Below are 72,089 nucleotides of genomic sequence, written 5' to 3'. Positions count from 1 at the left end.
ACTACTTACATTGTTTTACTTTATATGCTGATTGGCCTGAATTGCATGACAAAGAAATTAGCTAATAAAAGTGTACAAACCTAAGATTAGCATATAATCTGTCATCCAAACAGACATTTTTGAGAGTAAAAGTAGATACTGTTAATAATTATCCAAGAACACAGCTGTAGGTTTATCAAAATGGGTCATTGGGTCATATGAACATCTACACTTACCTGAAAGGAGAAGAAAGTATGTAGTATAAAAGCTTCCTCTAAAAATTGAATGAAAATACTAAAAAGAACCAACAGTATCATCTGGTTCAAATCTTTTTTCTTTCTCTTTTTGCCTTTGTCTCTATCTCTTCCTGGCTCACTATACCAGTAATTTTCAAAATTAGTTCCCAGGATGTTGAAATAAATTACTTGCTCAAAGTCATATAACTCACAGAGAATCCAGGATCATAATTTATAGATTCTGGTGACCATATATGTTCTTTCCATTTAGCAAATAACAACACTGAATTTGAAAATATCAAAATCTATTTATGAGTCCAGTTTTATAAGAGCAGTTATGTATTTGAGCTAAGTGAGGCTAGAAAGTGATGCCAGTTTTGTCTGCTGATAATTGAAACACATAAATTCTAACTACATAAAATATACTTTAACGTGTTATAATAAAAATTGTTAAAGGGATGGTATAGGAACATTAAAAAAGAAAAAAGCTAAACATCAGAAATTATTTCTGTGAGTGGACATGGCAGGGACATAGAAATATGCAAGAGAGAGTAGTTCTTTTTTATGTGAACTCATGGATGTTTAGTGTCCTTATTTCCTTTAATTTTATAATAAACTGCTTAAAACTTACCTAGTAGGTATTCTCTAATGTAACAAATGGGATTTTTTATAATTGTCAATTCAGTATGCTTAGCATTCTGCTAGCATTACTTCACGTATTTCTTAAGGAGACCTTTGTTTGGGGGATGGTTTCCATTTGATGAGGTTCTGAGAAATTGTCTTGACAAAACATTGGTGCACAGGCTGGATAAAACCCTTTTGCCTACAAAGGGACTTTGCCTGAAGGATTTCTTTTCTAAATCATCTGTGGTATCATCAATGGCACTGACAGACTTCTCCCTGTGACGCTGAAGGACGGGCAGCAGCTGCCATCTTCACTGCTAGAAATCAAGTGAATGGTACTGATCTAAGTAAGAGAGAAAAAGAGTTTCATCTAGAAAATCTGGTTCATTGTCACAATTTCAAGTTTTAGACTTGAATCTAAATTATATCTCCTATAAAAATACCACATTCTTTTAATATCTGACTTTAATACCTACCGTGCCTTGTGTCTGGCATCATGATAATAACTGAGGAACTTAATTATATAAGCACTACCTGGGAAATGGGTTAAACACACAACACACACACACACACACACACACACACACACACACTTACCCATGAGGAAGGTAATAATATTTTAACTTAGATGATTTGGCAGAGTAAAATTTTTCAAGAGCTGGTATATTGAGTATAATCAACTAAATTATATCTTGATGGCTAGATAGCATAAATACACTACTAAACAGTTCAAAAAGGTTGATCACCAAATCATAGCACCTATGATCTGTATAACCCTAACCCATTTTTTTAAATCACAAAAAATAATCAAATGACTGATTTTCCTGAAAAAAAATGTGACCTTTTAAATAGCTTTTACATGGTTTTTAAAAATGATAAATTCTATTTCACTCACTGGCAGGAAAGGTCTTCAATCTAGTAGTCTAGTGTTCCTCTAGAGGAACAGTAAGATGGAGAAAAATGTTGATCAAGAAGAGTATTGATGGCTTGTTTTTCCTACCAAACAACTAAATGACAACAAGCAAGAATTTCACAACTTAGCTAGGGAAGAGTTAATCTGTATTTTAATCATGTATTCATTTATTCTAAAACATTTCATAGGGGGTCTACTCTGTATCGAACACTCTGTAAGTTATGTCAGATACCATGTACCTAAAAAGGTCCGTGCATAGCCAGTCTAGAATCATCCTTGCTTCAACAAGGAAAAAACAACGACATAAAAAGCCCAGCTTCTCCAGCTTCTTCCGTTTTTCAGTCCCTGTTTATGAAAACATCACTTGCCTCCAGCATTTCCTTACTTTCTCTCCCATGCAGTGCAATTCTGGGGTCCTTTATGCCCATGTCATCTTCTTTCTTTAAACATGCTTGGTTTTCTTAGAGTCATGAGTCAATCTTTGAATCTTTGAATTCTTGAGTAGGTTTTCAGAATACAGCTGCTGTGGCATTTTTCTGATCACCAGCAAGGATATTGGAATTGAATGAGAGCCTCACTTCCTGAAGCTGAGTGGTCTCTGAATGAAAAATAAGATCTCATATTTTATACCTCTTTTCATTATATAGCACAGGACATTCATGGAGACAAGATCAAAATAACTAAAAGATATATGGTTAGTTCTTAAATCACTTATAATCTAAAGTTCAATTCAATCAGACTGATTTTTTTTTTAACTTTTAATGAGACTAAAATCCTGCCTGCTGGAAGAGATCTGTTTCTATTATTAATTAATGTTTCATAGTTACCAAGCTAAGGAGTTCAGGAATATGCAGAAGTAGCACATGATAAATTCAATGTATCTGCCTTTTAGGACTTCAACTAGCAAAACTGAAAGTAACAGAAACTAAAAGTAACTGCATGAACACTGAACACATTAAAACAATCCCCTCTCCCATTGCTCTGTGGATGGAACAATCAAATACGTTTCAACACAAGTTCCTAACAGTGGAAAATTAGGAAATACATTCTTCTGGTTATGTTTGAAGGTGCAGATGATATGCTGGTGTTCCTCATATTTCTTCTCAAAATATAACAGGGAATTTGGTTATTTAATTTTAAAAAAACAGTATAATTTAAGATTATATCATCTGAAAGCATATAAGGAATATAACTTAGCTCTGTACAAATATTTTTAGCCCTTTAGAATAGTTAGTGGGTTTAGAAGAAGTAGGTTGTGGTGATGAAACTACATAAAGAAAGCATGGTGGTGAAAAATAACAGCTATTTATTATATACCTATAAAGTGCCTGATCAGCATAAGAATGGGAAATTTTTCCAAGTACAGATATTCTATGGCAAGATATCCTTGCCATAGAATAATTGATCCAAAAATCTCTGTGGGTTGATTCTATATATAAGTATTTTAAAAGTCAGCAAAGTGATTCTGGAATCAGCCATCCACTATTCTTACATATTCCAGATTCATTTTCAATAGGAAATTAAATGATGAATTTAGTTTTTCCCAACATTATTACACATAAAGAATGGTAGCTAAATAGGGGACACAGAGGAAGTATGGTGTTTAATTCTATTTTGAGAAATAACTTTGTAATACAAAGAAAGCTACTAGCAGACAAGGGTAGTTGTACATTTTCCTATATTACTTAGCGAGGTTTATAAATCTTTGAAAAAATTTTGTCATTAATACATCCAAGTTCAGACATGCTCACACACTAAAATTGAGATCTGATTTATTGGGAAGATGAAGCTTAAGGAAAGGGGCTCTAAGTGAGATAATAATAATATGAAGAACCAGATCAATTGAATGCTTATTATCAGTTATACAATGTTCTAGGATAATTGAAACATACCAACTTAATTCACCCACAAAAGAAATGGTTAAAAATTACTATCCCCATTTACAGATGAGAAAACTGATGCAGAGTAAGGTTAAATAATAAACCCTATATCACTCTGGTAGTAAACGCCTGAGCTGGAATCTGATATATCAGTTTTTCTCAATTTATCAAGACATACCTCTACACTAATATTAGTGTATGCAGAAGTATCACATGATAAGTTCAATGTATCTCGTGCTCAATTTTTATTGTAGTGATTAATGTATAGATAGGCATATCCGATGGAAACCTTAGTATACAGATATGAATGTTTTGTAGGTACAAGCAAATGTAGTGCTATTGATGTGCAAATAACATCTTTCTTAAATAAATTTTAAGAAATTATTGCACTAACATGTTTCTTGAGTTTTTTAGACTTAACAAAAGACTTAAGTGGACTTAACAAAAGAACTCCTTGCCTATTAGTAATGCCGTGGGATGGTACGGAGAATAGAGTCTGTGAAATGGTTGTAGGTAAGGGACTGCTTCCTTGTGTTACAAGCCTTTCTTGTTAACACAATTTGACTTTGTCAATTATTTCCATGAAATACTGTAACTCAGGGAAGGGGAGAGTCCAGGGGGAAATATGTTCCCATCCTGGGGCAAATAACCTTTGAAGGCAAAATCAATCAAAAGAAGAAATAAAATGGGAGAGACCAATTTGTTGCCAACAAGCAGCCATCCACTTCTCCTCACCTGTGTCTCTCACAACCCGGCCACAAAAGGACCACAAAAGTAGATAAGTAATGTCCGGTCCAGGTGCGCACTGGCTCTCCACTCACTTTGTAATCACCTATTGATATGGAGATGGCTTACTTCTCTCTGCCCCTTGAAAATACCTATTGGTATGGAGATGCACTAAGGTCAAGTGAGAGATTCTGGAAATATGGCAATTTTACCCACAAATACTTCAACAAATTCTTTAAGTGAGGACTTTGTGAAATTATCTATCCTAAACATTTTGCAAAGCAAAGGATAGATCAGCGCATGATGCTGAGGAAGAAAACTCAATGAAAAGAAGCTGAACTATACCACAAGCTTAGCTAGAATTAAAATGGGGTCAGTAAGAGAAACAATAGGCTATTTTATTTAAGAAAGATGTTATTTGCACACCAATAGCACGACATTTGCTTATGCCTACAAAATTCATATCTGTATACTAAGGTTTCCATCGGATATGCCTATCTCTATACATTAATCACTAAATTAAAAATTGAATACCCAAAGGGTGGGTGGGAAAGAAGGTTCTTAAGTTGTTTTCCCAATATGCCAGTTAGAACAAAGGCAAGGTTAGGTTAGCACCTAAGGAGACTTCCCTGTAGTGCTCTTCCTTGCAGCCCACAGTGCTGATAATAACTCTTAGTATCTACTTACAGATGAAAGGGTGTGAGATGTGTTGAGGAAGGATGGAACCCCTTATTAACAGTCAAATAATCTAACAAGGAAGCATGCAAAACTTCTGCCTTTTTGGAAGTGTTTACATCATCAGAAAGGGAATGTGAATTTGTCCTGGAGAGTTGGGGCATTCATTTTCCATAGAAAGATGGATTTCTCCATGTATTCTCAGTGAAACCTTTGTGATTTATGATACTATGACATAGTAAATAATCCTTCTCAATGAGGAGATATGACAATACATTCCTATTAGAACATACTGGAGAACCTTTGTATGTATACCATTTTTCTGGCATTCTTTGCTGTAAAGACTAGAAATATTCCAAAGCATGAATTCTGGAAAGTCTACCACTTATGCAATATATTCAGCAAATACTGTGCCCCTTTTATATGCCAGAAAACAGGCACTGGGACCATAGCAGTGAACAACACAAACTAAGTTCTACCTTTGAGGAATGTACATTCTGTAGGAGAGAGAAAGATAACAAGATAATAAAGATAAACTCAAGTAGCCTTAAATACTAGGAAGAAAATAATACAAGGCAGAATATGTAGCAGAGAATGAGCAAGGGCTTCCTTTAAACTGAAGATCAGACATCTCTCTCTCCCTGTCAAGTTGATATTTGACCTGAAACTTGAATTAATAGAGATCTATGCAAAGATACAGAAAATAAGTATCCAAGTTAGAGGAAACAGCAGGTACAAATACTTTAACCAGGAAAATAAGCTCGGCATACTTGAGCAATAGAAAGCAGGGCAGTGAGACTGGAGCAGAGCTTCAAACTAGACTGAGTTACAACAGCATCATGCAAATGGCTTGCAGATATACAAAGATATCTGAATCCTTAGTCCTTCGCCCAGATAGCTGGGCATGGTGCATATGGCCTGAGCTCCTGGACCTAAATCCAATGGTCTTGAGCAGTCTCTTTAATTTACTTCAGTGTAATATCATGAAAATAGTATCTTTTTCTATGTGCCAAAATTGAAGGAAATTTAGAAAGCACAGAGTCCAGAGTAGAATGAATGTGAGGTATGAGATGAATGTAGAGAATAGGCAGAGGCCAGTTCATATAAAGCCTCATAGTTCATGGAGAAGAGTTTAGAATTTAGGTGGGAAGGGATTTACAAGGACTGACATGATTTAATTTATGTTTTGATAAGATTTCTCCCAGCTGCAGTATGGAAAGTATGCAAAGCAAAGTATGAGAATCAGAGAGCTTTCCACATGCTCATCATTAAGGTGACCTTGCGATTGTCACTTGCTATCTCAGTATCAAATCAGCAAAGGTAATAGCATTTGCCCTTGGTTTGCATCACATGTGTCTTGCGAAGGGATATTGTATGTTAGTGCTTGTCCTAAGAAAGATAGCACATAAAAGGAAGATTTGTTATTCCTGTTACTGACACCACACATTCCAACTTGCCAGTTATCTCTTGCAGCTCAGCTTGTGAACATGGGCTGATTAGTACATTAATTTCCCAGAAGTAGAGATAACAGGAGCAGTGAGTCACTGGGGACTGCTTTGAACTGATCAGTTCCCATTGGTCATGCTATTCAGAATGAAGATGAATAGCAATGGAGTTTCTTTTCTATCAATTAAGCCTCCAGAATCAACCACATAGGCATCTATCATCTCACTGCTATATTGCTATTTTTCTGGTTAAGTACTTTAGGAAAAAGACATAACTCAGAGTGTACAGTTAAAAGGCATGCTTGCAGGTGTTAAACAGAGCAAGCATCACAGCTCTATCCTATGTGACACAGAATAACCTGTAAGCCTTATACAGATCAGGTTTTCAAGATATCTAGATGTGAGCAACCAAAAGCACTAATTTCTGTTTTCTTTCATGGGTATGGTGGTTTCTTCCTGAATAAATTGTATTCTACTCACTCAAACTGGATTTAAAAATTAAAAATTATGAAATTACAGTGACATTGAGCTAAAAAGAGTTTCTGTTGTTTATATATTGATTCTTTTAAATGTGAATGAAAGCATGTTTCTTTCTTTCAAAATCCAAAATATTTTCAAAATCTAGGTGGTACCTGAAAGGCAGTTAAAGGGATTTTTAAAGTGATAAAACACTAGAGCAAGAGAATGCTGGTGAGAATACAATGGAAATATGAGAGAGAGAAGAGAGAAAGAGACGACATCCTTAATTATGTGGCTGAACACAGATCCAAAGAAACGAAAGCCGGATAGACTTTTGGTTGAAGCAAAGACACCACATTACTCTAAGAGAGAAGGCAGAATACAATTACAGGTTCCTTGGGTAGATCTATGGAGTATAGAGATGAAGAAGTTTCTGTAAATCTGCCTGCCTTTATTTCCTCCATGAATTTTGAAGCAAGGTCATCAGCAGTGAGTCAGTCAAAGAGCATAAGAGGAGGTTTGAAGAGGAAAAAAGAGAGGTTACGAGTAAGTTCAAATGCAGGGATGTAAGTAATCTCATTGGGTACTGCACTTCGAACTGTCCTCATTTTATGGGGCCATCACTACCGAGAACATTGTTCCTTGGTAGGAAACTTCTCTGACATTAGAGAGATGATGCTTTGGTCTCATGCGGATGTTCTGAGGAGAATTTGGTTATTCACTTGTGAGTTATGAAATAATGAAAATAACATTAGGTTAAAAATCAGAATATCATTCAAGATTTTACTCTATGTATAGGCTATGTTGATCTTGACTAAATACCTGAACTTCTTTTGAAATGAACCAGTAACTGAACTAGAATGCTAGAAAGCATATAAGCAGTTGCCTGAAGAGGAGGGAGGGATTCCAGAGGGCAGAGGGAAAAGTCTAGCTGTGAAAGATGTTCATTGTCATGACTGTGGAGACAGTTTCCTGGGTATATACGTAAGACAAAACATAAAATTGTAGGTTTTAAATGTGTGGTGTATTGTACTCAACTATATATTAATACAACTGCAAATGAAAGAAATAGAAAATTAGTTTGTAGGGTATGACCTACCTAATTCACATAATTTTTATAAATTTAAAATAATAGTACTATACACAAAAATTCAATTTCATTCTTTTTAAATTTTTTATTAGGCTATGATTGATATACACTCTTATGAAGGTTTCACATGTTAACAATGTGGTTATTACATTTACCTATATTATCAAGTCCCCACCCATACCCCAATGCAGTCACTGTCCATCAGTGCAGCAAGATGCCACAGATCCACAATGTCCCTTCTCTGCTGCACTGTTCCCCCGTGATACCCCACACCATGTGTACTAAACATAATAGCCCTCAATCTCCTTCTCCCTCCCTCCCCACCCACCCCCCACACCCCTCCCCTTTGGTAACCACTAGTTCATTTTCAGAGTCTCTGAGTCTCCTGCTATTTTGTTACTTCAGGTTTGCTTCATTGTCATACTCCACAAATAAGGGAAATAATTTCGCATTTTTCTTTTTCCACCTGGCTTATTTCACTGAGCATAATGTCCTCCAGTTATATCCATGTTGTTGCAAATGGTAAGATTTGTTTATTTCTTATGGCTAAATAGTATTCCATTGTGTATATGTACCACCTCGTCTTTATCTATTCATCTACTGATGGACACTTAGGTTGCTTCCATTTCTTGGCTATTGTAAAAAGTGCTGCGATAAACATAGGGGTGCATATGTCTTTTTGAATCTGAGAAGTTGTATTCTTTGGGTAAATTCCAAGGAGTGGGATTCCCGGGTCAAATGGTATTTCTATTTTTAGTTTTTTGAGGAACCTCCATATTGCTTTCCACAATGGTTGAACTAGCTTACATTCCCACCAGCAGTGTAGGAGGGTTCCCCTTTCTCTGCATCCTCACCAGCATTTGTTGTTCTTAGTCTTTTCGATGCTGACCATCCTTACTAGTGTGAGGTGATATCTCATTGTGGTTTTAATTTGCATTTCCCTGATGATTGGTGATGTGGAGCATCTTTTCATGTGCCTGTTGGCCATCTGAATTTCTTCTGTGGATAATTGTCTCTTCATATCTTCTGCCCATTTGTTAATTGGGATATTTGTTTTTTGGGTGTTGAGGCATGTAAGTTCTTTATATATTTTGGATGTTAACCTCTTGTCAGATATGTCATTAAAAAATATATTCTCCCATACTGTAGGATGCCTTTTTGTTCTGTTGATGGTGTCCTTTGCTGTACAGAAACTTTTAGTTTGATGAAGTCCCATGACTTCATTTTTGCTTTGTTTCCCTTGCTCGAGGAGTTGCGTTCAGGAAGAAGTTGCTCATGCTTATATTCAGGAGATGTTTGCCTATGTTATCTTCTAATAGTTTTATGGTTTCATGACTTGCATTCAAGTCTTTAATTCATTTCGAGTTTACTTCTGTGTATGGGGTTAAACAATAATCCAGTTTCATTCTCTTGCATGTAGCTGTCCAGTTCTGTCAACACCAGTTGTTGAAGAAGCTGTCATTTCTCCATTGTATGTCCATGCACCTTTATTATATATTAATTGACCATTAATGGTTGGGTTTATATCAGGGCTCTTTAGTCTGTTCCATTGGTCTATGGGTCTGTTCTTGTGCCAGTACCTAATTGTCTTGATTACTGTGGCTTTGTAGTAGAGCTTGAAATTGGGGAGTGTAATGCCCCCTGCTTTATTCTTCCTTCTCAAAATTTCTTTGGCTATCCAAGGTCTTTTGTGGTTCCATATGAATTTTAGAATGATTTTCTATAGTTCATTAAAGAATGCTGTTGATATTTTGATAGGAATTGCACTGCATCTATAGATTGCTTTAGGCAGGATGGCCATTTTGACAATATTAATTCTTCCTATCCATGAGCATGGGATGGGTTTCCATCTATTGGTATCTTCTTTAAATCTTCTCCTGAGTCTTGTAGTTTTCAGCATATAAGTCTTTCACTTCCTTGGTTAGATTTATTCCTAGGTATTTTACTCCTCTTGATGCAGCTGTGAATGGAATTGTTTTCCTGATTTCTCTCTCTGCTGGTTCATTGTTAGTGTATAGGAATGCCACAGATTCCTGTGTATTAATTTTGTATCCTGCAACTTTGTTGAATTCAGATATTAGATCTAGTAGCTTTGGAGTGGATTCTTTAGGGTTTTTTATGTACAATATCATGTCATCTGCAAACAAGGACAGTTTAACTTCTACCTTGCCAATCTGGATGCCTTTTGTTTCTTTGTTTTGTCTGATTGCCATGGCTAGGACCTCCAGTACTATGTTGAATAGAAGTAGGGAGAGTGGGCATCCTTGTCTTGTTCCCAATCTTAAAGGAAAATCTTTCAGCTTCTTGCTGTTAAGTATGATGATGGCTGTGGGTTTGCCATATATGGCCTTTATTATGTTGAGGTACTTGCCCTCTATACGCATTTTCTTGAGAGTTTTTATCATGAATGGATGTTGAATTTTGTCAAATGCTTTTTCAGCATCTATGGAAATGATCATGTGGTTTTTCTCCTTCTTTTCCTTGATGTGGGGGATGATGCTGATGGATTTTCGAATGTTGTACCATCCTTGCATCCCTTGAGTAAATCCTACTTGATCATGATGGATGATATTTTTGATGTATTTTTTAATATGGTTTGCTAATATTTTGTTGAGTATTTTTGCATCTATGTTCATCAGGGATATTGGTCTGTAATTTTCTTTTTTAGTAGGGTCTTTGCCTGGTTTGGGTATTAGGGTGATGCTGGCCTCATAGAATGAGTTTGGACATATTCCCTGTTCTTCTACTCTTTGGAAAACTTTAAGGGGATGGGTATTAGTTCTTCACTAAATGTTTGATGAAATTCAATGGTGAAGCCATCTAGTCCAGGTCTTTTGTTCTTACGTAGTTTTTTGATTACCAGTTCAATTTCGTTCCTCGTAGTTGGTCTGTTCAGATTTTCTGTTTCTTCCTTAGTCAGCCTTGGAAGGTCATATTTTTCTAGAAAGTTGCCCATTTCTTCTAGGTTATCCAGTTTTTTTGCATATAATTTTTCATAGTATTCTCTAATAATTCTTTGTATTTCTGTGGTGTCTGTAGTGATTTTTCCTTTCTCACTTCTGATTCTGTTTATGTTTGTAGACTCTCTTTTTTTCTTGCTAAGTCTGGCTAGGGGTTTTATTTTATTTTCTCAAAGAATCGGCTCTTGCTTTCATCGATCCTTTCTATTGTTTTATTCTTCTCGACTTTCTTTATTTCTGCTCTAATCTTTATTATGTCCCTCCTTCTACTGACTTTGGGCCTCATTTGTTCTTCTTTTTCTAGTTTAATTAATTGTGAGTTGAGACTGCTTATATCGGATTGTTCTTCTTTCCTGAGATTGGCCTGTATTACAATATACTTTCCTCTTAGCACGGCCCTGGCTGCATCCCACAGATTTTGTGGTGTTGAATTATTGTTGTCATTTGTCTCTATATATTGCTTGCTCTCTGTTTTTTATTTGGTCATTGATCCATTGATTATTTAGGAGCATGTTGTGAAACCTCCATGTGTTTGTGGGATTTTTAATTTTCTTTGCGTAATTTATTTCAATTTCATATCTTTGTGGTCTGAGAAACTGGTCAGTACAATTTCAATCTTTTTGAATTTACTGAGGCTCTTTTTGTGGCCTAGTATATGATATATTCTTAAAGATGTTCCATGTGCATTTGAGAAGAATGTGTATTCTGCTGCTTTGGGGTGTAGAGTTCTCCAGATGTCTGTTAGGTCCATCTGTAGTAATGTGTTGTTCAGTGCCTCTGTCTCCTTACTTATTTGCTGTCTGGTTGATCTGTTCTTCAGAGTGAGTGGAGTGTTGAAATCTCCTAGAATGAATGTATTGCATTCTATTTTCCCTTTTTAATTCAGTTAGTATTTGTTTCACATATGTAGGTGCTCCTGTGTTGGGAGCATAGATATTTATAGTGGTTATTTCTTCTTGTTGGATTGGCCCCTTTATCATTATGTAATGTCCTTTTTTGTCTCTTTTTACTTTCTTTGTTTTGAAGTCTATTTTGTCAGATACAAGTACTGTAACTCCTGCTTTTTTCTATTAGTTGTATGAAACATCATTTTCCATCCCTTCACTTTTAGTCTGTGTATGTTTGGGTTTAAAGTGAGTCTGTTGTAGGTAGAATACAGATGGGTCTTGTTTTTTAATCCATTCTGTGACTTTATGTCTTTTGATTGGTGCATTCAGTCCATTTACATTTAGGGCGATTATCGATAGGTATGTACTTATTGCCATTGCAGACTTTAGATTCATGGTTACCAAAGGTTCAAGTTTAACTTCCTTACTATCTAAGAGTCAACTTAACTCACTTAATATGCTATTTCAAATACAATCTAAAGGTTCTTTTCTTTTTCTCCTCCTTTTTCTTCCTCCTCCATTCTTTATATATTAGGTATCATATTCTGTATTCTTTGTCTATCCCTTGATTGACTTTGGGGATAGTTAATTTAATTTTGCATTTGCTTAGTAATCAGCTGTTCTACTTTCTTTACTGTGGTTTTATTACCTCTGGTGACAGCTATTAAACCTTAGGAACACTTGCATCTATAGCAGTCCCTCCAAAATACACTCTAGAGATGATTTGTGGCAGGTAAATTCTCTTAGCTTCTGCTTATCTGGAAATTGTTGAGTCCCTTCTTCAAATTTAAATGATAATCTTGCCAGATAAAGTAATCTTGGTTCCAGGCCCTTCTCCTTCATGTCATTAAATACATCATGCCACTCCCTTCTGCCCTGTAAGGTTTCTGCTGAGAAGTTTGATGTTAGCCTGATGGACTTTCCTTTGTATGTGATCTTATTTGTCTCTCTAGCTGCTTTTAGTAGTCTGTCCTTATCCTTGGTCTTTGCCATTTTAATTATTATGTCTTGGTGTTGTATTCCTTGGGTCCCTTGTGTTGGGAGATCTGCGGATCTCCATGGCCTGAGAGACAAGACTATCTCCTTCCCCAGATTGGGGAAGTTTTCAGCAATTACCTCCTCAAAGACACTTTCTATCCCTTTCTCTCTCTTCTTCTTCTTCTGGTGCCCCTATAATGCAAATATTATTCCGTTTGGACTGGTCACACAGCTTTCTCAATATTCTTCTATTCTTAGAGACCCTCTTTTCTCTCTGTGCCTGAGCTTCTTTGTATTCCTCTTCTCTGGCTTCTGTTTCATTTATCATCTCCTTCACTGTATCTAATCTGCTTTTAATACCCTCCATTGTGCTCTTTAGTGATTGGATCTCCAACCAGAATTCATTCCTGAGTTCTTGGATCTCTTTCCATGCCTCCATTAGCATGTTGATGATTTTCATTTTGAACTCCCTTTCAGGAAGAGTCATGAGGTCTATGTCATCTTTCTCAGGAGTTATATTAATTTTACTCTGAGCCAGGTTCCTTTGGCATTTCATAATTGTATATGGTGCCCTCTTGTGTCCAGAAGCTCTACTCTCTGGAGCTGCTCTGCCCCTGAAGCAATGTCGGGGATCGCGGAGGAGTGGTATTCATGGCTGGAGGAGGAAAGAGCTGTTTCCTGCTTCCAGGCCTCTTTGCCTGTCTACACTGCCTGAACCAGTCAGCTGAGCACGCTTGTATAAGCTTTTGTCCCAGAGCAGCTGGACATGGATCCCTGCTTTCCACAAGTGGCTGGAATCTTAGTTTCTCCAGGAATTCTGCATGTCTTAGCTTTCCAACCCCGTAATCATGAGAGTATCATGAAAGCACCATGAAATGTAGGTTTGTGCTCCCAGAGCAGACCCCTGGAGTTAGGTATCTAGCAGTCCCAGGCTTCCACTCCCTCCCTGCTCTGGTTCTCTTCCTCCCACCAATGAACTGGGGTGGGGGAAGGGCTTGGGTCCCACTGGGCCACAGCTTTAGTATGTTACCCTGTTCCATGAGGTCTATTCTTTTCTCCAGGTGTACGCAATCTGACGCAGTCCTTTTTTCTGTTGTTCTTTCAGGATTAGTTGTATTAGTTATGCTTTCTTATTATATGCGGTTTTAGGAGGAAGCCTCTGTCACACCTCTTAAGCCGCCATCTTTAATCTCAAATTATTAAGTGCTCCAAAATTTAAGATTTTTTATGGAAGTAAGGTTTTATAATAAGAAAAGTTCCTCAACCTTGAAAACCAATAAATATTTGTTGTATCTGAGATTAAAAAGTTGAAGATGTTTGAAGGAGGATTTTTCATCTGCACAAGGGAGAATTTAAAGTAATGACATGCTGGCTCACTGATGTCCTGGCCCATGAGGATGTTTGGCGTGGAGAGTGTCAATGGGTCCGGGTGCTACATGAGACAGTTCTCAGGGAAATTCATGAGATGTGTTCAGCGTCACACTTCTTTTGTTCTGTTTGGCTGCTCTGCTATGTAGGCATCAAATTCTCTCATGTTGCTAGAGCCTTCTCTGTCATGCTTCTAAAACCAGCTGTAGAGAAGCTAGTTGATTCAACCCCAATAATGTATTTAGGCAATATGTCATCCCTAAGTGGGATACCTATGTTTTAGAAGGAAGTCTATTAGAAGCTCATGTATTCATTCATTCAATTATTCCAGTTTATTGGCCCTCTTATAATAAGCCCTTTAACCATAAAAAATATGAGTAATATATGATAATTTACTGTTTCTGCTACAAAGAATGCTCCCTCTTTTGGCTTATTCACATTTAATCACGTATTCAAACGTCATCTCTAGTTTTACCTTCTGTGTGATTCCTTTATGCTCCCAAGTTATTTTGTACTTACAGTCAGGACATTTTCTGACAGCTAATTCACTTATGTTGTTCATTTTGCATAGACTAAAAGATATATCATGGGAGGAGCTCTCTTTTGTTAGTTTATAAATATCTAATACACAATAGAAAACAATAAAAACATTTTTACTGAAATTCAAATTATGTCTGTGGGTATATTTTTGATGAAAGAAAATCTGTTTTTCTGATTCGGCTTCCTTATACTGCCTCTGTGATATCCACCCTCCTCAGCCCCCATGGATGAATACTGCATATGGATAATAATTCGTTATTGCTTTTTATATTGCCAACAAGCCTGGTATGTGTATATAAATAAATAAATAATAAACAAACAAATAAATAAATAAATAAAAACACTTGGCACATATTATTACACTTACCAGTTTAGATTCCTTAAAGCCTTAATGCAGGATGTATGTTTATTCACTTTTGTATCCTGAGTACCAATAACAGTTCCTGGCACTTAATAAATGATAACATTTGAAGAGAAACAAGGAAAGAAAGTTGAGAGAGAGGGGCTCACTATGTTATGACTAGGGCAATAAAAATTTTTAAATTTATCTTTATGATGTCATAGAGTTTACCTTCTAACTGGTCTATTTTGCATCTACATTGTGTGTGTGTGTGTATTCACTAAAATATATATACAATTTAACCATATAAATTGCTCTTGACTGAACTACAAAGAAGACAGTCTTGATCTAAACATGTATTTGCAGTTCAAGTTTCCAATTACTCATTAAGGAATATGGTTCAACTGATAGACTTTAAAGACGTTTGTATGTTCCATGTACACATGGGCCTACTTCTAATTTATAGAAGGCCCAAATGTCATATTTGCAAGCTCAATAACACATAGGTGACTTAGTTTCTTTCCTCAAGAGATAGCCTTGATACATGATTACATGTACTATCTAATATAAACTTACCTTCCAAAACATCAGATGAGAGTTATGAAGAACTCTACTATTATAAAACTATTGTATAGTTAATTGAAAAGTTTGGCATTTAGTGTTAGAAATCATTTAGTCACTTACATGGCATGTACTTTATACTACAGTAATTTTTAAAGCATTTTAAGTGCATTATCAGTGAGTTTGCATGTTCTCAGCATGTGTTCTTATTTATTTTAGGGAAAAGGCATTTAAAATCAGATTGCATACTGATCTTCCATAAAAATATATTACTATATTTGCAAAGGAATTATATGGGTGAGAGCTAATAATCTTACTTTTGTTTCATATATGAATTTTGAATATGAATGAATATTTATAACATTTTTCACCTTGCAATTTTTCTTTACTGTTATTAATATGGAATGTTGTTTCTATTTAGTCTTTCAGGGAATACTAAATACTGAATGGGTTTATGTTAGTAAAAATCTACTTGTTAGTTGGACATTTTTGTAGCCCTTTGCATCTATGCTGAATAAAAATTGCATTTTTTATAGACAGTTAATAATACCCAACATCTTAACTTCAGAATTTTTAAGTAAAAATTTTACATATAGTAAGTTAGCACTGAAATTACTTTATCTTCCTTACTAATTTAATTAACAGTACACAGAAAAATCACTATGTATTTTTTAAAATTACAAAGTATGAGTAGCAAAATAGCCTAAAAATAACCATGTCTTTTTCATCATGTGTATTTCTTCATTTTTAAAAATTTCATCTCTTCTTTATAATCCTTGTGAACACAATCCATCTAAAGTGTTCTAAATGTTGTCTTGAGTGTGTTAACCTTAAAAATAAACTGTTATTTTATCAGCAAAAATGGGTTTATTAGGGAATAGCAGAGAATTGCAATTCAGGACAAGCAAGCTATGGCAAAACCGTAGGCAAGTCAGGGGAACAAAAGAGAGAAAAGCTCCTTTATAGAGAAAAGGAGGCAGTTTTGAGGGCTGTTATAAACAAAAAGTGCATTGGAATAAACGGGCAGTTAAAAGTATATTGACTTTTTACTGTCTGTATTGTGAAATCTTCTATATCCTTCTGATTTTCTGCCCAATTGTTGTATAAATGACTAAGAGTATTGAAATCTTAAAACTATTATTGTCAATTTTTTTATTTCTCCTTTGATTCTGTTACTTTTTTTTCATTTATTTTAGAGCTTTGTTGTGAGTGCATGCTCTCTCCATATGTGTGTATGTATGCACACACATATATATTTATATTTATTTAACTCCCTGGTGCAGTGATATTTTAATCATTATAAATTATCCTCTTTTCCTCTACTAATAATCCTAGTTGTGATGGCTTTCTCTGACAATACAGCCATTCTCTTTTATTGAAGAAAATTTACTTTGCACTTAATTCAGTATGGTATATCTTTTTACTGTCAAACTTTTTGAATCTGAAATGCTTCCTTTGTGAGTAGTATACAGTTGCATCTTGCTTTTTAATTCATTTTGAAATTCTGCATTTTGATTGAAATATTTAATTGATTAGTATTTAATATAGTTAATATTGTTGGATTTTATCTGCCATTTATCTATTTGTTCTCTAGACATATGTATTTATTCCTCTATTATTTTTCACTATTTTCTTTTCTTTTTTTTTTTAGATTGCAATTTTTACTTTAATGTGGAAAATCTATAACACAGAAGAAAGCTTTTTTTATTTATTTTTTGTAGATAATTATTTTCTTTGAAGGGTAGTTGACACACAGTACTACATTATATTAGTTTCAGGCGTACAACACAGTGATTCAACATTTATATACATGATAATTCTAGGTACCAGCTATCAATATACCAAGTGTTTCCAATATTTTGACTGTATTCCTTATGCTATACATTACATCCCAGTTAATTATTTATTTTACAATTGAAAGTGTGTACTTTTTTTTTTTTTGTGAGGGCATCTCTCATATTTATTGATCAAATGGTTGTTAACAAAAATAAAATTCTGTATAGGGGAGTCAATGCTCCATGCACAATCATTAATCCACACCAAGCCTAATTTTCATCAGTCTCCAATCTTCTGAAGCATAACGAACAAGTTCTTACATGGAGAACAAATTCTTACATAGTGAATAAGTTACATAGTGAACAGTACAAGGGCAGTCATCACAGAAACTTTCGGTTTTGCTCATGCATGATGAACTATAAACAGTCAGTTCAAATATGAATACTCATTTGATTTTTATACTTGATTTATATGTGGATACCACATTTCTCTCTTTATTATTATTATTTTTAATAAAATGCGGAAGTGGTAGGTAGATACAAGATAAAGGTAGAAAACATAGTTTAGTGTTGTAAGAGAGCAAATGTAGATAATCAGGTGTGTGCCTGTAGACTATGTGTTAATCCAAGCTAGACAAGGGCCATAAAACATCCACGTATGCAGAAGATTTCTCTCAGAACAGGGGGATGAGGTTCTAAGCCTCACCTCTGTTGATCCCCAATTTCTCACCTGATGGTCCCCCTGCGACTGTGCCTGTCTTAGGTTGTTCCTCCCTTGAGGAATCTTACCCGTCTCTGGCTAACCAGTCATCTTCCGGGGCCATACAGGGAAATGTAGAGTTGGTAAGTGAGAGAGAAGCCTTATTGTTTGAAAAGGTTAGCTTTTTACTTCTTTGTATATTTATACCCTGTGGCTTCTATGCCCAGCATTTGTCTTGAGGAATCTTTACCACTTGGGAGAATTATGATACTGGATAAATTCGATATGAGGCACGAATTCTATTTAAGGGTTGTAATTAGGAAGGAAGAAGAAAAGCTATAGAAGTAGCAGGCGGAAGAAAACATGGGAAGATTGATTATTTCTATGACATATCTTGTACAGTAACTTCAGCATGTATAGGTTTTAAACTACTAATTAAATTGTTCACACACATTAACATAATAGGAGTATAGTTACATAACCAAAGCATACCTATAATTACCAGCCATCTCCAGTGAAACCAAGAAAACCCATTAGGCAACTTAGGCATTTGTGAAAACTTATCTATGATATGATGGATATTGTCCAAATGAACTTGAACAGTCTGAGAGAAATCAGACAAATTAAAACAACCCATTCCTAGGGACTGTTCACATATCCCATATGTTCTTTTAACAGTAAATAGTCTGCAGTTGTAAGATTTTGGGGTGCTACAATTTGCAATTCTCCTAATTCTTGGCTGAGTTCCAACAGTACAGATCCAGTCAAATTTGTTGTTTTACTGTATTCACAGGCCAGCTTAGATATCTCCTTCTTCATTCCCATGGCAAGCCCAGGAACTAGTGGGATGAGTGCATCTACAGCTGTAGCAGTGCGTGGATCTTTGTTGGGGTTTTTTGATGATCATCTTCTGGCATGAGTCTTCCTGAGAGTGCTGATGTTGGAAGTTCTTTTTCATATCATATCTTAGCTGATTTTCGGGATAGTGCAATTAGGCTTTGATCCTTTGCATAAACACAAACAGACCCTTTGCCTACACTTTTATATGCCCTTTATACCCTTGTGTAGAACACATTGGAGGTCACCACACAGGAACTGCCTTTTTTTTTTTTTGGTATCATTAATCTACACTTACATGATGAATATTATGTTTACTAGGCTCTCCCATATAGCAGGTCCCCCCTATAAACCCCTTTACAGGCACACTCCATCAGCATAGCAAAATGTTGTAGAATCACTACTTGCCTTCTCTGTGTTGTACAGCCCTCACATTTCTCCCACACCCCCATGCATGCTAATCTTAATACCCCACTTTTTTCCCCCCCTTATCCCTCCCTACCCACCCATCCTCCCCAGTCCCTTTCCCTTTGGTACCTGTTAGGCCATTCTTGAGTTCTGTGATTCTGCTGCTGTTTTGTTCCTTCAGTTTTTCCTTTTTTCTTATACTCCACAGATGTGTGAGATCATTTGGTATTTCTCTTTCTCCACTTGGCTTGTTTCACTGAGCATAATACTCTCCAGCTCCACCCATGTTGCTGCAAATGGTATGATTTGCCCTTTTCCTATGGCTGAGTAGTATTCCATTGTGGATATGTACCACATTTCTTTATCGATTCATCAATCGATGGACATTTAGGCTGCTTCCAATTCTTGGCTATTGCAAATAGTGCTGCGATAAACATAGGGGTGCATTGGTCTTTCTCATACTTGATTGCTGCATTCTTAGGGTAAATTCCTAGGAGTGCAATTCCTGGGTCAAATGGTATTTCTATTTTGAGCTTTTTGAGGAACCTCCATACTGCTTTCCACAATGGTTGAACTAATTTACATTCACACCAGCAGTGTAGGAGGGTTTCCCTTTCTCCACAGCCTCGCCAACATTTGTTGTTGTTTGTCTTTTGGATGGCAGCCATCCGTACTGGTGTGAGGTGATACCTCATTGTAGTTTTAATTTGCATTTCTCTGATAATTAGTGATGTGTAGCATCTTTTCATGTGGCTGTTGGCCATCTATATTTCTTTTTTGGAGAACTCTCTGTTTACAGTTGCTCTGCCCACTCTTTAATAGGGTTATTTGTTTTTTCTTTGTTGAGGTGGGTGAGCTCTTTATATATTCTGAACGTAAAGCCTTTATCAGATCTGTCATTTTCAAATATATTCTCCCATACTGTAGGGTTCCTTTTTTTTTTCTACTGATGGTGTCTTTTGCTGTACAGAAGCTTTTCATCTTAATATAGTCCCACTTACTCATTTTTGCTGTTGTTTTCCTTGCCCGGGGAGATATGTTCAAGAAGAGGTCACTCATGTTTATGTCTAAGAGGTTTTTGCCTATGTTTTCTTCCAAGAGTTTAATGGTTTCATGACTTATATTCAAGTCTTTGATCCATTTTGAGTTTACTTTTGTATATGGGGTTAGACAATGGTCCAGTTTCATTCTCCTACATGTACCTGTCTAGTTTTGCCAGCACCACCTGTTGAAGAGACTGTCATTTCGCCATTGTATGTCCATGGCTCCTTTATCAAATATTAATTGACCATATATGTCTGGGTTAATGTCTGGATTCTCTAGTCTGTTCCTTTGGTCTGTGGCTCTGTTCTTGTGCCAAAACCAAATTGTCTTGATTATTATGGCTTTATAATAGAGCTTGAAGGTGGGGAGTGAGATCCCCCCTACTTTATTCTTCTTTCTCAGGATTGCTTTGGCTATTTGGGGTCTTTGGTGCTTCCATATGAATTTTTGAATTATTTGTTCCAGTTCATTGAAGAATGTTGCTAGTAGTTTCATAGGGATTGCATCAAATCTGTATATCTCTTTGGGCAGGATGGCCATTTTGACTATAATAATTCTTCCTAGCCACGAGCACGGGATGAGTTTACATTTATTAGTGTTCATTTAATTTCTCTTAAGAGTGACTTGTAGTTTTCAGAGTATAAGTCTTTCACTTCTTTGGTTAGGTTTATTCCTAGGTATTTTATTTTTTTTGATGCAATTGTGAATGGAGTTGTTTTCCTCATTTCTCTTTCTGTTGGTTCATTGCTAGTGTATAGGGAAGCAACAGATTTCTGTGTGTTGATTTTTTATCCTGCAACTTTGCTGTATTCCGATAACAGTTCTAGTAGTTTTGGGGTGGAGTCTTTAGGGTTTTTTATGTACAGTATCATGTCATCTGCAAGTAGTGACAGTTTAACTTCTTCTTTACCAATCTGGATTCCTTGTATTTCTTTATTTTGTCTGATTGCCGTGGCTAGGACCTCCAGTGCTATGTTAAATAACAGAGGGGAGAGTGGGCATCCCTGTCTAGTTCCCGATCTCAGAGGAAATGCTTTCAGCTTCTCGCTGTTCAATATAATGCTGACTGTGGGTTTTTCATACATGGACCTTATTATGTTGAGGTACTTGCCCTCTATTCAGATTTTGCTGAGAGTTTTTATCATGAATGGATGTTGAACTTTGTCAAATGCTTTTTCAGCATCCATGGAGATGATCATGTGGTTTTTGTCTTTCTTTTTGTTGATGTGGTGGATGATATTGATGAACTTTCGAATGTTGTGCCATCCTTGCATCCCTGGGATGAATCCCACTTGCTCATGGTGTACGATGGTTTTGATGTATTTTTGAATTCGGTTTGCTAATATTTTGTTGAGTATTTTTGCATCTATGTTCATCAGGGATATTTTTCTGTAATTTTCTTTTTTGGTGGGGTCTTTGCCTGGTTTTGGTATTAGGGTGATGTTAGCTTCTTAGAATGAGTTTGGGAGTATCCCCTCCTCCTCTATTTTTTGGAAAACTTTAAGGAGAATGGGTATTATGTCTTCCCTGTATGTCTGATAAAATTCTGAGGTAAATCCATCTGGCCCAGGGGTTTTGTTCTTTGCTGGTTTTTTGATTACCGCTTCATTTTTGTTGCTGGTAATTGATCTGTGTAGATTTTCTATTTCTTTCTGGGTCAGTCTTGGAAGGTTGTATTTTTCTAGGAAGTTGTCCATTTCTCCTAGGTTTCCCAGCTTGTTAGCATATAGGTTTTCATAGTACTCTCTAATAATTCTTTGTATTTCTTTGGGGTCCATCGTGATTTTTCCTTTCTCATTTCTGATACTGTTGATTTGTGTTGACTCTCTTTTCCTCTTAATAAGTCTGTCTAGAGGCTTATCTGTTTTGTTTATTTTCTCAAAGAACCAGCTCTTGGTTTCATTGATTTTTGCTGTTTTTTTCTTCTCAATTTTATTTATTTCTTCTCTGATCTTTATTATGTCCCTCCTTCTGCTGACCTTAGGCCTCATTTGTTCTTCTTTTTCCAATTTCGATAATTGTGACATTAGTCCGTTCATTTGGGATTGTTCTTCCTTTTTTAAATATGCTTGGATTGCTATATACTTTCCTCTTAAGACTGCTTTTGCTGTGTCCCACAGAAGTTGGGGCTTAGTGTTGTTGTTGTCATTTGTTTCCATATATTTCTGGATCTCCATTTTGATTTGGTCATTGATCCATTGATTATTTATGAGCATGTTGTTTAGCCTCCATGTGTTTGTGTGCCTTTTTGCTTTCTTTGTACAGTTTATTTCTAGTTTTATGCCTGTGTGTTCTGAAAAGTTGGTTGGTAGGATTTCAATCTTTTGGAATTTTCTGAGGCTCTTTTTGTGGCCTAGTATGTGGTCTATTCTGGAGAATGTTCCATGTGCACTTGAGAAGAGGTTATATCCTGTTCCTTTTGGATGTACAGTTCTATAGATGTCTATTAGTTCCATCTGCTCTACTGTGTTGTTCAGTGCTTCCGTGTCCTTACTTATTTTCTGCCCGGTGGATCTATCCTTTGGGGTGAGTGGTATGTTAAAGTCTCCCAGAATGAATGCATTGCAGTCTATTTCCCCCTTTAGTTCTGTTAGTATTTGTTTCACATATGCTGAGGCTCCTGTGTTGTGTGCATATATATTTAGAATGGTTATATCCTCTTGTTGGACTGAGCCCTTTATCATTATGTAGTGTCCTTCTTTATCTCTTGTTACTTTCTTTGTTTTGAAGTCTATTTTGTCTGATACTAGTACTGCAACCCCTGCTTTCTTCTTGCTGTTGTTTGCCTGAAATATGTTTTTCCATCCCTTGACTTTTAGTCTGTACATGTCTTTGGGTTTGAGGTGAGTTTCTTGTAAGCAGCATAAAGATGGGTCTTGCTTTTTTATCCATTCTATTACTCTGTGTCTTTTGATTGGTGCTTTCAGTCCATTAACATTTAGGGTAACTATTGAAAGATATGTACTTATTTCCATTTCAGGCTTTAAATTCGTGGTTACCAAAGGTTCAAATTTAGCCTCTTCCGTATCTTACTGCCTAACTTATCTCCCTTATTAAGCTGTTATATACTCTGTCTGGAGATTCTTTTCTTCTCCCCCTTCTTATTCCTCCTCCTCCATTCTTCATATGTTGGGTGTTTTGTTCTGTTCTCTTTCTAGGAGTGCTCTCATCTACAGCAGTCACTGTAGGATGCCCTGAGGAGGTGGTTTGTGGGAGGCAAATTCCCTCAACTTTTGCTTGTCTGGGAATCATTTAATCCCTCCCTCATATTTAAAGGATAATTGTGCTGGATACAGTATCCTTGGTTCAAGGCCCTTCTGTTTCATTGCATTAAATATATCATGCCATTCTCTTCTGGCCTGTAGGATTTATGTCGAGAAGTCTGATGTTAGTCTGATGGGTTTTCCTTTATAGGTGAACTTTTTCTCTCTAGCTGCCTTTAGAACTCTTTCCTTGTCGTTGATCTTTGCCATTTTAATTATTATGTGTCTTGGTGTTGTCCTTCTTGGATCCTTTCTGTTGTGGGTTCTGTGTATTTCCGTGGTCTGTTTGATTATTTCCTCCCCCAGTTTGGGGAAGTTTTCAGCAGTTATTTCTTCAAAGATACTTTCCATCCCTTTTCCTCTCTCTTCTTCTTCTGGTACCCCTATAATACGGATATTGTTCCATTTGGATTGGTCACACAGTTCTCTTAATATTGTTTCATTCCTGGAGATCCTTTTATCTCTCTCTGTGTTAGCTTCTATGCGTTCCTGTTCTCTGGTTTCAATTCCATCAATGGCCTCTTGCATCCTATCCATTCTGCTTATAAACCCTTCCAGAGTTTTTTTCATTTCTGTAATCTCCTTTCTGGCATCTGTGATCTCCCTCTGGACTTCATCCCATATCTCTTGCGTATTTCTCTGCATCTCTGTCAGCATGTGTATGATTCTTATTTTGAATTCTTTTTCAGGAAGACTGGTTAGGTCTGTCTCCTTCTCTGGTGTTGTCTCTGTGATCTTTGTCTGCCTGTAGTGTTGCCTTTTCATGGTGATAGGAATAGTCTGCAGAGCTGGCACGAGTGACGGCTGGAAGAACTTCCCTTCTTGTTGGTTTGTGGTCCTCCTCTCCTGGGAGAACAGCGACCTCTATTGGCTTGTGCTGGGCAGATGGGCGCAGACAGGGCTTCTGCTTCCTGCCTGGCTGCTATGGAGTTTATCTCCGCTGTTGCTATGGGCGTGGCCTGCCTCTGGCAGCTGCTCCAAATTGGTGGAGATGTGTTGGAGGGGGAGCGGCTGGGAGGCTGCTTATCTCCATAAGGGGCCTCCCTACTCCCTGCTGCCCAGGGGATTAAGGTGCCCAGAGATCCCTGGATTCCCTATCTCTTGATTAAGTGTCCCGCCCTGCCCCTTTAAGACTTCCAAAAAGCACCCACCAAAGCAAAACAACGACCACACACACAAAAAAAATTTTAAATCAAAAAAATAAATAAATAAAAAATGACCTCTCGTTTTTCTTTATTCTTTAGCGCCAGCCTCAGGCATCTGCTCACCAGTCTTGCTGCCCTGTTTCCCTAGTATTGAGTCCCTATCCCTTTAAAACTTCCAAAAAGCACTCGCCAAAACAAAACAGAAAAAAAAAAAAATGGCCACTCACTTTTCTTATGTCCTCCGGCACCCGGCCACCGGTACCCGCTCACTGTTCTTGCTGCCCTTTTTCCCTAGTATCCAGGGCCCCCCACGCACGCACTGTGTCTGTGCTCTGGCTCAGATGGCTGGGGCTGGGTTTTCAGCAGTCCTAGGCTCCTTCTCCCTACCGCTCTGCCTACTCTTCTCCCGCTGGGAGCTGGGGGGAGGGACGCTCCGGTCCCACGGGGCCGGAGCTTGTATCTTATCCCCTTTATGAGGCACTGGGTTCTCGCAGGTGTGGATGTGTTCTGGATGTTGTCCTGTGTCTTCTGGTCTTTATTCTAGGAAGAGTTGTCTTTGTTATATTTTCATAGATATATGTGGTTTTGGGAGGAGATTTCTGCTGCTCTACTCACGCCGCCATCTTGGATCCCTCCCTCACTATTTTCTTAAATTTTATTTTTTGCATACTATTAAGGTCCCTTTATTTTTTCCATATATTTTACATATTTTGGTAATTGATCTTATTATTACAATTGGCATCTTTAACCACCAAAACTATTTTAGATTAGTACTAAATTAATTCTAGTAACTATACTAATTTCAATTCAGTATAGTTCTAATACTTTTTATCACACCCTCCTTTGTACTGTTTTACACACATACAAACACACACAATGTTAGAATTAATTGCTTTAAATAAATTTATGATTTTAAATAAAGAAGAGAAATGACATTATATTTTCCCATATATTTATCATTTCTAATGATCTTTAGTCCTACCTGTGGGTTCAAGTTAGTGTCTGGTTTCATTTTCTTTTGGTTTCAGTACTTTGAAGATTTCATTTTTGTGCTAAGCTTTTATCACTTTGATCATGATGTGCCTAGATGTGGTTCCCTGTGTAACTAATCTACTAAGGATTGTTGAGCCTTGTGGATCTCTAGATTTTGTTTAGTGTTTGTGTGTGTGTGTGTGTAAATTGTGGATAGTTGTCAGTCTATTTAAATATTTCTTTAAATATTTTTCTGTTCCTTTATCTCCTCTCTTTTTGATATGCTTAATATGATCCCAGAGGACTCTGAGAACCCACTTAAAATTTTTCATTCTTTATTGATTCCTTATTGATCATTTCTGTTGATTGATCTTGGAGTTACTGATTCTATCTGATGTCATCTTAAAATTGCTATCAAGCTCATGTAGTGATTTTCTTTTTTTTTTTTTTTCCATTTGGTAATTATAGTTTTCAACTCTGGGATTTTCATTTGGTGTCCTTTGTAGTGTTTATTTGTCTGTAAGATACATTATTTGTTAAGTGATTATTATCATATTTTCCCTTCATTCTTTGAACCCAATCTTTTAAGAAAATATTTGATATTTGTAATAAGTGTTTTAAAGTCTTTTTCTATGAAGTCTAACATTTGGTCCCATCTAGTTTATATTGACTATATTTCCTAAGTGTGTCTCATTTTCCTGTTTTGATACATTTCATAAGTTTTGGTTAAAAAGTACAATTGTGTATTATTATAAATCTGGATTTTGTTTTATTCTGAAGTTCTTTTGTGTGTTTTTGTAACTAGTTTGCAGTTAAGCTTATCTGTGTTTCCCTTATGTGGCTATTGACATATATGATGGGTTTTTTAAAATTATTTTTATTTTTTAACTTAGCTTCTAGGGTTTCTTATGCATGTGGATAGTATATTGGTTAGTGAATGATTTGTGAAGAGGTTATGCCAAAACACTGTAGGCCCATATGGCCCCCACCCTCTTCTAATTAACATCCCTGTGGATTGGAAAATGCATTCTGAGTTGTAACAAGTTCTCAAATATCCCTTGGTTTCTGCTTTTCACTGGGCTTTCTAAGCTCTCTCTTGCCATGATGTAAGCAAGTTTTTGTCCAAGACTGAAATAAAATCCATCACGTCTTCCAGAAAAACTGCAAGTTTTCACCTCTGGCCTGCCTCAGACTGGTAAAGATACTGACTAATTAACTTAGTTGGAGCAAGAAGATGATAGACTTCCACTGTAATCACCCAAAACTATCATTTTTAAAACTTTTTTCAGTATGTTATTTGCTATTGATCAGTTTCCAATGATATGAAGTGATTTTAATTTTGTAATTTATCATTTTATATTTATAATTTATCACTTTTGTAATTATTTACACTTATTTTGGCACAGAGGGATTGCCAATGCCATTAAACAACCATGATCAGAAATCTTCTCCCAGTTATCTTTAGAAACTGTTTTTAAAATGAGAAACAATTTTTATATTTACCTGCACATTTTTCTTTCATGTCAGTCTTCACGTTTTCATGTAGATCCAATTTCCCATCTGATTTTGTCTTCCTTCTACCAAAGAATTTCCTTAAGCATTTGTTATCATGGAAGTCTTTTAGCAATAAATTATTTCAGATTGTATCTGTCTGAAAACGTCTTTATTTTGCTTTCAATTTTAAATGATATTTTCATGGGGCAAGCATTCCAAGTCATTTCATTTTTTTCTTTCAGTTTTTTAAATATAGAGCTCCATTTAAATTTTGCTTATTTAGTTTCTGAAAATCTCCTATCATCTGTGTATTTCTCTGTACTTAACCTGTCTTTATTTTCATCTCTTTATGCTTTGATATTGTTTTATCTATGGTTTTCTGGAAGTTCTCTCATATCTGTAATTTCTAGACCTGTTTCAGTTGACAGATATGTCTTGGGTCATATTTTTGTGACTCTGTTTTCTTCAGAATTCTTTTTGGATGACAGGTGTTGCAAATTTTTCATTATTGATTTCTGCCTTCCCTTGAATCACTTTAATTGTGTTAAATTTTGTTCAGGCACAGAAGTAAGTTACTTGAAATCAACAAAATACTTTTTCAAAGTTTCCTTTTCGAATTTGTTAAGGTAGTTCCAGAGCAGTTGATAGTCTAGAGCTAATTTAGCTCCATTACTAAAATAAATGTCTTAAGAATCTACGTGATACTCTGTGTATTATGAATTCTTTCCACTCTGGTGTGAATTCTAGTAGTTCTGAGCCCTGTGTGAGCTCTGATTATTATTTGATCTATTGCTTTTCAATTGTTCCTTCTCTAGTTTGGGATATTTTCCTTGCATACATGTGCAGTCATTCCCAGGTAAATGCCTGAGGGAAACATCTACTGATTTACAAAAATACCTGTATGTGTGTGTGTGTCCATACTTATACATGTGTGTGTGAGCATAGCTCTCTCCTTTCTGCTAAACTATCCTGCAGTTTCTAGGTGACTTCAGCTGGAAATCCAACCTGTTTTCCTTAACTAAATGAGAGTGCTGGGCTCACTTTAGGTCCATCTTCATGCTGTAGGGAAAGGGGTGTTACATAAATTATAGGACCCATTTGTTTGTTTCCCTCATATTAGAGATCATATTCCTGTTGTTTATCTGAAAATCATTGTTTCATATATTTTCTTTGGTTTTATATATTATTGGAAAATAAGTGAGCATAAATTCTGTCCCTCTAAAATATCTTGGCCAGACTTCCTATTTTGATTTTTATAGAGGTTGCAATAAAACTACAGGTCATCTAGAGGAGAATTAGCACTTTGGTAATATTGAGACCTTTAATCAAATAATATTAATTTCTCTATGTTTATTTTATTTTTCTTTAAAATAATTTATGATCATCTTTGTGGAAGTCTGACATATTAACTTTTATGTTTATTCAGTATAATAGTTGCACAGAAACATTTCATCTTAAAGTCTCGTAAAACTCAGCAGAGTATACTCACATAAGACTACAGCAGGAGAAAGAAAGTATTGGTAATTACTCAGGAGTCCAGACTTCCAGCCATAACACCCTAGGTCCTCTCTCAATATAGAATGTACTTTATCTTTGGATTATGAACCACTAAGTTATATGTTTGCTATTTTTGTTCTAGGCAGGCAAGGCACAACTCCACTGAGGGATCTTTTGTGCCCTGCTACTTGCTTAACAAATAGGCTGTGTAACTGAGTAAACCAACTGAAAACCATCAATCCATATATCCCTGAATAATTTAGATAAACTAGAACAAGGTACCTTCAGAGAGGAGGCTTGCATAGCACATTATAAATCACTATCTAGACAATAATCCTTACCTTGGCTAAGGATCACATTCAACCTTCAGGCTCACTGAAGACAACCATATCCACTGCAACATAATCCTACTTTTATGCACTAATATTTGGATATTATTTTAAATGATGTATTTTACATTTCATTTTCTCTATTTTTGAAGTATAGAAATGCAACTGTTTTTTTTTTTTTGGACTCCTTGTCTTGTTCCCAATCTTAAAGGAAAAGCTTTCAGCTTCTTGATGTTAAGTATGATGTTGGCTGTGGGTTTGTCATATATGGCCTTTATTATGTTGAGGTACTTGCTCTCTATACCCATTTTATTTAGATTTTTTATGATAAATGGATGTTGAATTTTGTCGAATACTTTTTCAGCATTTATAGAGATGATCATGTGGTTTTTGTCCTTTTTGGTGATGTGGTGGATGATGTTGATGGATTTTCAAATTTTGTACAATCCTTACGTCCCTGGAATAAAACCTACTTGATGATGATGGATGATATTTTTTATGTATTTTTGAATTTGGTTTGCTAATATTTTGTTGAGTATTTTTGCACCTATGTTCATCAGGGATATTAGTCTGTATTTTTTTTGTGGAGTCTTTGCCTGGTTTTGGTATTAGAGTGATACTGGCCTCATAGAATGGATTTTGGAGTATTCCTCCTCTTCTACTTTTCGGAAAACTTTAAGGAGAATGGGTATTAGGTCTTCACCAAATGTTTAATAAAATTCAGCAGTGAAATCCCCTTGTCCAGGTGTTTTGTTCTTAGGTAGTTCTTTGATTGCCAATTCAATTTCCTTGCTGGTAATTGGTCTGTTTCTTCATGAGTCAGCCTTGGAAGGTTGTATTTTTCCAGAAAGTTGTCCATTTCTTTTAGGTTATCCAGTTTGTTAGCATATAATTTTTCATACTATTCTCTCATAACTCTTTGTATTACTGTGGTGTCCATAGCGATTTTTCCTTTCTCATTTCTGATTCTGTTTATGTGTGTAGACTCTCTTTTTCTCTTGGTAAGTCTGGCTAGGGGTTCATCTATTTTGTTTATTTTCTCAAAGAACCAACTCTTGCCTGCATTGATTCTTTCTTTTGTTTTATTCTTCTTGATTTTGTTTATTTATGCTCTAATCTTTATTATGTCCCACCTACTGACTTTGGGTCTCTTTTGTTCTTCTTTTTCTAGTTTCGCTAATTGTGAGTTTGGACTGTTCATTTGAGATGGTTCTTTTCTGAGGTAGGCCTGTATTGCAATATACTTCCCTCTTAGCACTGCCTTTGCTGCATCCCACAGATTTTGCAGTGTTGAATCATTATTGTCATTCATCTCCATATATTGCTTGCTCACTTTTTTTATTTGGTCATGGGTCCATTGATTATTTAGGAGCATGTTATTAAGCCTCTATTTGTATGTGGGCTTTTTTGTTTTCTTTGTGTAATTTATTTCTAGTTTCATACCTTTGTGATCTGAGAAGCTGGTTGGTACAATTTCAATTTTTTTGAATTTACTGAGGCTCTTTTTGTGGCCATGTGCACTTGAGAAAAATGTGTCCTGTTGCTTTTAAATGGAGTGTTCTGGAGATGTCCATTAGGTCCATCTGTTCTAATGTGTTGTTCAGTGCCTCTGTCTCCTTACTTATTTTCTGACTGGTTGATCTGTCCTTTGAAGTGAGTGGTGTGCTGAAGTCTCCTAAAATGAATGCATTGCATTCTATTTGCCCCTTTAATTCTGTTAGCATTTGTTCCACATATGTAGGTGATCCTTTGTTGGGTGCATAGATATTTGTAGTAGTTATATCTTCTTGTTGGACTGACCCCTTTATCATTATGTAATTTCCTTCTTTATCTCTTGTTACTTTCTTTGTTTTGAAGTTTATTTTGTCTGATACAAGTACTGCAACTCATGCTTTTTTTCACCTTATTAGTTGCATGAAATATCTTTTTCAATCCCTTCACTTTTAGACTTTGTCTTAGGGTTTAAAGTGAGTCTCTTGTAGGCAGCTTATAGATGGGTCTTGTTTTTTTTATCCATTCAGTGACTCTATGTCTTTTGATTGGTGTATTCAGACCATTTACATTTAGGGTGATTATTGACAGGTATGTACTTATTGCCATTGCAGGCTTTAGATTCCTAGTTACCAAACGTTCAAGGGTAATTCCCTTACTATCTAACTGTCTAATTTAACTCAGTATGCTATTACAAACACAACCTAAAGGTTCGTCTTTTTTTCTCTCCTTTTTCTTCCTCCTCCATTCTTTATATATTAGGCATCATATTCTGTACTCTTTGTCTATCCCTTGATTGACTTTGGGGGTAGTTTATTTAATTTTGCAGCCACTTAGTAATTAGTTATTCTACTTTGCTGTGGTTTTATTTCTGCTATTGACAGCTATTTAGCCTTAGGAACACTTCCATCTATAACAGTCACTCCAAAATGCACTGTAGAGGTGGTTCGTGGGAGGTAAATTCTTTCAGCTTCTGCTCATGTGAAAATTGTTTAATCCCTCTTTCAAATTTAAATGATAATCTTGCCCAGTAGAGTATTCTTGGTTTGAGGCCCTTCCATTTCATTGCATTAAATATATCATGCCACTTCTGTCTGGCCTGTAAGGTTTCTGTTGGGAAATCTGATGATAGCCTGATGAGTGTTCCTTTGTATGTGATCTTTTTTCTCTCTCTAGATGCTATTAAAAGTCTGTCCTTATCCTTGATCTTTGCCATTTTAATTATTATATGTCTTGGTGTTGTCTTCCTTGGGTCCCTTGTTTTGGGAGATCTGTACACCTCCATAGCCTGAGAGACTATCTCCTTCTCCAGATTGGGGAAGTTTTCAGCAATTACCTCCTCAGTGACACTTTTTATCCCTTTTTCTCTCTCTTCTTCTTCTGGTACCCCTATAATGTGAATATTCTTCCATTTGAATTGGTCACACAGTTCTCTCAATGTTCTTTCATTCTTAGAGATCCTTTTTTCTCTCTGTGCCTGAGTTTCTTTGTATTCCTCTTCTCTAATTTCTATTCCATTTACCATCTCTTCTGCTACATCTAATCTGCTTTTAAATACCTTCATTGTATGTTTCATTTCAGATAAGGAATTTCTTAATGATTGAATCTCCATCCTAAATTCTACCGAGTTCTTGAATATTTTTCTGTACCAACATGACCATGTTTATGATTTTTATTTTGAACTCTCTTTCAGGAAGATTGGTGAGTTCAGTTTCATTTGGCCCTTTTTCTGGGGTTTGTGAGATATCGGTCTGAGCCATGTTCCTTTGATGTTTCATATTTATATGTGGCGCCCTCTAGTGCCCAGAAGTTCTAGTCTTTGGAGCTGCTCAGTCCCTGGAGTTAGGTCAGGGTTTGCAGGGGAGTGGTGTGGGGGGCCTGGGGATAGGAAAGAGCTGTTTCCTGCGTCACAGCTGCAGTACCTGTCTCCACTGTCCAGTGGGTGGAGCACACAGGTGTAAGCCTCTGTGCTTTGATTCTGTAGCTGTCATAGGTGGGGCCTCCCTCTGCCTGTCCTGACACCAGGGCAGTGACTGTGATCTGGTGCTGGCAGGCCAGGAGTAAGGCGCTGCAGGCTGCATATCACTGTGGGGTGCTCAGAGCTGAGTAGCCAGCCAGGGGGATGGACCACCTGAAGCTCCTGAAAGTTCCCAACCTGCTGGACAGTGAATGCCCAGACAACCTAGTCCACCTATCCCTTCTCTCACACAGCAAGCTCCGTGCAAACCCCGCCCCTTCAGCATCCCTCTCGCTGCTAGGAAGCCTCTCAGACCGCCTGCCTTTCCTTTGTCCCAGAAAAGCTGGATGTGGATCCCCACCTTCCACAAATGGCTGGAATCTCAGTCTCTCAAGTCTTAGCTTTCCAACCCTACTAATCTCCAGATCAGTGTGCAGTGTAGGTTTGTGCTCCCAAAGCAGATCTCCAGGGCTGGGTGTTCAGCAGTCCTAGGCTTCCACTCCCTCCCTGCTCTGTTTCTCTTCCTCCCTCCAGTGAGCTGGGGTGGGGGAAGGGCTTGGGTCCTGCAAGATCAAGGCTTTAGTACATTATCCTGTTTCATGTGGTCTACTCTTTTCTCCAGGTATATGCAGTCTGATGCAGCCTTCTTTCCTGTTGCTCTTTTAGGATTAGTTGCATTAACTATATTTTCATATTATATGTGGTTTTGGGAGGAGTTCTCTGTCTCACCTCTCACGCCAACATCTTGAATCGATCTCAACTTCAGTTGTATTTTGAGACAGTGTTTTTCATTTCAGCTTCTATCAATCTCAGAAATATTTCTCAACTTCTAGTCATCTTCCCACTCTGCTTCTCCAGAAATGCAATTTTTAACCAAAAAAACTGCATATATTTAATGTGTACAGTTTGATGAGTTGGGACATACAGTTTGATAAGTTGGGACATACACATGTATCAGTGATCTCATTATTGCATTCCTGATTTGTTCTTAATCTCAAAAAGAAAGCTTTGATAATTTTACATCAGCTTTAATATTAACTGTTGATACTGTGTAGATGTTTCCTTCTATTTCTAGTTTGATACAAATTATTTGATTATGGGATATGGATTAAATTTTAAATTCATCAAGCAAAGTTATTTATGGGCATCTTGCTTGCTTGGATTGTGAGATAACATATTACTTAAGTCTTTTGAGATTTGTTGACATTTAAATGGATTGAAATGAATGTGTATTCTCACTTGTTGGGTGACTTTTCTCTGTCCATCCAGTAGCTCAAATTTATTAATCATTCTGTGCAGATAATCTGCATTGTTCCTGATAGTGGATTTTCTTATAGTGTAAATTAGTGGGAGACGTGTTTGATATCTTCCACTATAATTGTGATTTTGATCTATTTCTCCATGTATTTTGATAAATTTTTATTTACAAATATTGGGGCAAAGTTATTAGAAATGTTTAACAAAATTCTAATTTTTAATCATTCCATTTTTATACAATAAACCAATTCATTTCTGTTAATACTTTTGGCCTTAGAATAATTTTTGTTGGCTATTAATATAGGTAATTAACTTTCTTTGTCTTAGTATTTGCATAATGATTTTCTATTTTTTTCTGATACTCTTTTTCTTATTTCATTCTGATTTATCTTTTAAGATATTTTTGTAACTCATAAATTATATTATTACTGGTAACCCTAGAGATTTTAATAATTAACTTGAATCATCTAAATTTAATACAAGATGACACTTTCACCCTACTCCTTGACAATTCAATGATTAGAACAGTCATTACATTCACCGCTTTTTTTGTTTCTTTCTTGTCTTTGCCATGTATTTTAATTCTAAATGTTGTAAAACTCATAAGATGTAGAATTTGTCTACAGTCATTTTAACACTTTTTTTCACTACTCCTTATTCCTTCCTACATCATGAATCTTTACTTAGAATTCTTACCTTTCAACCTGGAATATATATATATATATATATATATATATATATATATATATATATATATATATATATATATATGTGCCTGTTTATTAAGAATTCTTTCACCTTCATTTATTTTACTTTCATTTTTTATTTCAGTGATTTCTTTTTCAACTCATTCACTATATCACCTCACTATCTTCACTTAGAGTTACAAAGCCACTTATCGATCAGGTCTTAGGAAATGATGTGTCATCTCATTTTCTTTACTATTTGGCTATTTTTTTTTCCAACATGAATATATATGTATTAATCTCCATGGCAGCTGTAGCAAATATCCACAAGCTGGTAGCTTAAACCCACAGAAATTAAATCTCTCATAGTTCTGATATCTCAAAGTCAAGATATCAGCCAACTGTGCCCCCTCCAGGAGCCCAAGCAGAGATTACATTCCTTGCTGCTTCTAGTTTCTACTGTAAGACCCAGCATTTCTGAGCTTCCTTGGGTTTGTAGCTGTATCATTCTGATCTCTTCCATCTTCACATCACCTTCTTTTCTGTATATCTGTGTTCTCTTCTGCTTGTCTCAAATCTCCCTCTGACTTACTCTTATAATGACTCTTCATTGACTTTATGGCCCACCCAGATATCCAAGAGTATCTCAAGATCCTTATCTCAAGCACATTTACAAAGACTCATTTCCAAATAAAGCAACATTTAGCCTCTCTGAATATGAAATAAATATCTTTTAGGGGGGAGATTTTTCAGCTTACCACAGATGTAGTTTTTTTATTGCTCATGTTTATTATGCTCTTAAATCTGTTGATTAATTACTGTCATTAGTTTTCAGAAATTCTGTCATCTCTTCAACTATTTTTCTGCCACATTTCACCTCTCATTCAGGCAAGATAAATATATTTCTGTCATTTTCTTATATTGCCTTTGTCTTTTATTGATATTTTTGCTTTCCTTCAATTTCTTTTTACTTTGTCTTGGATACTTTCTACTGACCCAATTCCATATTCTATTTTGTTAATTCTCTCTTCAGCTTTATTTATTTTGGTAGTAACCCTAGTTTTTCATTTCAATTATTGTATTTTACAGTTCAAGATGCTGACATTGTACCACTTTAAATATTTTATGTCATTTATCATTTTTGCAATTTGTAATACTTGCTAAAATTCTAAATACAAATTTTATATTTTGAATTATATCCATACTTATTCTATAGACTGTTTAATAATTTTGCTTTCTGTTACCCAAATGGGTCTTTTTATATCATCTGTTATTTGTGGTAGGTTTCATTTTTGAAGTGATGTCTCTTCATGAATGTGATCAACTTTGATTGTGTGAAAGATGTGTTTGTTTTCTCCTCAGTAATATCTTCTTACCATAATATATGATAATCATAACCATAATTCCATTTCAGTCAACATCCATTAAGGTCCTGCTTTTGTGCAATAATAGCGTCATGTGGTTCTTAACCATCCCCTAGGAGTCCCCATCATGATTGGATGTTGTAAGGAGTCATCCCTCTGTGTCAATAGAGAATAGAAGCAATGTAATATAATGTGGATTGCACTGTATTAAAAGTTCTGACACTGACTATTTACATAAATGGAAAAAATCATTTACTTTTAACAAACATTTGTTTCCTCATCTATAAAATTGACTTTTCACACTGATTCACTTTTACATTGACTTCTAACACCAGAGACTATAATTTCTAAGCCACACATGAAGTCCAATGTGAACATAATCCTTTTTTCTTAGCCACCAGTCTAATTCATTCATACATATATTTCTTTAAGTTTTCTAATACACTTTTCCTCCACAGTAGCCATCTTAATTTTTCTCCTACACAAAAGCAACATCTTCATTGTTTATGTGAGGTAATCCATATCACAGAAACTCTACCAGAATTTTAGAAACTCCAGGAAAATCTTGTTACAGTTGTCTAGTTTCTATTTTAGTTAGTTTGGTTTGAAAAGAAGATATAAATCAGGGAATGACAAAAGGAGATTGATAAAATGTGGCTTGACTACTTACATTGACAAAGAGCTACTTCGGTTTAAAGTCCATTAGAAAGCTTGAATTTTAGTGAGTTTCCTCCATATACTGAACTAAAATCTTACTTAAATGGTGCCTGTGGAACCAATCCTAACAACAGAATTTGTAGTATCAGGTACCTCACCAAGGTTCAGGAGCTGAAGTTGTCTCTGCACAGAAGGATTTTTACAGAGCTAGTAATAGTAGTCCTCATCTACTAGAGTATCTATTCTCTTCGTGCAGTAGGCAAATGGGGGTAAGAAGTAAATTTATGAATATTTTTTATCTTGCCACATTAAATATATCTTATTTCATGCACGATATTATGTGTATATACTAGAATAATACCAATCTTCTCAACAATTCAAAAGATTTTTCTGGATTAAATTTTGTGAGCTCAGGATGAACCCCGGTTTGTACTACTGTCTGATTTTAAATATTATAAATCATTCTTTCAAAAACTCATGCTAGAATATTACTCATTTACAGCTTTTTTATTTTATGTGCTCACTTTAAAAAATATTCTCAGTAGTACATTTATTCACCTCGTCTTACATGAATTTTTATCACAATTCATCAACATTTTTAAATTTATTCTCCATTAAATTTTTTAATTTCAGGGAAACAAATATCATGTAGTCTGGTCAGGAGAATATATACAACAAGTTATTAACACATCTTCTAATTCTGAAATATTTTTCAAATCTCTCATGTAACTATAAAAATTGAACAATGTAGGATACCTTGTAAATTCCATTTATTATGGCTTTAAATCTTTTTGTTCAATCTATTCAAAAAAAACCTGAGCTCCCTTTATAGTTGTCTTCAGTGTTTTTCTGACACCACGGGTCACTTTTTCAGTGGCTTTTCATCTGGCTTATCTGCTGACTCTCAGTGCATATGACAATCCCTTCACTGCTAATTTCTCCACATATATCTTACTATCATCAGTGGCAAGATATTCCTTTTCTAAGTTAAACTACTTTCTGTGACACTAATATTTTAGACCTTCTCTTCTCACTAGAACTTTGTACTACTATTTTTTATTGCATCTATCTCTTTATTGGTTGACTGCTTATCTATCTTTTGTTTAAAACTATCTTTATGATTCAACTTAAATGTCGCAGTTTCCAGGAAACCTTTCCTGATTGTTAGTACTGAGTTCCCTTTCTGTTTTTTTCAGTGTCCTGTATGTACTTCATTATATTTGCCTCTTGTCCGATACCTCCTTTATATGTAAAAATCAATTCAACAGAAATATATATCTAACAAAATAATTGAATCTTGAAGATAGATGCTAAATATATAAATATGTATATGTGATTATTATATATGCATTGTATATAATTTTATTAAAATAAATTTTAATTATATGTAATTTTATAAAATAAAATTGCATGAATCATATACTCATGTGACCATTAATATAATGAATTTTGGCATTTATATTTCAGCACATTTTCTTAATTGTACTACTGTTAGTAACCAATACTTTTGTGACTTTCTTTCCCTCTTTTCAACATGGATCCAGGTAATTTTTTAGATGAGTTCTATGTATGACAACATAATAGTTTCTCCCATTACTTACACATTTATTCTTCATTGTATTCTTACCTCCTTGTTCAAGTAATTTACTGTGTTCCTTGTTAATACCCTCCAACTTCCAACCAAATTCTATTCACTTGAGCCTTTGCTCTACTTTTCTGTATCTGAGGGTCTGACATATACCTCTCAATGAATCCTATATCATTAATGCTGGTTTTGTGTTTCCTTAACTTCAGCCAATTCTATTGCCCAAACCCCCGATTATGTGTCCTTCAGTATTCCAAGACTTCTCTACAACTGCTGTACTTTCCTGATGTCACATTGTAAATGTCTAGACTTCATTATACTACCTGCTGCTTAGATCTTCTCAGATTGTTTATAAACGTCTCCAGCAATGAGTTCTCATTATTCTAGTGAGGCATCCCATAGCTTAATTGCAACACTAATATAACTGAAAAAAAAATGTAGGAACAGTTTCTGAGTTTTATTCCCAGACACTAATGTGGTATTTCCTATGCTCAAAATTCTAAACTCCCAACTAAAACCAGAGTAGTTCTCAATATCTAGCAAGGGAGAAAAATCTGTTACATTAGAAAAGCCAAAGACAAGCAAGACAGGGCAATAAATGCATGTAAGTGGAGCCATGTGGGGCCAGTGAAAGAGAATATATATAAACAAGAAATAAATGGATCTAAAGTAGTCAACAGAAATGGACATACACAACATACAAACAAACCGATTGCTGCCACTTACATATTTATTATCTCTGGCTTATTTATTCATTTATTTACTAACCAGTTACTAAAGATTTATTACATGCTAGGTACAATCATTGTCAGTGAAAATACAGCAATGAATAGGATAGAGTCACAATCCTTCTAATAAAGAAGACATTAAACAAATGATATAAGTAAATATAAGCTGACATGTGATGTAGAGAGAACTACAGAATTAATTTATACAACAAAGAACTGATCTTGCTGGCAATGTGAAATAAGTGTCAAGGTAAAACCTGAAAGATGAATAAGAGTTAATACCACAAATGCTGACTGGTTCAGATAGAAGGAATAATAGCACTTGCCTCGAAGAACTGAAAGAAGTTCAGCAAAACAAATCATGTGAAAATGAGAAGTCAGATGGGAAATTATTTGGGCCGATCCTTTTTCCCCTATCAACAAAAAAGCTGTTCTTCATTTCTCAGTGGCTACATTCAGCATATATTTGCATTACATCTCTTAGGAAATGTCTTTTAGTCTTCAAGTTACTCATGCAGGTTCTTTTTCTCCTTGAAATTTATTTGTTGAAGAACCCACATTGCCTTTCCTGCATAGTTTCATATTCTGCATTTGCTCCTTTTATCCTCATGATGTCATCCATCACGTTTCCCTGTTTTCCTGTAAATTAATAATTAGATTAGCTTTGATCACTTGCAGGCCTTATATATTAATAAAGTATTTCATATGTGATACATTGTACTTCCAATAGGAGGTACTGATGTTCAGTTGTTTCATTTTTGTGATATTAATGGCTAGATGATGAGTATTATTTAGATTTTTTTTGTTTCAAAGTTCTGTATTATATTTTTATCACTCTTTCTTCAATACTTCCATGGAGAGAACCTTCTTCTCTTCTCTTTGGTTACCCAATGGTACACTATATATAAGAAACACAAAATCAGGGCTTGATTATTTCACTTTCTTTAACAGATTTCAAAAGAAAACTGAGTTAGCTCCCTAGAATCCTCCTAACATGGTCATTAAAAAATATCAAGTATAATAAATAAATGGTAAAAGTACATCTTAGGTATATGATGTAATATGGGTGTCAAATGTATATACCCATATCCTCCACACCTCAGACAAGATGTGTAACATCCCCTTCACTTTGGAAAGCATCCTTATCCCCTTTGCAGTCAGTTCACCCCTCAGCCACACTACTAGGCCAGTACCATTTGGATTTCTATCACATACTAGTTAACAGTTTTTAAACTTCGTATAACTGGAATTTTACAGTATGTTAATTTGTTCTGGTTTCTTTCACTCAGTATGAGTGAAATTCATTCATGTTGATTCATCCATGTTATTACATGGAGCACTGTATGTGCCTTTCTGTTGTTGAGTAGTATTTATATGAATATAACATTGTTTATCGATTCTTCTGTTGATGATTATTTAGGTTTCTAGATTGGGGCTATTACAAATAAAACTGCCACATTCTTGTCTTTTTGTGAACATAATGCATTTCTTTCCCTTGAGTATGGGATCATAAGATCAGCATATATTTAACTTCAATAAAAATTAATAAAACCACTTTCCAAATACCTGTACCATTTTAACTTAATGGTATTTCTTTCCTCTTGCTCATATTTACCTGAAAGAGGTTTTTTAGATTCAGTGAATGGATGAGTGGATCAGGATAATTTTTCTCCCTCCATAGTTCTAGAGTTCATTATTCTTTCGTTATTGTGAATTTTTTTTAATGACCTTTCATTCTTGGAGATCTGAAAATTCAGTTCCTCTACCTTAGTTTTGTGTGGAACATTTTTTTCTTTCATTCAGTTTTAGTGTCTTTCCCAGTCTGTACTCTACTCCAAAAGCATATGTTCTGTGTGAGGTTTTGTCAGAGTAGTATGATTTTAATTTTTTTTTTAGTTTTGAGAGTTACTAAGAACTAAACTGTACCTGTACCACTTCACATTATCACAGGTCCTTTGCACTCACTTGCAAATTCTTTCCCCACTTTTATCTGCTGTTCTCAGATTGGCCACTGAATTGTCTAGTGATTTATGGCTTCTATCCTCAGGGCTCCCAGATTTCATTTTGCCTCATTTATGTCCTCTCACAGCTTGATGATACCAAAGCAGCTTGTTATTCTCAGTACTTTGCTACCTTTATATTTGGGATATTATTGTAAGAGCTTATCACCTAGTATGTGAAAACACAAATGTTTTTTTTAATTTTTCCATGCTGTTTTCTCTTTTAGCAAAACCATAAGCTATTGATTAATTAGTAAATTCAAATAATTCATTTTACTAGTCATCTAAGTAAACTGCTCTATAATACCTGAATTTGTTACACACTATTCATTCACTCATTAAATTTGTTAAATGTCTCCAATGAGTCAGGCATTGCTTTAGGCACTGCGATAATAATAGTGCAGAAAAACCAAACATGATACCTTAAATATTATTGGCTCTTTAAATCTACTAAGGCAGACAAGCTATAATCAGACAATCATACTATCTTAGTCTGTGTATCTACAACAGTGCTTTTCTCTTTTTATTATCTTTTCAATCTTCTCCTTTTACTATACTTCCTATGTTGATGTTCTGCAAACATAACTTGATGCCCCTGCCTTTATTTACAAGAATTTTCATAGCAGCCTTAATGACAATAGCCAGAAACTAGAAACAACCCAAATATCAATCAACAGCTAAAAAAAGAAATGTGTAATAGTTACATTAGGGAATATTACCTAGCAATGTATAAAGGATAAAACTCAACACACACAGCATGGGAAAATCTGATAGAATTAACCCTGAGTTAAAAAAGTTATATACAGAGGAGCAAACACTGTATAATCCTATCTACATAGAGTGCAGAGCCCACAAAATCAGTATGTGATGCAAGAAAAGATAATTACCTCTGTGTGGAGATAAGGAAAACCATGAGTGGCCATGAAAGAGTCCTTTGGGGTACTAGGAATTTTCCATTTATGGGTGGGGGAGAGGTTTCCACACATATGCACAGGTATATGTTCATATAGATGTTCACTTGAAATATGTATAGTCCACTGTATGTGGACTTAAAGAAACAGTAAAAATAAAACATAGTTACCCTAGGAGATAGACTTGGGGACATGGGAACATTCAGATTCTGAAAATACACTCTACAGTTATGAGTGGCTTAAAAATGAATCTATATTTATACATAGGGACAGTATATTTCATTGTGTACTGTACCACAATAAGAATTTTTTTAAAAAGATGCCTATTCTACATTAATTTTGATAGATTTAAAGACTCAAAAGTGGGCTTATTACACTTTAGTAATAATAAAATAAGAAACTCAAGAGACATAAGAATTCAATGTAGTGTATCATTATTGATTGAATCCTATGTCAAAAATAAAGCTATGAAATATATATTTGAGAAAATATGGGAATTTGAATTTAAACTGAATATTAAATGACACTAGAATTTTACATTTTTAAAGTGTGAAAATGGTATAAGATAATGGAAGAGAATGTATTTTTAGTGATGTATGCTAAAGTGTCATGATATCTATAATTTGAAATGTTTTGGAAAAAAAGCAAGTTAATGAGAGAGAATGACAAAAATATATTGTAAAATATTAAAAATCATTGACACTGAATAGTGAATATATGGGTGCTCATTGGTTCTCTCTAGATTTTCTTGTATTTAAATAATTAATTTTTTTTTTTTAAGAAGGGAGAAGGGAAGAAGGAAAGAGAAGTGGGAACTGAACACACGGGGCATTCCCATTCTTTATTGTATTGATCCTTCCTCACACTGGTTCCGTTTGTATTCTGCCTTGTGTGCCAGATAGGGGTTGGTCCCAGATGGAATGCTGGGGCATTTGAGGACTTTAGAGCCAACCAATGGAGCTGTCAGTTTCTGGAATGAGTTCTTCTGTGGGCAGAGACACCACGGAAGGGCTGCACACTGTTGGACTTCGACTTCAGGCGTGACCATGGGAAACTGCACAAGGAGATAAATGACCTGAAGGTCATAAAGAAAATGATCCGTGGGGACCTGTGGTTGTCAGCGGCACGGGATCCTGTCTTCAGCTTTTTTTTTATGGGTTTATTTTTGTTTGGGTTTATTTCCCTTTTATATAAAAAGGGAAAAAAGAAACTTGCCCAACCTCCAACAAAATTGATTTAGGAAAAATATTCTTGTCAAGCTTAGCTCTGTTCAAAAGTAATAGGCAGAACTGGGATTATATTCAGAAAATATCTATCTGGAGAAAAAAGTATAAGAAAAAGGAGTTTGGAGGAAAAATGTAAAAAGCTGAAGAGTACTAGCTCAATTTTCAAAGAGGCAATAATACCTTTCCAAAAAAAAAAACAACTGAATGAAGAGAGGCACAAATGCACAGAACAGGCGGGAGCTGATGGCTGTGATGATAAGAATGATTCAGTCACCAGATAATGACTAGAGAGTCACCCTAATACAAGCCGTTTTTCTAAACAGTGCATCTGACCAAGAATGATGCCTTTTATTACCCTTTATCCAAAGTGAGGGGAAAACATTCCTCAGAAACCAGGGATTTTCTCTCCTCTACACACCATGCTACCATCTCTGTTGACATAACACCTTCGCTCTGAGGTTCCCTGTTGCTAGTGGATATAAGGAAACAGGAGATCTCATTTCTTTCTCACCCTTTCAGGAGGGATATATAGAACTCCATGGGATATATTTTCTATCACTGCATCCTGTAAATAAGATGTCCTTCTCAGTTAATTCACCTTTTAAATCAAGAAACTTGATTTTCTGTGGGCTTTCTTCAGTAGGAATCATATCTCTCTATTGTTACTTTAAGGAGCTGAATATACTTGAGATAATATATTAGCTTAAATCAAGGTGGGATAAAATCATAACTCTTAGAAGAGTGTTTTCTAATTATTATTTTTATATGAACCTTATAAATGAATTATTTATAGGTTATTATACTCTATATATTATAAATATTTCATTTTCATTTTCATTAGTAATACATTATACCATCAACAAATAATTGTACCATTTTATATGTAATTTAGCAATAAGGGATATAAAACTACAAAGGCAATTTTGGTGTGCCTAAAACTGTTCTTACTATAGTAGTATAAAAAATGTAAATGTAATGTGATTTTACTTTAATAATAATAATTGCTTATAAAATACAAAAATGGAAATACTATATATTAAAACTGTGGGATACTGCTGTATTGGTATACTTAAAGAGAAATTAATAACATTAAGTGTTTATGTTAAAAAATAAAGTCTAAAAATTAATGAAAGAAATGTCCTATTTAAGAAGTTATACTTTTAAAAATAAGCCCAAAATAAATTAGAAGAAATAAAGATAAAAAACATTAATCAAATACAAAATAAAATATATAAATATAAAATTAAAAAAATTAACTTCAAATATAAAATAATGAAATTAAAACTTCATTCTTAGGAAAAATTAATAAACCGTATAAAACTCTAATAAGAGTTTTAATAAGTGGAAAATGCAAAAAAAATTAGGAAAGATAGGTATGCATAAAGCAAATTTTAAATATATAATATAAATACTATGAACAAATGTATACCAATAAAAACAGTTATGCAAAACCCTTGTAAACATTCTTTCGAATAAAAAAAATAATAGAGTGGATTTTTGTGGACAGACTTTAGGCCTTAAAGTTCCAAAGCAGTAATGGCCAGATGTATTATTCTTTGTTCATATAATTTGCTTTTATTCAACCACAAGCTGTATAACAATGTCTCCTAAATTATCTGTCCATCCATCCTTCCACCTATTGATAGACAATCTTACATTAAGGATTCATCCAGAGGCCCCAGGCCAATTTTTATTTCCAGCCAGAAGTACTACCACAAACATAAAGCAGTACTTACTAAGCTAAAAATGTAATATGGTCAAAATATTAAGCAATATGATTAACAGTGTGACTATAGTGAAATATGAGAATAAAATCTGAGCAATCAAAACAGAAAAAACAAATTGCATGGCATTTTTCAGAAAGTAGAAAACATATGACTTTCTCAGTGGAAACAAAGTGAAGTCATACTTTCTAACACATTTTTCACATGGGACCAATATAGAATATTTGACTGCAAAGTAGATAATGGCTTTTATCACCTTTATAGAGCAAATGTGGAATAAATTTTCATATAGCTATTTTTGTTAATGATTCTCAATAAAAGCCATGCTTATGATAAAAGGCAGCTTAGTGAAGGATAATTTTTAAAGTGATGAGCTAATATAACATTGCCCTTCTTCTGATACAGAAAAATGACAGGATTCCAACCACTTATCTTGTGTTTGAGAACCCTTATGAACTACAATACATCTTATCTAATTAATGTATTGAAATATTGCTAAGAGTTTTAGAAAAATGTGTAAAAGTTGTCATAGATGAGTTAGTTAACTCTAAAGGGAGTCTAAAGGGAAAGACGACAGAGACAGAGAATAAAACAACAGAGGAATTATGCATGAAAGTTCAAGCAACAAATATGATGACAGGCTCAAGGCTCATCAGAGGAGAAATTACCCTTAAAAATGCTATTTTTTTCTCACAGAATAAAAGGAAAAGTGTATAGCAATTTCTAGAACAATTTGTAATAACAGAGTTGTATTATAAAGCCACATTTGCTGTGTAACCTTAGCACTAATCTTTGGAAGAAAAAATTGGTGAAATTAAGACTAGAAAGCAATAGAAAACATGTAGAGTCTCTTACTTTGGTTGGTGTGTTTTCTCTTAATCTCAGGTTCAGGAAACGTAAGTTCTAGTTTTATCTGTCCCTTTCAGAGACTCCATTTTATTTTGTTCATGTATATAATGCCATGGTTGAATTAGATGATGGAGTTCTAAGGTATTGGACAACTTAAAACAATTCTGTGCATTGTGATGATGTTGTTATTTACATTTTAACTTTATTTTCACTAAAATATGTATTTCATAAAATCAGTAACTCTTTGTGCATGTGTGTGTGTGTGTGAACAGCTGTCATCCCAGGGTCTAGATATTTTCTGACATGTGTGTAGGCACTCTGAAAATTTGCTGACAGGATGAATGCATAAATACTCTTATCCTCCCAAACTATTTAAACCTAATAATCAGTTTCACACCTACATCTCTGTTATATACACAGAACTCATTCTTCTGTTCCCACCTTTCTTCTTATGTTTATGAATGTTTCAGTTTTTTTCATCAGAGGATTACACTAAAACCAGGGGTCTTGATTTAACATAAAATCCATTAAAATCATCATTTAAAAGGATCTAATTACTTCACATAAGCAAATTATCACTGAGATCACATTTACAATATCAATATTCTTTCTCTAGTGTTGTCTTGTTCATATATTGTCATTGTGCTTAGAGATAATCTTCAAAAAGTTTCTGTCAAATTACTAAATTATGATTTCTGAAATTGTTACCATTTAATTCTCCAATGTTTTCCTTCTAAGCTGAAGGAGTCATTCAACTAGAGTTCTTCAATAAAATAAAATAAAATAAAATAAACATATATAGTGTGTATATCAAACAGGTTCTATGTAGAAAAATAAAGGTACACTTGAGTTAGGATAACTACTGTATATACAAAGGTATGGACAGGGTGTAGTGAATACAAAAAAGATAGAGCAATATAATAACAAAGGGATGTTACCACCTTGTGGCAGTCATGGAAATGCCCTCTTTAGATTTCTTTCATGAGAAAATTCTGTAGAAAGCATAAGCAAATGACAACCTCAGCTTCCATACTACTAGACTCAGCACCACATTATTTTGCATTAAGGTCACCCTTTATTTTAACCACCCCAGTTCTGAGCATGTGGGCATACTAAAACTGGCCCATTATTAGGAGATGTGGGACTCTCCTAACAGGCAACATTGGCCAAGAGATTCTCCGTCAGTATGGCTGTACTTTTCTTAGTATTGTGCTCCAATCTGAGAACCCACCTACCCTTCCTCCTTTCTTCACTTTCTCTATGCACAGTATCAGATTTGCAGTATATCCTGAGCTTTTCTATCTACTGTACTTTTTCTCCATGGGTATTTTCCCTGGTAAATCTCTTAGACCTCTCATTTCATCTTGGCATCTGCTTCTTGAAAGACTGATGTGACACACACATCCTTTAGGTTCTAATGATGAGGGGAATGAGAAATTACTGGAAACAGAAGGAAAGACAACCTTATTTTATGAAGAGCTGGGATATTCACCACCCAAAGCAACTCCTTAGGGAGAGAATTAGGGACATAACTTTTCAGACTTTGATTTCTTCCTTACTTACAATGGCTTTCTGGGTGTCTCTAATGGCAGAAGTCAACTGAAACTGGAGGGTGGGGTAGCCCATTGATGCTGTACACAAAGGCCTTTTGGGGTGGGAAGATTTATAGAGAAGGGTAGAGTTGATCTGTTTCGTATATTTCTAATCTGATCTTTGTTATTTCCTTCCTTCTACTAAATTTTTTGCTCTTCTTTGTCTAATTCCTTGAGATGTGAAGTTAGATTGTTTGAGATATTTCTTTTTTCTTGAGGTAAGCTTTTATTATTATGAAATTTTCTTTTAGAGCTGCTTTTGCTACATCCTATAAGTTTTGGCAGGTTCCATTTCCATTTTCATTTGCCTCAAGGCATTTTTTAAAATTTTCTCTTTTGATCTCTTCTTTGGTCCATTGGTTATTCAGTAGCATGTTGTGTAATCTCCACCTATTTGTGTATTTTCCAGTTTTCTTCTTATAATTTATTTCTAGTTTCAGACCATTGTGGTTGGAAAAGATGTTTGATGTGATTTCAATATTCTTAGAATTTTTAAGACTAGTTTTATGGTCTAACACATTATCCTGAAGAATGCTCTATGTGCACTGAAAAGAATATGTAATCTATTGCTTTTGAATGGAATGTTCTGTGTATATTCATTAAGTCCACCTTGTCTAATGTGTTATTTAAGGCCAATGTTTCCTTATTGATTTTCTTTCTGGATAATCTATCCTTTGAAATAAGTGGTGTTTAAAAGTCTCCAAATATTATTGCATTGCTGTGTATTTCTTCCTTTAGGTCTGCTAATACCTGCTTTATATATCTGGTTGCTCCTGTGTTGGGTGCATAAATTTTTATACATGTTGTATACTCTTGCTGGATTGATCCCTTTATCATTCTGTAATACCCTATTTGTCTTTGTTACAATCTTTATTTTAAGGTCTACTTTGTCTGATATAAGTACAACTACACCAATTTCTTTAAGTTTCCATTTGCATGGAATATCTTGATCTATTCCTTCCTTTCAGTCTGTCTGTGCCTCTACATCTGAAGTAGATCTCTTCTGGGCAACATATAGATGGGTCTTATTTTTATCCATTCAGCTACTTTCTGTCTTTTGATTGGAGAATTTAGTTCATTTACATTTAAAATGAAGAGTAATAGGTATGTACTTATTGCCAACTTGTTCATTGTTTCCTGACTGTTTTATAATTCCTCAATGCTTCTTTCTTCTTCTCTTTCTCTCTTCTTTGTGGTTTGATGACTTTCCTTGATGGTATGCTTAGATTCCTTTCTATTGATTGATTGATTGATTGATTGATTGATTGATTGTATCTAATATAGGTTTTTGTTTTGTGGTTACCATGAGGCCTACGTGTAACAATTTATTTATAACAGTCTACTTTAAATTGATAAGTTTGAATACATTCTAAACTATACATTTTTACTCAATGCCTAACATTATGTTTCTGATGTCCATTATACATCTTTTTATCTTGTGTATCCCTTAACTAATTGCTGTAGTTATAGTTTTTAGTGCTTTTGGTTTTAATCTTCATAACAGCTTTTTTTTTTAAATTTTATTTATTTATTTATTTATTTTTCTTACATGGAGTACAAATTCTTACATAGTGAATAAGTTACATGGTGAACATTACAAGGGCAGTCATCACAGAAGCTCTCGGTTTTGCTCATGCATTATGAACTATAAACAGTCAGTTCAAATATGAATATTCATTTGATTTTTATACTTGATTTATATGTGGATACCACATTTCTCTCTTTATTATTATTATTTTTAATAAAATGCTGAAGTGGTAGGTAGATTCAAGATAAAGGTAGAAAACATAGTTTAGTGTTGTAAGAGAGCAAATGTAGTTGATCAGGTGTGTGCCTGTAGACTATGTGTTAATCCAAGCTAGACAAGGGCAATAAAACATCCACGTATGAAGAAGATTTCTCTCAGAACAGGGGGGGTGAGGTTCTAAGCCTCACCTCTGCTGATCCCCCTTTTTCTCACCTGATGGCCCCCCTGCAACTGTGCCTGTCTTAGGTTGTTCCTCCCTTGAGGAATCTTACCTCTCTCTGGCTAACCAGTCATCTTCCGGGGCCATACAGGGAAATGTTAAGTTCATAAGTGAGAGAGAAGCCTTATTGTTTGAAAAGGTTAGCTTTTTACTTCTTTGCATATTTATGTCCTGTGGCTTCTATGCCCAGCATTTGTCTTGAGGTGTCTTTACCACTTGGAAGAATTATGATACTGGGTAAATTCAATATGTGGCAAGAATTCTATTTAAGGGTTGTAATTAGGTAGGAAGAAGAAAAGCTATAGATGTAGCAGGCAGAAGAAAACCTGGGAAGATTGATTATTTCTTTGACATATCTTCTTGTAGAGTACCTTCAACATGTATAGGTTTTAAACTACTAATTAAATTGTGCACACCCATTAACATAATAGGAGTACAGTTATGTAACCAAAGCATACCTGTACTTACCAGCCATCTCCAGTGAAACCAAGAAAACCAGTAAGGCACCTTAGGCATTTGTGAAAAATTATCTATGATATGGTGGATATTGTCTAACTGAACTTGAACAGTCTGAGAGAATTCAGATAAATTAAAGCAACCCATTCCTGGGGACTGTTCACATCCCATATGTTCTTTTAACAGTAAATAGTCTGTAGTTGTAAGATTTTGGAGTGCTACAATTTGCACTTCTCCTAATTCTTGGTTGAGTTCTAACAGTATAGATCCAGTCAAATTTGTTGTTTTATTGTATGCACAGGCCAGCTTAGATATCTCCTTCTTCATTCCCATGGCAAGTCCAGGAATTGGTGGGATGAGTGCATCTACACCTGTAGCAGTGCATGGATCTTTGTTGGGGTTTTTTGGTGATCATCTTCTGGCATGAGTCCTCCCGAAAGTGCTGATGTTGGAAGTTCTTTTTCATATCGTATCTTAGTTCATTTTCGGGGTAGCCCAATTAGACTTTGATCCTATGTATAAACACAAACAAACCCTTTGCCTACACTTTTATATGCCCTTTATACCATTGTGTGGAGCTCACTGGAGGTCACCACACAGGAACTGCTTTTTTCTTTTTTAATCATTAATCTACACTTACATGATGAATACTTTGTTTACTAGGCTCACCCCTATACCAGGTCCCCCCTATATACCCCTTTACAGTCACTGTCCGTCAGCGTAGCAAAATGTTGTAGATTCACTACTTGTCTTCTCTGTGTTGTACAGCCCTCCCCTTTCTCCCACACCCCCATGCATGCTAATCTTAGTACACCCCCTTTCTTCCCCCCCTTATCCCTCCCTACCCACCCATTCTCCCCAGTCCCTTTCCCTTTGGTACCTGTTAGTCCATTCTTGAGTTCTGTGATTCTGCTGCTGTTTTGTTCCTTCAATTTTTCCTTTTTTCTTATATTCCACAGATGAGTGAAATCATTTGGTATTTCTCTTTCTACACTTGGCTTGTTTCACTGAGCATAATACCCTCCAGCTCCATCCATGTTGCTGCAAATGGTAGGATTTTCCCTTTCTTATGGCTGAGTAGTATTCCATTGTGTATATGTACCACATCTTCTTTATCCATTCATCTATGGATGGACATTTGGGTTGCTTCCAATTTTTCGCAATTGTAAATAGTGCTGCGATAAACATAGGGGTGCATTGGTCTTTCTCATACTTGATTGCAGCATTCTTAGGGTAAATTCCTAGGAGTGCAATTCCTGGGTCAAATGGTAAGTCTGTTTTGAGCATTTTGATGTACCTCCATACAGCTTTCCACAATGGTTGAACTAACTTACATTCCCAGCAGCAGTGTAGGAGGGTCCCCCTTTCTCCACAGCCTCGCCAACATTTGTTGTTGTTTGTCTTTTGGATGGCAGCCATCCTTACTGGTGTGAGGTGATACTTCATTGTAGTTTTAATTTGCATTTCTCTGATAATTAGCGATGTGGAGCATCTTTTCATGTGTCTGTTGGCCATCTGTATTTCTTTTTTGGAGAACCGTCTGTTCAGTTCCTCTGCCCATTTTTTAATTGGGTTATTTTTTTTGTGTTTATTGAGACGTGTGAGCTCTTTATATATTCTGGACGTCAAGCCTTTATCGGATGTGTCATTTTCAAATATATTCTCCCATACTGTAGGGTTCCTTTTTGTTCTATTGATGGTGTCTTTTGCTGTACAGAAGCTTTTCAGCTTAATGTAGTCCCACTTGTTCATTTTTGCCGTTGTTTTCCTTGCCTGTGGAGATATGCTCAAGAAGAGGTCACTCATGTTTATGTCTAAGAGATTCTTGCCTATGTTTTTTTCCAAGAGTTTAATGGTTTCATGACTTACATTCAGGTCTTTGATCCATTTTGTGTTTACTTTTGTATATGGGGTTAGACAGTGGTCCAGTTTCATTCTCCTACATGTAGCTGTCCAGTTTTGCCAGCACCATCTGTTGAAGAGACTGTCCTTTCACCATTGTATGTCCATGGCTCCTTTATCAAATATTAATTGACCATATATGTCTGGGTTAATGTCCGGATTGTCTAGTCTGTTCCATTGGTCTGTGGCTCTGTTCTTGTGCCAGTACCAAATTGTTTTGATTACTATGGCTTTATAATAGAGCTTGAAGTTGGGGAGTGAGATCCCCCCTACTTTATTCTTCTTTCTCAGGATTGCTTTGGCTATTTGGGGTCTTTGGTGCTTCCATATGAATTTTTGAATTATTTGTTCCAGTTCATTGAAGAATGTTGTTGGTAGTTTCATAGGGATTGCATCAAATCTGTATATTGCTTTGGGCAGGATGGCCATTTTGACGATATTAATTCTTCCTAGCCACGAGCATGGGATGCGTTTCCATCTATTAGTGTCCCCTTTAATTTCTCTTAAGAGTGACTTGTAGTTTTCAGAGTATAAGTCTTTCACTTCTTTGGTTAGGTTTATTCCTAGGTATTTTATTTTTTTTGATGCGATTGTGAATGGAGTTGTTTTCCTGATTTCTCTTTCTGTTGGTTCATTGTTAGTGTATAGGAAAGCCACAGATTTCTGTGTGTTGATTTTGTATCCTGCAACTTTGCTGTATTCCGATATCAGTTCTAGTAGTTTTGGGGTGGAGTCTTAAGGGTTTTTTATGTACAGTATCATGTCATCTGCAAAGAGTGACAGTTTAACTTCTTCTTTACCAATCTGGATTCCTTGTGTTTTTTTGTTTTGTCTGATTGCCATGGCTAGGACCTCCAGTACTATGTTAAATAACAGTGGAGAGAGTGGGCATCCCTGTCTAGTTCCTGATCTCAGAGGAAAAGCTTTCAGTTTCTCGCTGTTCAATATAATGTTGACTGTGGGTTTTTCATACATGGCCTTTATTATGTTGAGGTACTTGCCCTCTATTCCGATTTTGCTGAGAGTTTTTATCATGAATGGATGTTGAACATTGTCAAATGCTTTTTCAGCATCTATGGAGATGATCATGTGGTTTTTGTCTTTCTTTTTGTTGATGTGGTGGATGATGTTGATGGATGTTGTGCCATCTTTGCATCCCTGGGATGAATCCCACTTGGTCATGGTGTACGATCCTTTTGATGTATTTTTGAATTCGGTTTGCTAATGTTTTGTTGAGTATTTTTGCATCTACGTTCATCAGGGATATTGGTCAGTAGTTTTCTTTTTTGGTGGGGTCTTTGCCTGGTTTTGGTATTAGGGTGATGTTGGCTTCATAGAATGAGTTTGGGAGTATCCCCTCCTCTTCTATTTTTTGGAAAACTTTGAGGAGAATGGGTATTATGTCTTCCCTGTATGTCTGATAAAATTCCGAGTTAAATCCATCTGGCCCGGGGGTTTTGTTCTTTGGTAGTTTTTTGATTACCACTTCAATTTTGTTGCTGGTAATTGGTCTGTTTAGATTTTCTGTTTCTTTCTAAGTCAGACATGGAAGGTTGTATTTTTCTAGGAAGTTGTCCATTTCTCCTAGGTTTCCCAGCTTGTTAGCATATAGGTTTTCATAGTATTCTCTAATAATTCTTTGTATTTCTGTGGGGTCCATCGTGATTTTTCCTTTCTCGTTTCTGATACTGTTGATTTGTGTTGACTCTCTTTTCCTCTTAATAAGTCTGGCTAGAGGCTTATCTATTTTGTTTATTTTCTCGAAGAACCAGCTCTTGGGTTCATTGATTTTTGCTATTGTTTTATTCTTCTCAATTTTATTTATTTCTTCTCTGATCTTTATCATGTCCCTCCTTCTGCTGACCTTAGGCCTCATTTGTTCTTCTTTTTCCAATTTCGATAATTGTGTCATTAGACCGTTCATTTGGGCTTGTTCTTCCTTTTTTAAATATGCTTGGATTGCTATATACTTTCCTCTTAAGACTGCTTTTGCTTTGTCCCACAGAAGTTGGGGCTTAGTGTTGTTGTTGTCATTTGTTTCCATATATTGCTGGATCTCCATTTTGATTTTGTCATTGATCCATTGATTATTTAGGAGCGTGTTGATAAGCCTCCATGTGTTTGTGAGCCTTTTTGCTTTCTTTGTACAGTTTATTTCTATTTTTATGGCTTTGTGTTCTGAAAAGTTGGTTGGTAGGATTTCAATCTTTTGGTATATACTGAGGCTCTTTTTGTGGACTAGTATGTGGTCTATTCTGGAGAATGTTCCATATGCACTTGAGAAGAATGTGTATCCTGTTGCTTTTGGATGTAGAGTTCTGTAGATGTCTATTAGGTCCATCTGTTCTAGTTTGTTGTTCAGTGCCTCTGTGTTCTTACTTATTTTCTGTCTGGTGGATCTGTCCTTTGGAGTGAGTGGTGTGTTGAAGTCTCCTAGAATGAATGCATTGCATTCTATTTCCTCCTTTAGTTCTGTTAATATTTTTTTCAGGTATGTTGGTGCTCCTGTATTGTGTGCATATATATTTATAATAGTTATATCCTCTTGATGGACTGAGCCCTTTATCATTATGTAATGTCCTTCTTTGTCTTTTGTTACTTTCTTTATTTTGAAGTCTGTTTTGTCTGATACCAGAATTGCAACACCTGCTTTCTTCTCTCTGTTGTTTCCATGAAATATCTTTTTCCATCCCTTGACTTTAAGTCTGTGCATGTCTTTGGGTTTGAGGTGAGTCTCTCATAAGCAGCATATGGATGGATCTTGCTTTTTTATCCATTCTATTTCTCTGTATCTTTTGATTGGTGCATTCAGTCCATTTACATTTAGGGTGATTATTGAAAGGTATGAATTTATTGCCATTGTAGGCTATAAGTTTGTGGTTACCAAAGGTTTAGGGTTAGCTTCTTTACTATCTTACTGTCTAACTTAACTCGCTTGTTGAGCTATTATAAACGCGGTCTGATGATTCTTTATTTCTCTCCCTTCTTATTCCTCCTCCTCCCTTCTTCATATATTGGGTGTTTTGTTCTGTGCTCTTTTTAGGAGTGCTCCCTTCTAGAGCAGTCCCTGTAAGATGCCCTGAAGAGGTGGTTTGTGGGAGGCAAATTCCCTCAACTTTTGCTTGTCTGGGAATTGTTTAATCCCTCCTTCATATTTAAATGATATTCGTGCTGGATACAGTAGTCTTGGTTCGAGGCCTTTCTGTTTCATTGCATTAAGTATATCATGCCATTCTCTTCTGGCCTGTAGGGTTTCTGTTGAGAAGTCTGATGATAGCCTGATGGGTTTTCCTTTGTAGGTAACCTTTTTTTTTCTCTCTGGCTGCCTTTAAGACTTTGTCCTTGTCTTTGATCTTTGCCATTTTTATTATTATGTGTCTTGTTGTTGCACTCCTTGGAACCCTTGTCATTGGAGTTCTGTGTACCTCTGTGGTCTGAGAGGCCATTTCTTCCCCTAGTTTGGGGAAGTTTTCGGCAATTATTTCTTCAAAGACATTTTCTATCCCTTTTTCTCTTTCTTCTCCTTCTGGTATTCCTATAATGCATATATTATTCCTTTTTGATTGGTCACTCAGCTCTCTTAAATTTCTTTCATTCCTGGAGATCCTTTTCTCTCTCTCTGCCTCAGCTTCTCTGCGTTCCTGTTCTCTGTTTTCTAATCCATTAATGGTCTCTTGCATCTCGTCCATTCTGTTTTGACGTCCTTCCAGAGCTTGTTTTATTTCTGTATTCTCCTTCCTTAGTTCTTGCATATTTCTCTGCAAGTCCATCAGCATGGTTATGACTTTTGTTTTGAATTCTTTTTCAGGAAGACTGGCTAAATCTATCTCCCCAGATTCCTTCTCAGGGGAAGATGTAGCAGATGCCAAAGCTGTCTGGGTTAGTCTTGTCTGGATCATATTTTTTTGCCTTTTCATTTTGCAGGTGCTATTGACTGTCAGCTGGGAGGGCCAAAGTTTTCACTTGCTACTGGCCTTTCTTTACTGGGACAACTGCGATCCCTAGTGGCTTGTGTTGGGTAATGGCATGTAGAGTGGGTCTTTGTGTCTTGCCTGTCCGGAAGAGAGGAATTTCCCTTTCTGTGGGCGGAGTTTGTCTCAGGCTGCTTCTCTGTTTTCGCAGCGCCTGGAGGGGTAATGGACGGGGGGGGAGCTGTTTGGCTGTTTACCTCCATGAGAGGTCTCAGAGCTGTTGCCCTGGGGGTTAGTGCAACCGGTTTTCCCTGTAATTTCCAGCTGCTGGACTGTGACTGTGTTGTTTCCGTCTTGCTGTTAAGTCCCTGTCCCTTTAAGACTTTCAAAAAGCCCCCGCTTTTCTTTGTCACAGGGGCATCAGCTTCGGCACCCGCTCAGAGGTCTTACTCCCTGTTCCCCCTGTATCCAGGGCCCCCTGGGCATGTACTGTGTCTGCACTCTGGCCGGGATGGCTGGGGCTGGGTGTTCAGCAGTCCTGGGCTCCCTCTCCCTCCCGCTCTGCCTATTCTTCTCCCGCCGGGAGCTGGGGGGAGGGGCGCTCGGGTCCCGCCGGGCCGGGGCTTGTATCTTACCCCTTTCACCAGTTGCTGGGTTCTCGCTGGTGTAGCTGCAGTCTGGCCACTGTCCTGCATCTTCTGGTCTCTCTTTTAGGATTAGTTGTATTTGTTGTATTTTCAAAAATATATATGTTTTTGGGAGGAGATTCCCACTGTCCTACTCATGCCGCCATGTTGGCTCCGCCTGCATAACAGCTTTTTAAGTGATTAATACAGTACCTTTACTATGCATTTACCTTTACCAATGGATTTATACCTTGATATATTTTTTGCTACTAATTAGTGCCCTATCTTTTCAGCTTAAAGAAGTCCCTTTAACATTCCTTGTAAGACTGGTTTAGTGGTGATGAACTCCTTAGCTTTTGTTTGTCTGGAAAAACTCCCTCTTTCAACTTTGAATGATAACTTTGTCAGATTGCTAGGAAAGTTTTTTCTTTCAGCACTTTGAATATATCATGTCACTCCCTATGGCCTGCAAAGTTTCTACTGAAAAATCTGCTAAAAGTCTTCTATGGGGAACTTTGTATGTAATAAATTGTTTCTTTTCTTGCTGCTTTTAAGATCTTCTCTGTGTCTTTACCTTTTGACACTTTAATTATAATGTGTCTTTGTATGAGTATCTTTGAGTTCCTTTTATTGGGAACTCTCTGAGATTCCTGTAGTTAGATGTCTGTTGCTTTCCAAAGGCTAGGAAATTTTTCAGCCATTATTTATTCAAGTAAGTTTGCTGTCCCCTTTTTTCTCTCTTCTCCTTCTAAGACCCAATAATGCAAATGTTAGCCTACTTGATGTCATCTCATAAATCCCTTGATCTATCTTCCCATGTTTTTTCTTTTTTCTTCATTTTCTTCTCTGGTCAGTGAATTTTTCACTGTTTCTTTCCTCTGCTTCTTCAAGTCCACCGTTGAACCCTTCTAGTGTATTTTTCAATTCAGTTATTTTATATTGAGCTCTGTGGCTTCTATTTGGTACTTTATTATATTTCCCATCATTTGGTTGCAGTTCTCACTGAGTTCTGTGGAGTAGAAATGAAGACATGTAGAAATGCCACAGAGAAGACATCCAGCTTAGTAAGTAAAAAGCTGGGGGAGCAGGAGTGGCACAAACTGTTTTTTGTTTGTTTGTTTGTTTCTCCCCATCAGCTGTTCAATATCCATCACCTCTTATTCTGGTGAATAAAATTCTGACTTTTCTATTGGGAAATAACACTTCCTCAATCTGTCAAAGAAGTCTATTGGGATTGGCTGGGATTCACTCCACCTCAGGGTCCTGACATACGGGGCAGTCTGTATGGTACAGAGACGACCTTCAGTGTGCTCCTCTCTGGCCAGAGCGAATGACTCAAGTAGCTGAACAGGATCCAAGCAAAATCAGTGAAATTTAATGCTCACTGGAACTAATATGAAATATACTATTTCTGTTCACTGGTGTTGCCAGTTGATGACAAGGTCAGCGTGGGTAGTTGGGGGAGCCTGCCCGAAATGGACTTAAACAGTGTTGAAAGGAGAAAAGAAAGAATGAAGGGGAAATGTCCTGGACATACTTATTATCAGCACAATAATGCCTCACACAGAACTACTACCATCTTTTTTTTCCTTGGTTATTTGATTTTTTTTTCTCATTTTCATCATTTTGAGCTGGATTTTTGTCACTGGCACCAAAAGGAGGCCTGACAGGAGTAAATTAATGGCTACAAGTTGTCCAAATATTCTCTGAGACTCTGATTGCATTATCAGGAAATTCAGGCATCATAATAACTGAGCCAAGAGACTGAGAAACTGAGAAATAAATATAGCAATATGACTACTGGAAGTGAAGTGAGTTGAGTTTCCCTCCCCTCCTTCTCTGTAGTGGCGTCCTGATCTCCAAGTTTAGTTAACGGGAATCAGACAAGACTTAAGAGACCCGGCCAGACAGCCAGTGATAACTTTATGGAAAACTACTGGCTGCCTTCCGTTATATTTTGTGACATTTATGCTAGGGTAGATCAGGCATGATTTTTTTAATTGCTAATCTTTGCGAGTCAATGAATTTTGAGCACAGGATCTTGCTCTGAGACAAAGTGAGAAGTCCTAATAATTTTTCTGTTATTATTAAGAACATATTATACCCAAGGTACTGTATTTTGTGCCAGGGATATAACAATAAAGGTCTCACAACCTAGTGGGGAGACAGGAAAGAAAGCATAGATAAAGGATACTGTGGACTTTCCAATTTTTTCTAATGTGTTTTCCTATACAAAAGACATTGGAATACTTACAGATACATTCTCTAATCTATCTTGATGTTAGGGATTTAAAGGTAAGTGAGATTTCAATCAAGTGCGAGTATGTAAATATTGAATTTGGAGCTGATTGAGTAAGGAGAGAAATTGCAGCAAATAGGTATTAATTTTGCTGCTGTTGGTTGTAGCAGGCAAGTCATGGACCTGGAGGTCTATAGCCTGGTGGAAGTTTTTATTCTTGAGTCATGGCTAAGATTATATGTATCTTCTCGTAGAACTTCTAACAATTTTCTAAATACTTAATGATCTATTTCATACTTCTGCTTAAACTAAGTGAATGGGTTTCTATTATTGTGACTGGACACTAACTGGTTCAGCATATTCTTGTTACATTGTGTGGTTATTGGGTCAATAAAAATACAGATTGCTGTTGAAGCTCATAAAAGGGGACTTAATCCAGCCTTGAGAGTTGACAACTAAACCAGGTCCTAAGGAAAAATTAGAAATTAAGATAATTAAGGGTATGTGCTCCTGACAAACAAAAAAACACATACAAAGAACAGTCCAGAAAAAAAAAAAAAAAGGCATAGTATGGGACTAGTAAATGGCTCACAAGTACCAGAGTACAGCATATAAAATGAAAGTGACTAAGTTAATATTAATAAAATAATTTAGGATTGGACCTTCTGAAGTTCTGTGTAGTTTCTTTGAGGAGCTAGAACTTTATTTTGAGGATATTAGGGAGCCATTGCAGAATTTTGAAGCAAAAATTTGTGTGATTCATTGTATAATTGAGACAAATTACTCTAGCTCTTTTATGAAAACTAGTTTCAATATTTTGACCATTTAATGAGTGAAATCTCTCTGCTAGGCAACCTTCTAAGTGACGGTAAATAGCAACAGGGCAAACAAGGTGCCAGTCCTCCTGGAGCTTATATTGTGGTAAATGTGACAGGCGTTATATTTAAAAATGTGTGGTGAGAGATGCCTACTATATAAACAAATACAAATGTGACACAGGCAGCAAATACAAGCCTGAAGTTAAGGTCAGATACCAAAGGTGAATGTGTAAGTGCGGAAATCATCCTCAGATGATTTATTTAAAGTCAAGACATTAGATAAGATCATTGAGTAAGAAAGAGAATAGATAAAAAGGGAGGTCTGAAAACTGAGCCCTGGAGTTACTGAAATTGCGGTGGGTTGGGAGAGGAAGAGAAGTTGAAAGGAAGAAAAAGATAGTGAGTAAAGCAGCAAAAACTCTTAAGATAGGATGTCTGTTAAACGAACATGTTTCATTAAGGAGATAGTGATCAAAGATGATACATGCTGCTGAACACGGGAACCCAGTAATTGTTAATAATTGATTACTGGATTTAACAAAATGGAGGTAAGTGCTTACAGTGATGTGAGTAGTTACCAAAATGCTAGGGATAAGAGTTTGTAGTAATTTTCAAGGGAGAAAGTGAAGAGAAATAAAAGAGCTCGACAGATATGAAAATTCACTTGAGATGTTCTTCTGTACAGTGGATGAGAGAAATTAATGAATCAATTGGTTTGAGAAGCAAAGGTTAAGATGGAGAATACTTGTATTTTATTAGAGAAATGGACAATATCTAATGAAGCAGAGAGAGAGAGAGGATACTGCTGAATCAAAGCCCTTGAGTAGGTGAGAGGATATTTAGAAGCCAGGTGAAGAATGATGCCTTGGGTAGAGATGAGGACGTTTCATGTCTTCTAAAAAGAAAGATTAGTCTTACAGTAGTCAAATGAGAGAGGTGTGTAATAAAAAGTCTGATAATGAATCTGAAGATAAGAAGTAAGTCTGAACTAAGATTCAGGCTTGAGAAGTCTGGAGATCTGAGAAGTAGATGAATTTAAATTAGTGACTGGATGTGGGGAGTAAGTAGAGTCATGGGTGTTGGATGAAGTGAATGGATGAAGAGGCCAAGTAAATCATCAAAAAGACACAGATATGTTTCCTTTGGACTTTTGAGTAGATTATAGTATCATTTGTTAGAAGTGGAATGTTGAAGGAATGAAGATTTAAGGTGCAGAAGGACCAAAAGAAACCCTGTAAAGTGAGGTAGGGACTTGGTACTGAAATAATATAATTTTAGAACCTTGAAAAAAAATCATATTCAGTCCACTATAAAAAAGGATAGGCTGAAACTGTTGAATTTAGACATTGGCAATTCTTCTAGCAGAGACTGAAAAGAGTAAAAAATGAAGAAACAATTCCGTTTGGGTCTTTTTACTCACAAATCAAAATACTTCAATTTTGGATTTACTTCTTTTAAGAACTGAATGTCTTAGAAATTTAACTGGCAAGGAGATACAGTACTTGAATCTTTTACCTGAGAATTTTATAATAGGAAAGGGAATTATACTCAAATGGGGGCATCTTTATTTTGGTATTTTGGTATTAAAGTTTCCAGTTAAAATTTAATCTCACTGAAGAATTTCTGATAGTCTCTGTAGGCAAGGGTAATTCATCTATACACCAAAAGCATACATTAGACACATTGACATCAAAAGTGTCACTTCCCTTGTTATCAAAGCTTTAAAAACTTTATGAAGTTAAATATGTTTCCCATTTGTGAATGCAAAATGGATGAAACTTCCTATGCTTTTTGCTGTAGTACCAAGAACGTGCTTTCATGAAGGAAAATTTGACAAATGTATCAGGAATGGGTAAAATGAATGCCATGAGAAAACAACCTACCTTCTTTATTGGTAGCAATGCTGGTCCCTAAAGAGAAATAAAGTAGAAAGCTAATACATAGAAACAAAGAAGGGAAATTTTTATCTTTATTGTTGTAGTCTTTGTTTTGTCTTTTATTTCTTTTTAGAAGTGTTCAGATATTATCATTTGTAAGTAGTCGTTATTTCCTTATCATTGATGCACATTGAGAGTCATCATGAAAAGCCAAGTAAATTTTAAATCAATTGGCTTCAAATGAATCTTTGAAGGATAGTTACTAAATTGAGGATCTAGAAAGTAGAAGCTGAGCCAGAATTGTTAATCTGTGGTTGAAAGCACCACCTACTGGGTACTAGAAACAGCTGCTCCTTAGCCTCTCTCTAATGTCAGCAGATGAAACTTAAACCAAAAGCAAAGTCTAAGATAACTTTAATTCTGTTTACAGAAGCAAATACCTCCTATATGATTGTGTTTATCTGTAAACCAAAAAAAAAAGGAGCCTGGCGCATTATCCAAAGAATGCTGTGTGGATCCTGCCACATAATTTACGCCAGCTTTCTTAATTCCTAAAGTGATTTAGTTAGAGTACAAAGCATTGTGGAAATAGCTTTGCAAATTCACAGAGCATTTTGTCAATAAATGTAATACTTGAGCAATTACCAAAATGACAGAGACATTATCAGTGCATTTCCTAGCTAGCTAGCAAGCATTTGTTCTTCAAACTATATGTGCCTTGTATATATTTAGAAAAGGATAATTAAAGAAAAAATTTTTAGGCACATTTTTGATAAAGATGAAGAAAACATTTTGCATAGTTTTGTGACTCCTAAAAGCTTTTCTTTGTCCTATTTTTGGGTGTCAGAAAGCTTCAAGCCCCCAAATTTATCTAGGAAATGACAATGAATCACAAATGCACTTAAATATGAACATTATGGGTATAATTTGGATCTGGAGGTGATAAGCATGATTTGAGGATTTTAGATATAACCTACAAGATTATGAACAGGTTTTTCTTTATAGCAAAGTTCAGAATCTTTGTTTCAAACAAGAAATTACTACTGGAAAGTTTATCATTTATTAATAGAGACCCTGTTCGCTCCAGTGTCTGTGAAATTGTGAGAAAGGAAATCCAGTACTACTGAACCAGACTAGCAATTCAGAAAGATGAAGAACAATCAATCATCAGTGTTTATTTTGCACTCAGAAGTAATTTGTCTTTTAAAATAATCTGAGTCCTGTGATTCATCAAACTGTTGACTTGAATGCATAGGGATTATTGTCAGAGGTTTTTAATCTCTTATCACAACTTTTCTTTTTTCTAATTTTTCACTCCCCTTTTTTCTACCCACATAGTTACAAAAGTGAAAGAAAAAACACACAAAAAAGCAAGACATACAAACTATGAATCCCTTTATGTATTTTCTTACCTGCAGATGTGTAGAATGCCTCCCTCTAGTTTAGATAATATCCCCCCAAATCCAAGCAAATACCTATCAGGCAGGTCACATCGTTTTTCCAGTTCTTGTGCTTTTCTCAGTGTTTTGCATTCCTGGAAAGTCATACACAGTCACATCTACCATTCAGAATCCCACTTGTGATTAAGTCAATATTTTAAATATCAAGTCTTCATAGAAATTTTCACATAACTGCTCTTAACCTTTCCTTCCTGAAACACTCTTCTCTTCAATGAAAATATTCTCTTCTGGTTTTCTATCTCTCTGGCTCCTTTGCTGTGTCTCCCTCCTTAATTTCACTTCTAATTGGATTTCTTGAGAACTTTGCCTAGGGGTTTCTAATGACAAATGGGAACTCCCTGTATGATTATTATCTGTTCTTATGCATTTAACAGCATTTCTATATTGATAATCCCCAAATGTATGTTTCCAGACTATTTCTCTCATTAGGACTCTAGACACAAATACACAGCAATGTAATTGATGTCTGTATTTTTCAGTTTTTGCAGGCATCCCACACAAAGCTTTCTATCTTTCCCACAACCCTGCCCCCACCTTCATTCTCCTCAGCCAAATCTTCCCCTTCACCCTCTTTTCTGTGCCCATCAGTGGTCTCCACTGTTTGGGAGGTGCAGAGAGAAAAGTCTATGCTTCATCCTGTGACTACCTTCTTTCTTGCTACACATCAAACCACCACCAAATCCCCATTAATTCTGTATCCAGAATGTTTCAGACCTGTCTCCTGGCTGCTTCTCCACTGTCTACCTCCTAATCCAAATCCTCAGAACAGAAGCTCAATGAGTATTTGTTGAACAAATATATATATGACTGAATGCCCTGGGTTAGTGAATTTCCATCTAGCCAACCAAGTTCCTTCCTTCCCTCCCTTACATAAGTAATTCTTTGCATTTCTTATGAGATCTTTTGTCCTGAAAGACCATCTTGCACTCTTTCTTTCTTCATTGCTCTGTATTTGCTAGTTTTCAAGTTCTTTGATAATTATTTTATCCCTACATATCCAGCATCTAATTCCCATTCTGAGAACAACATTTTAAATGTTTTTTTAACTGGAAATTAACTAAGTTATTGAAATAAATACCCAAAACAGAGGTAACCTGACACTTCGGCTCTCCTCCAAAGCCTATTTTCCACTTACTTCTCACCATTGCTGATTATTTGACCATTATTTTCTTGACTTTTGTGATAAGTATTTCCTTCCTTTCTAAATAACTTGATTTAGTTTTCCTTACTGTGATGTATGTATAGTTAAAGTCATATTATGTGTATTCTTTTGTAATTTGTTTTAATTCATTCAGCATTTGGTTGGAGAATTAGCCATTTTTGTTTTATATAGCACTGTTTATTTAGGTTTCTATATGAAATTCCATTGAAAGAACATCCTACAAGGTATATAGCTATTATAAGCCATTGAGTCCTATTTTTTATTATTATAAATGACACTGCCATGAACATTCTTGGATGTGTTACCTTAGATACACACATACACAAGTTTCTCTGTGTTGTAGACGTACACTTCCAACTTTATTAGAGAAGCCAGCTCATTTCCAATTTGCACTCTATCTAGAAATGTAAAAAGGCTCTCTCCATTGTTAAGAATCTTTAATATTACCATTTTCCTTTTTTGTCAATCTGATACATGTAGTAGCATCTCTTTTGGTTCTGACATTCAGATTATGATTAATTGCTGCTTTATGTATGTTCTAGTTATTTTGTAAAGCACCTATAAAAGTCACTTGCTAATATTTTTCCTTTTGAGTCATCTGAATTTTCTGAATGATATATAGAATTTTTTTTTTTATTCTTAACTTTTCTTTGTGTGGGTAAAATTGCAGTATTTCCAGAATCTCTTACCTGGCCTTAGTGCATCTCCCTATCAATAGGTGTTTCCAAGGAGTGGAGAGTAGTCCATCTCCATATCAATAGGGGGGAGTGAGGGCATAGCTGGACTGGAGAGCTTGGGTAGGGTCCCTTCTTCTGCAGTTGGGTCATGAGAGACACAGAAAAGCTGAAGTAGACTACTGCTTATAAGCAATAAATGGTTTCTCCCACTTTCTTTCTCCCTTTGACTGATTTAGGTTTCAAAGGTATTTTCTCCCCCAGAGTTACACTTTGTCAGTAATGTATATTGTTAATATCTTTCTCTTATCCATGTCTTGACTCTTTTCCTTCTTTAAAATGACTTTTGAATAAAGGGGATGCTTGGGTTAAAACTTTCAGTGTCGTGCTTACCCAAAGTAAGTGACATGTTTTCTTATAATGTATTCAAAATATCTATAGTTTTGTGATTTACATGAATGTTTCTAAACCAACTGCAATTGATTTGGGGATAGAATGAGGTGGGAGTCCAATTTCCTATTTTTCTATCTATATATATGTTAGATTATGCTAGACAATTGATTTAGAAATCTCATTATTGAGCAAGAATGACTTTCCAACATATATCAAATGTGAGGTAGAAAATATTTGCTTAACTTAAACATGGTTTATGACATACTGCTTTTAATTACTAATACTGTTCTTGCTAGTGGCTTATAATAACAACTTAAATAGCTTATTAATAAAAGCTCAAATTGAAATTTTACATGGAGAGATATTAGAAAGTCTGTTTAACATAAAAGGAACTGTGGAATATTGAGTTTCTGGATAAACAGGAGATAGTGATGTGTCGTCAGAAAATAAATAAATTCTAATTTGTAAGACCTCATTCTTAATCCATATTCACCCCAATGAATTATATAATCATAAAGCTATCACTTAACCTCAGTGAGCCTCAGTTTCTTTGTCTGAAAAATGTTCACGTTAATGCCATCTAGCTACCTCAAGCAGAATCTGAAGATTAAATGAGATAAAGGTGTAATAGAGAATTCTAAAATACAAAACTTTACTAATATTAATAATAGCATTAACAACTACCATTTACTGGGGGCACATCATTTTGTAACACAAATCATGCTAAGTATTTTTCAGATGATGATTTTTTAAATCCTCAACAATATACAAAGTATATCTTGTTATTACTATTTTGTTAATAAAACCCCTAAGTGTGAAATACCTAACTAAAATTACCCCAAAGAGTAAAGATTTGAAACCAGATTTATTTTAATCTAAAGCCCATGTTCCTAACCATTTAATTCTAGAGCCAGTCACATTTCATTGCAGTATAATATGTAGGATGTAATCCATTAAAGATATTTTGGATAAGATATATTTTGTATGACTTTATAGTATATATTTTGCTTTCAGAATTAAAGTTACATAAATTCTGCTTATATGCTCATATATCTTACATTTACGCATCCACAATGTGTAATATTGTTTTCTTGCTATGAATTCATATACTCATGAATTCATTCAAGTACTTATTTTGAACATTATCATATATAATGTTACACTAATTGAGATCTAAACGAGACTTAAAATGATTTTCTTCCTTTCTAGGACTAATCTTACAAGAAATAAAATGTATGTGTGTTTAATTCAACATAAAAATATACTCTTGTAATGTTATTTACTTTTTAAATCTCAGCTAAAATGGATACATAATTATAAAAATTAAATTAAATAAATATCATCCTTATGTGACATTTCCAAGAACTCTTAAAAAACTTTAAAGGCTACACATACTTTTTTCAGATAGACACTTTAACTGCATATTTTAGATCTTAATACTCACTCTAAAAATGGTCAATGACCAAGAAATACTTAGCAAATAAGCATAGCTGCTCTATGAATTCCCTACCAGTTAAGTGTAAAAAATAACTAAGGATGTCTAAATTTTACTGCAGATCCAATCCAGGTTTCTCTCCTTTAAAAATGAAGCAAGACATCTACAGTTAGAATCTCACAAGGGAACACTTATTTCCTTTCTGACTCCAAGGCATTGGATAAACTTTGCTCTTTCTCCTCTGCTTGGAATGGATAGTGTTTATACTTCATTTTGAATGTGCAGGAATGGCCGGAAGCAAAACTCTCTGTTCTGTGCATTTTAAATAATCCCTGACATCTCAAGAAACTGTTGAAAGAATGCAAACAAGTGGAACCCCAGAAGAGAGAAATCGAGTCAAAACGAAACATAAAAGGGACTGGACAGCGTATTTTCTTTTTTTCTCTCTCCTGTTAAATAAAATTAGAGGTAGTAATTCGGGCCCAGAGAAGGCTATTATCAGGAGATCAATGCTGTTAGTTCCTTTACTTGTGTTCAGGCAAAGGAAACATACACACTTAACCAAAAAAAAAAAGGAATAAGAAAATGTCAAAAAGCAAGGAAAAAAAGAAAATGTGTGGCTTAGTCTGAGATAAAGTGCAGTTACTCTTGACTAATACAGAAGCTAGCAATATGCTGTAACAGAGTGAAATAAGATATTGCTTCTTTAAATTATAAATGTGTTTCTATTAAAATTGCAGTTTCCATGGTGTTAACATTCCAATTTGCTTATTTTCTAAGTCACACATCCTATTAAGTCCTATATTAATTATTACTAAAGATAGTCTATACAGAACATCAGCTAATTTGTTCCTCAAATCAGCCCACTAATATCAAGCATGAGCTTCACATCCTGATGGATGGTTAATGTCAGAGACAATTTCCCTGAGCATAATCAACCATTTCCTTCTGAATAATAATATATTTACCAAACTTTAAAATTAAAAATATTAATACTATGTAGCAAAATCTCATGATAAGCATTTATGAAAACATTAGCTACCTAGTATTGATTGCAAAAGGAGATAATATGGTTAGTCATGGTCAAAGGTCTACCCTAATGAGTAGAAAGGTGACTTACAATGACTGTACAGAATTCTTTGCATATTTGTGAGTTCTAGTAGGACACCAGTTATATTTATATTGGGCCAACGTAATTTAGGTATGCAGTTAGTGGGCAGCTGCCATTGTATTTAAAATTATGGTTCACTCACTCATGGTTATTCTATCTAAAAAATATTTAATTGTTGAATTTCTAGAATGCACATGGTAGTATGTATATATGTGTAATCTTTTGATCATTATAACAACCTTTTAAAGTAGGTGTTATTACCACCTTTTTACATATGAAAGGTTAAACAAAGATAACATAATCCTGGTAATAATTGGATAAATCATTCAATGTTTTTATGTACAACCCTGAAAATCAGTTGACCATAGGCTTCAAACCTTCATCTGGAATAAAAAAAGTAAAATTATCTCTCTATATATGCTAACACACACACACACACATACACACACACACACACACACACACAGATACATATGCATATATTCTACCAGGAATTTAAAAACCTTTTCCAGCAGCAATCTGGAATATCAAATCCATTTTGAAAAGATATTTATCTGTAAGCATTCATGTATCAAAAATATTAGACATTTTTAAGAAGGAGGGGGAATTTGGGGTCCTGGTCAGATTGGTGTCAACTTGGAGTAGTTTCTGACGGTGATCTGAGAAGGTGTGTGGGGTGGGCAGGCTGAATCTTAAGAGGCATGTGGGTGAACAAGCAAGGAGGACCTTTGTTAAAAAGCCAGAGAGAAAGTCACATTCATTATTTTTTGGATCACAAAACACAGTGATAGGAAAGTAGACCTAAAAGTGGACTCTGCTAGAATGTATTACTTGGGCACTGTGGACTTCTAGGGGCTACTGCAAAAACCTAAATCTTGGTCCATTTACTATTCTTGGGTTTGCTTTGTTCACTACTTGGCTTGGCTTAGTATAATCAAGGGAGAAATGTGTTAAGCCTGAAGTGCTTAACACATGCTCTCTCACATCTACTGTACCATCCTGTTCTTTGTAATGAGAGAAAGAAAATGCTTCCCCTTTGTTCCTATAGAAATTTGTATTTATCTGCAAGATTGCTGAAGAAAGAGTGCTATGACCTGAAATTTTGTTATTGGGACAATGGAAAGAAATGGCATGAGAAGCAGTTGAGTCTTTCACTGATAAAGTGAAAATTATCAGTAAGTGAGAGGATATAAACAAAAGCTGTTTAAATGAAAAATGAACAAAAAAGAAAAATTCACTGAAGTTTTCAATTTTAACTTTTTGTAAAAACCCATTTATCTCAATAATTCATTGTATTTCCATTGATCACAATGAGTTGTCTTGATGTAAAATACTTAAGGCCAATTAGAGTACCATTTTTCTAGTTTAGACATTCACATCTGGATTGAGAGCATATGAATTAGGATATTTAGCTAAAATAGGTTTTGATGCAATCCACACATACAAAGTATATAATTCAAACAAGTGTACATGTGTTGAATTTTTTCAATGCATTGTTTGAAATATCCAGAGAAATGGGACAAATGTAATAGTTTTCTTCTATTTACTGTGAATAAAATTGTAACATTTCCAGAATCTCTTGCCCAGCCTTAGTGTATCTCCATATCAATAGGAGTTTCCAAGGGGTGGAGAGATTTCATCTCTATATAAATAGGTAATTACAAGGTAGGGGGAGTGAGGGTATATCTGGACCAGAGAGGTTTGGTGGGATCCCTTTTTTTTTTTTTTTTTGTATCATTAATCTACAATTACATGAAAGACATTATGTTTACTAGGCTCCCCCCTTCACCAAGTTCCCCCCACATACCCCTTCACAGTCACTGTCCATCAGCATAGTAAGATGCTGTAAAATCACTACTTGTCTTCTCTGTGTTACACAGCCCTCCCCGTGCCCCCCACACACTATACATGCTAATCATAATGCCCCCTTTCTTTTTCCCCGCCCTTATCCCTCCCTTCCCACCCATCCTCCCCAGTCCCTTTCCCTTTGGTAACTGTTAGTCCATTCTTGGGTTCTGTGATTCTGCTGCTGTTTTGTTCCTTCAGTTTTCCTTTTTTCTTATACTCCACATATGAGTGAAATCATTTGGTACTTGTCTTTCTCTGTCTGGCTTATTTCACTGAGCATAATATGCTCTAGCTCCATCCATGTTGTTGCAAATGGTAGGATCTGTTTTTTTTCTTATAGCTGAGTAATATTCCATTGTGTATATGTACCACATCTTCTTTATCCATTCGTCTACTGATGGACACTTAGGTTGCTTCCATATCTTGGCTATTGTAAATAGTGCAGCGATAAATATAGGGGTGCATCTGTCTTTTTCAAACTGGAGTGCTGCATTCTTAGGGTAAATTCCTAGAAGTGGAATTCCTGGGTCAAATGGTATTTCTATTTTGAGCATTTTGAGGAACCTCCATACTGCTTTCCACAATGGTTGAACTAATTTACATTCTGGTGGGATCCCTTTTTAATAGCCAGGTCACAAGAGACAGGCAAGCAGAAGTGGACAACTTCTTGTAGGCAATGAACGGGTTTCTCCCAATTTATTTCTCTCTTTGACTGATTTTGGCTTCCAAGGTAATTTGTCCCAGACTGTAAACTTATTTTCCCCCCAGATTTATACCTACATATATACCCACATAGCCACCAATATTTAGGATTTAGTCATAGACTAAAACCTAGAGCTTTAAATGGCAGTGCTTACTAAAATAAGCATAGTAGGAATCTACATGATTCTCTGTATATTACAAATTATTTCTACTCCAATGAGATTCCAATGTTTCTTAGCCTTGTGCGAGCTCTGGAATTGTTTGTTCTACTGCTTTTAGTGGGTCCTGCTGCAGCCAGAGTTATTTTCCTTACATAAAGATAAATGCTGAGGGAGACCCTCTGCTGATTTACAGAAATTCCTCTGTGACGTGTGTGTATTCATGTGTTCTTTCTCGTCTTTGGTAATTTACCCTGTAATTTCTACTTAACTTTCACTCCCTGAAATCTAACCTGCTTTTCGGTAAGTGAGTGAGAGTTCTAGGCTCACTTCCCTTCTCATGCTGTAGGAAAGCTGTAAATTACTTAAATTACACAATGTACTTGGTTTGTTTCCTTCTTCTTAGGTATCATATTCCTGTGCTACCTGTTGTTCATCTGAAAATCATTGTGTCATCTATTTTCTTTTTTTACTGATGTTGGCCCTCATTTGTTCTTCTTTTTCCAGTTTCAATAATTGTGAATTTAGATTGTTCACTTGGGATTGTTCTTCCTTCTGTATATAGGCCTGAATTGCTATGTACTTTTCTCTTAGAACTATCTTCACTGTGTCCCACAGAAGTTGGGACATTGAGCAGTTGTTTTCATTTGTCTCTATTTATTGCTTGATCTCTGTTTTTATTTGGTCATTGATCCATGGTTATTTAGGAGCATGTTGTTAAGCCTCCATGTGTTTGTGGTCTTTTTGTTTTCTTTGCGCAATTTATTTCTAGTTTCATACCTTTGTGATATGAGAAGTTGGTTGGTACAATTTCAATCTTTTTGAATTTACTGAGGCTCTTTTTGTGGCCTAGTATATGATCTATTCTTGAAAACGTTACACGTGCACTTCGGAAGAATGTGTATCCTGTTGGTTTTGGGTGGAGTGTTCTGTAGATGTCCATTAGGTCCATCTGTTCTAATGTGTTGTTCAGTGCCTCTGTCTCCTTACTTATTTTCTGTCTGGTTGATCTGTCCTTTGGAGTGAGTGGTGTGTTGAAGTCTCCTAAAATGAATCCATTGCATTCTATTTCCCCCCTCAATTATCTTAGTAATTGTTTCACATATTTGGGTGCTCCTATGTTGGGTGCATAGCTATTTATAATGGTTATATCCTCTTTTTTGGACTAACCCTTTTATCATTATATAATGTCCTTCTTTGTCTCTTGTTACTTTCTTTGTTTTGAAGTGCATTTTACCTGATATAAGTATTGCAACTCCTGTTTTTTCTCCCTATTGTTTGCATGAAATATATTTTACCATCCCTTCACTTTTAGCCTGTGTATATCTTTAGGTTTGAAGTGAGTCTCTTGTAGGCAGCATATAGATGGGTCTTTCTTTTTTATCCATCCTGTAACTCTATGTCTTTTGATTGGTGCATTCAGTCCATTTACATTTAGGGTGATTATCAATAGATACGTACTTAATGCCATTGCAAGTTTTGGACTCATGGTTACCAAAGGTTGAAGGGCAGCTTCTTTACTATCTAACAGTCAAACTTAACTCACTTATTACTCTATTATAAACACAATCTGAAGATTCTTTTTTTTCTCCCTTCATTTTCTTCCTACTCCATTCTTTATATGTTAGGTGACATATTCTGTACTCTTTGAGTATCCCTTCACTAACTTTGTGGGTAGCTGATTTAATTTTTCATTTAGTTAGTAATTAATTGGTCTACTTCCTTTACAGGTGATTTTATTTTCTCTGGTGACAGCTATTTAGCCTTAGGAACACTTCCATCTAAAGCAGTCCCTTTAAATTACACTTCAGAGATGGTTTGTGGGAGGTAAACTCCCTCAACTTTTGCTTATCTGGAAATTGTTTAATCTCTCCTTCAAATTTAAATGATAATTATGCTGGGTAGAGTATTTTTGGTTCTAGGCCCTTCTGCTTCATTGAATTAAATATATCATGCCACCATCTTATGACCTGTAAGGTTTCTGTTGAGAAGTCTGATGATAGCCTGATGGGTTTTCCTTTGTAGGTGATCTTTTTTCTCTCTCTAGCTGTTATTAAAAGTTTATCCTTATCCTTGATCTTTGTCATTTTAATTATTATATGCCTTGCTGTTTTCTTCCTTGGGTCCCTTGTGTTGGGAGATCTGTGTACCTCCATGGCCTGAGAGAGTATCTCCTTGCCCACATGGGGGAAGTCTTC

Source organism: Manis pentadactyla, chromosome 13, assembly GCF_030020395.1.
Source record: "Manis pentadactyla isolate mManPen7 chromosome 13, mManPen7.hap1, whole genome shotgun sequence".
Lineage (NCBI taxonomy): Eukaryota > Metazoa > Chordata > Mammalia > Pholidota > Manidae > Manis > Manis pentadactyla.
Note: the sequence above shows the minus strand (reverse complement) of the source record.